Genomic DNA, 71817 nt, shown 5'->3' on the forward strand with positions numbered 1-71817 from the left:
AAGCAAGACTGCAGAGCTCTGTCCTCTGCCCCTGCAACAGGATTCTGGGGCTCTGACCACATTTAGATACTGATCCCAGTCTAGGCCCCCCCATAGAACAGCAGGCCCCTCCCACCTCAGCCCTGTGGCAGAGGGGGGTGGATGCATATGCTCATTCACAGAGCAGGAGGGAAGACAGAGCCTCATGCACTGAGACCCTTGTGGGAGTGTCCCAAAAGCTCAGGAAGCATCCCAAAACCAGTCTCAGGCTGGGCAAATGAGCAAGCAGAGAAACAAGAGGAAGACCATTGAGAAATATTCTGCAAATGAGCCCAAGAAGGATCAAAATACTCAGTCTGAAGATGAGGAAGCACAAGCTCCTGCATCTAAAGACCCCAAGAAAAAACAGAAATTGGGCTCAGGCGGTAACAGAGCTCAAAAAAGACTTTGAAAATCAAATGAGGGAGTTAGAAGAAAAACTGGGAAAAGAAAGGAGAGAGATGCAGGAAAAACATGAAAATGAAGTCAGCAGCTTAGTCGAGGAAATCCAAAAAAAATGCTGAAGAAAATAGCATGCTAAAAACCAGCTTAGGTCAAATGGATAAAACAGTTCAAAAAGTTATTGAGGAGAAGAAAGCTTTAAAAAGCAGAATTGGCCAGACGGAAAAAGAGATAAGAAAACTCTCTGAGGAGAACAAATACTTCAGACAAAAAATAGAATTCAGGGAGATTGATGAATTTACCAGAAATCAGGAATCAATACTTCAAAATCAAAAAAAATGAAAAATTAGAAGAAAATGTGAAATATCTCATTGAAAAAACAACTGATATGGAAAACAAACTTAGGAAAGATAATTTAAAAATTATTGGAATACCTGAAAGTCATGATCAGGAAAAGAGCCTTGACATCATTTTCAAAGAATTACTACAGGAAAATTGCCCTGATATTCTAGAAGCAGAGGGCAAAATAGAAATGGAGAGAATCCACCAATCCCCCTGAGAAAGAGATCCCAAAAAACCAACCCCTAGGAATATTATAGCCAAGTTCCAGAACTCCCAAGTCAAAGAGAAAATATTACAAGCAGCCAGAAGGACACAGTTCAAATATCATGGAGCTGCAGTCAGGATCACACAGGACTTAGCAGCAACTACATTGGAAGCTCATAGGGCTTAGAATATAATATACTGTAAGGCAAAAGAGCTTAGAATGCAGCCAAGAATCAACTACCCAGCAAGGCTGAATGACCTCTTCCAGGGAAAAAGATGGACTTTCAATGAACCAGGGGAATTTCAAATGTTCCTGTTGGAATGGCCAGAGCTGAACAGAAGGTTTGATCTTCAGATACAGGACTCGGGTGAAGCATAGAGATTGGAGGAGAGGGGGAAAATATGAGGGACTTAATGATGATGAACTGCATGTATTCGTGTATAGGAAAATGACACTGATAATACTCATATGAACCTTCTCAGTTAACAGTTAACAGAGCAGGTAGAGGGAGCTTTTATAGTTGAAGCACAGGAGAAAGCTAAATTCGAAGATAAATATGGTGTAAAAATGGAGTCAATAGAAAAAAAGGGAAATATAATGGGAGAAAGAAAAAGGAGAGGGGGAATAGGCCAAGATATTTCATATAATAAGATTTTTCTTTATTACAATGAGCTATTGCAATGATATGGAATGAAATGGAAGGGGGGGAAGGCAAGGGGGAATGAGGGAATCTTCACTCTCATCAGAGGTGGCTAGGAGAAGAAACAGCATATGGGGAAGGGGAATGATGTGAGTCATGGAGGAGAGAATGGACCATGGTGGGGAGAGTGGTCAGATATAACACATTTTCTTTTTTACTTCCTGCAAGGGACTGGGATTGTATGGCCTGTCTGGGACCATAGGGCCAGGTGGATGCTGGGCCTAAGGGGTGGTATGGGGGCTCAGGGCCTCTTGTCCCCAGAACCGGGTATCTGTCTGCTGCACCACTCAGCTACCCTACAGCAGAGTCAGAGTGAAAGGAGAAAGAGAATATAGTACATGGTAGTGGAGAAATACAAAAGGAGGGAGTTACGATCAGCAATGGCAACGGTGGAAAAATATGGAAGTAACTTTTGCCATGGACTTATCATAAAGAATGTGATCCACCCACGACAGAGTTGTTGGTGCTGGAAGAAAGACTCAAGCACATTTTATTATTATTATTATTATTATTATTATTATTATTATTAGGGAGGGTTGCAGGGCAAATGGGGCTGGGCGGCCTGCCTGGGGCCGCACAGCAGGGCGATCGTTGGGTGTCTGAGGCCGGATTTGGACCTGGGTGCTCCTGGTTCAAGGGCCAATGCTCTGTGTGCAACCCAGCCACCCCTACTATTATTACTATTTTATTTTATTTTGGGTCTTTTTTTGTTTTTTTTTTTTTTTGGTTTTTGCAGGGCAGTGGAGTTCGTGTGGCTTGCATGTCACACAGCTGGGTGATTGTTGGGTGTATGGGGCCAGATGTGGGCTTGGGTGCTCGTGGCTCCAGGGCTGGTGCTCAATCCATTGTGCCACTTGGCCATACCTACAATTGTTACTATTATTTTTTATTTTAATTTTTTTTCTCTCCCCTTTATCACTCAAGCAAGTCTATATTTATGGGGGGGTATTTCATTTACTCTTAAACAAGAATATTTTATTAATGTAAAAAAATTATTTGTACAAAATGAGAATAAATATTAAATTAAAATAGTGGTGTCATTTTGATTGATTTCAAAGGAAAGGATAAAAACGGTGAAGTATTTCTTAAATAACAGCTAAGTGCCTGTGCTGTGTATACAAATAAAATGAATTTTTAAAAAATTATGTCAAGAAGTTTATTTTCTAATGAAGTAGAAATATATATTATATAATACATACACATATAATGAAGATTAATGTAACTTATTTAAATACAGGATAATTTTAAAAGGAAGCTATCAGTGGTTGGAGAAATGAAAAAGGTTCCAGGCAGAAGGGAAAAAAAAGTATATTCAAAAGTCAAGGGGCAGTTAGGTGGCTCAGTGGATATGGATAGAGCATTGACCCTGGAGTCAGGAGGACCTGAGTTCAAATCCAGCCTCAGACACTTTATCATTGCCTAGCTGTGTGACCTTGGGCAGGTCACTTGATCCCATCTTCTTGCATTAACTGTTGGCAATATAAATATAAACAAACAAGACAGTCCCTACTCTCAAGATGCTTATATTCAAGTAAGTGAATAAAAAATTTAAGTGGACAATGATAAGTGGGAAGTATTTATGCTGTGGAAAGATTGCTAGGTCAAGGCAATTGGAAAGGAAGGTAAGAATTCAGGAGATTTATGGAAACTGGAAGTGAAAGGTTCATGATCTGGGTCAATTATGAAATGGTTGTACCTGCCAAGGACTTGTTAATCAATTTGAGATATACCTACAGGACGTCTAAGTATAGATGTCTAGTGGGTAATTAAAATCACAGATATAAAGCCCAAGAGAGAATTAAAGTTTGAACACACTGACTTGAAGTGATGATGGAATCCATAGTAGCTGTTGAGATCACAGTTATTCATCATAGACATTAAAGAAGGAGAAGAAAAGGCCCAAGACAGATCCTGTTTTTATCAAAAATAAGAGCCATATTTTTATCAAGGTTTTGTTTCTGCTTATAAAATCACATAATTTTCATTGTTTTTATATTATGACAGCAATTTGCCATTTGCATAGTCTATGAAAATGCCCTGTTCCTTAATTCCTTCAAAGGTACTGGAGAAAAAAATTAGAAATAAAGGAGAAAACTGGGGATTTTTTTTAGCAAGTATCTCTGATAAAAGCCTGAGTCAAATTTTTAAGAATATAAGTCATCCCTAAATTGATAAAAATGGACCAAAGAATATGAACAGATAGGTTATAATGAAGAAATTAAAGATATTTATAGTTATGTGAAAAATATCCTAAATCACAAGTTATTAGAGAAATGTAAATTAAAACAATTATGAGGTACAACTTGATATGTATCAGATTGACTACTATGACAGAAAAGAAAAATAATAAATGCTGAAGATGTTAGAAAACTGGGACACTAATGCACCATTGGTGGAGTTGTGAACTGATCCAGCCATTTTAGAGAGCAATTTGGAACTATGACCAAAGGACTTTGATCCAGCAATTAATTGATCTTGCAATTCCACTGCTCAGTCTACAACCCAGAGAGATTTTTTAAAAAGGACCAATTCATACAAAACTATTTATAGCAGCTCTTTTTGTGTGAAGGCAAAGAATTGGAAATTGAAGGATGTTCACCAATTGGAAAATGTCTTAACAAGTTGTGGCATATGGCTGTGATGGAATATTATTGTGCTATAAGAAATGACAAGCAGGATGAACTCAGACAAACCTGGAAAGACTTACATGAAGTAATGTAAAGTGAAGAGAACAGGACCAGGAGAATATTATACACAGTAATGCCAATATGTATGATGAAGAACTGTAAAACCACTTAGTTATTCTCCAAAATAGAATGATCTAGGACAATTTCAAAGAACTCATGATGAAAACTGCTATCCACCTCCGGGGAAAGAACTGTCATTGTCTGAATACAGACTAAAGCATGCTGCTTTTCACTTTTTTGTCATTTTTTAAAATTTCTTTCATAAAATTACTAATATAGAAATGTTTTACATGATTACATATGTATAACCTACATCAGGTTGCTTACTGTCTCAGGAAGGGAGGAATGGAATTTGGAATTCAAAAAAAAATAAATGTTAAAAATTGTTTTTACATGTAATTGGGGAGAAAAAATAATTTTAAAAAAAGGTACTGGGGCGGCTAGGTGGCACAGTGGATAAAGCACTGGCCCTGGAGTCAGGAGTACCTGGGTTCAAATCTGGTCTCAGACACTTAATAATTACCTAGCCGTGTGGCCTTGGGCAAGCCACTTAACCCCATTGCATTGCAAAAACCTAAAAAAAAAAGGTACTGGAGAATCCTAGAAGGTAAAAATACAGTAATCCTGGTCTAGCATATGTAATATAAATGATTTTACTCTGAATCTATAAAACAAGAAGGGCCTAGGTAATCTCTAGAATCCCAGTCAACCCAACACTTTATAATTTTATGAGCATTAGTCTTACAATACTAATATTGTTTTCTTGAATTTGGGATACAAATGTCAACCATATAGTTGGTTCTTGTCCTTCATTACTGAAGATCAAAACAACATCACTATATTAGAGATAAGTAACAGTGTGCTCAACTGTGACTGATCAGACCAATACAAGTTTGGAATCACAAGCTTTACCACAAGTCGGGTACAAATAGTCCAAGTGAATACCTGGGGTGATATTCTAAACTTAAGTATTTCAGGTTTCCTTTGGGCTCATAGAACACAGCACCATCTCCGATGAGGGCACATCATGCTGGATAGTCCTTTGACCACTATTTCCCATGAAGCACAATCACTTCCAAAGTTCTTAAGAGAGAATTTCAGGGTGTGGAAGTAATGAACCTGAATCACCTTGACCACTCACATAGAGATCCTGCAAATATGTACTTTTGTGAATTGTGAATAAAAGTTATTGGCCTTCAGCTTGGTTGGAAGTAGAAAATGTCTTGTTGATTATCGAGAAACAAAAAGGTAATACTCTACTGATTGTACTCTAGGCCTCAGAGTCTACCTGAATTGGATGTTTTTAGGAAAAGGTCCAAGAGTTAATGCTTTTCCAGGAAATCCAGATGAGCACAGTTATTTGGAACTGAAGCAGAAAATCCTGGGTATACCTGGATCATGGGATTTAAAGTACTGTTGAGGATCACAGTTGAGTGGAACTCTGGCCTTGATGGTTGAACAGGCCCTCTCAGTGGAAGGAGCCTGCTCTCTATGCTTAAATCAGTTCCCCAATCCCCAGGAGGCTAAAGCAGTTACTTACCAAGCATACAATGTTCCAGGAAGATAAGCAGTTATGCACTTGATAGCCCAGGGCATACAACACTACCTGGGAAGTACTCAATGTTCTCAGAGGATTAGAAAAAAGAAGGGACATTGTGGTTCTTTTGCTATATGAGCCTGTGCACATCGCAATAAAGCAGACTCTCTTTACCATCACTTGGGAGTACCATCTCTTCATTTACCAGACAGCCTTCAGTCATGTAACTCTTTCCTCACTCCACTGCAGGTCAGCAGAGCCCCCAACAACTTGGTCATGGGATTTAAAGTACAAAGGAACCTTACAAATTGTCTACAGTAGCTTTCTAATTATAGAAAGGAAGAAACTGAGGCCAAAATAGAGAAATCCTGGATCCTGGTTCCCCAAGTAGCTAATACCCCAAATCTGACATTTACAATCTGCAAGAAACTGATGCAAATTTATTTAAGACTCATTTCTACAATATCAAATTGTGAAAATAAACAAAGTTCTTAAAAGAAGAACCAAGTATTATTATAACTTCCTAAAAAGCTGTTTAAACCCTCTAGCAAACAGAAACATACCAATAGATGACTTTGAGAAAGCACATATACTCATTAAATTAACAGAAGACAAACAAAGTACAAATACTCATTAAAAATAAAACTGGCTCAGATGTGGGAAGAAGCATGTCTTGCCATCATTTTGGAAAGCAATATTGTTTGGTTGGTTGGTTATTCTCCTTTGTTCTCAAAAAGGGCCAAAACAACATCCCTGTTAGAGTCAAGTTACAGTGTGTCCAGCTGCGGTCCATCGGGCCACTGTGAAGTCGATTGTTCTATTGCAGGTTGCACCCAAATAGGCCATGGGACTACCTGGGCTCGGTTCTCTATACTTATGCATCTCACGTCTCCTTTGAGCTAAAGAAAAAAAAAATGGTAATGTACTGTAAGATATATAAATGTTTTAATCCCTTTAAAGCCCCCACACACAAAAAAAAAATTAGTAATTTTATCAGTAATAGCAAAAAGGATTAGAAACAACCTTTGTGTGAAATTATTGCTTGACTAAACTCAACCTGTTTAAACAGAATTCCTGAACTTTCCTCTCAAATCCTGCTCTTTCACATTTGCCCTATTTCTCTCAAAATTACTATGGTCCTTCCCATCTCTTAAGTTTGTACTCTTGGCTTTAACCTGCTTTCTTCACTAACAAAACCAAAATTGGGGACACAAGCAATCAAATCTTTCCAGATCTTTCCCAACATCTTTCCCATCTGGTTCACCCTCTGCATCTGCCCCACCTCTACCTTAAGGCAGGTCCCCAGCTCCTCCAGCCTAGATTATTGCAATAAACTTCTGCAAAGTAATTTAACTTGAAAACTTGTTATTCCCCTAGTCAAAGAATTCAGAAGCAGCCTAATACCTTGAGGAACTTAGCTTTTAAAGTCCAATACTACATGTCCTCAGCAGATCTTCCCAGCCACTTAGTATATTATCTTCCCTCTTCGCTCTTGAGATCCAACCACACTGGCCATTCTGTTCTTCCCCATGGCACTCCTCACTTCAGTGCCTTTGTCTGGATTGTCCTCCAAGGCCGGGGCAAATTCTCTTTCCCTCTCCCCTGTATATATGTCCTTACAGACAAAACTCAAGTTTCTTCTTCATGAAGGCCGTTGTGATCTCCCCCAAATGAATTTGCACGTAACTAACTTGTATACATCGGTTTTGATTGCCTTTATATTTGTGCTGCTATATTTTCAAACTGACTTGCGGCCATCTTCAGTGGAACATAAACTTTGGGGAAATAGGGGCTGTTTCTTTTGGGGGCTTACAACCCAACCCTGAGTCTAGTTCCTGGTCCATAGTAGGAACTTAATAATTAACACTTGCTAATAGATTCATTGATTTTGTTTTGTTTTGTTTTTTAGGTTTTTGCAAGGCAGATGGGGTTAAGTGGCTTGCCCAAGGCCACAAAGCTAGGTAATTATGCAGTGTCTGAGGCCGGATTTGAACCCAGGTACTCCTGACTCCAAAGCCGATGCTTTATCCACTGCACCACCTAGCCGCCCGATTCATTGATTTTGAATAAACTATGATATGACATGGTATGACACTTTCACAAGTATCATGTCTTAAGAACACAAAGTAAAAGGGCAAGACTTCAGTAACTTCTATTGCTTTCCTGCCCAAAATTCTTATTTTATTGATGGGGAAACTGAGGCTTAGGTAGTTCAATTAATGTGCTCAAGATCACAAGGGGACTAAGTCAGAGGTAAAAATAGAATTCAGATCTGATATCACAGCAGGGTTCTTTGAATTGTATTATAAACTACTTCAAATCTTTGAAGTGACAAAGGGAAAAAGCTGAATTGGAATTAACCACTGATCAGGACTAGAGTTATGTAAAAAAAATAAATAAATAAATAAATAACAATCTTGAGCATTTCTCTAGCATTCTAAGGATTGTGAAGCATTTTACAAACATCTTTTTTTTTGTCCTCACTATCCAGCCTAGGAGGTTAAGTGCTTTTCTTATTCCCATATTACAGATGAGGAAACTGAGACAATGGTGAAGTGACTTGCCCTGAGTCACAAAGTTTGTAAATGTCTGAGGTTGAATTTTAACTCAGGTCTAACTGATCCCAGACTTGGGGGCTTTGTGAAACCTACATTAAACAGTATTAAAATTCCCAAAACTTGAGAAGGTAGAAGCAAATAAAAATTCTCCCCTTGCCACCAAAGGAATCTCTTTCTCTGAGTCCAGAAGACATGGGAGGGGAGAAAAGTGATTTACTGGGGTCAAGATAATAGTCTCTGAAGCAGCTTACAATACCCTCCCCACAGAGGTCAGATGCCAAGGAAATGATGACACAAGCCTGTCCCCCCATCTTACAAGTTGTAGCCACATCAAACTGCATTTCACTCCCTCAACTCACCTGGCCATGTGCCTGCCTCCATGTCTCTCCTTTGCTATCCAAGGTGCTTCAGGTCTGGTCTGGAGGTTCAAGTCCTAGGCATCAAAAAATGGGAAAAGGAGAGGGACAAAGAGATACCTCAGAATTCAGGCCTTTTCCCTTCTGCCTAAGTAAAGTATGTCATGCTAAGACCTACAAAGTGAGTCACTCAAAGGATCTTTGAAGGATGATCTGTATTAGGAGGGAACAAGTCATGAAATGCAACCAAATTCAGAAAGGGCAACAATTCACTAGGCAGGATCTGCAGAGAAATTTAGTTTGTTATTTAATAGGTGCTGCAATTAAATGCAGCCCAATAAGCTCCACTGACATTTTCTGTGTGAGCTGACTCTCCTTTTCTCTAATATGTTGGTAGTTTTACCACCAAATCAGTCATTTAGAGAGCATTTGCTACTAAAATGGTCAACATTAATTAATTTTCTCTGAAGGAAAATGAGGCAGAAGGAACTCCACCATGAAACCTCCAGTTTCCAACTGTATAAAGCAAATACCTTTAACCTGGAATTAGTTTGTAAAAAACAAACAAAAAAAAACAAATAAAATCCTCACTTTATTCTCCAAAGGAGAGAGAAGTCAAGCAATAATCATACAGAACATGAGACAGCCTCACACATTTCAAGTTAGAAACAAAGGATCCCAACGCACATAGTCTGAGTTAGAGGAGCTGTCCTTACCCAGACATGCCAAGTTGCTTTGCTCTTGAGCATCACCTCCCTGAACAGCTCCTTCCAGGAAGAGTCTAGGTGCCCTCATTCCTCCTGGGTAAAGTCTATGGCCACATCCTCTCCTGCAACACCAAATACATATGTGCTAACCCTTCATGTGAACCTAGAGGCAGGGTTTGAGCAGGATCCAGACCATTACATATGTTTCAGAATGTTCCACAAACAAAACCAAACACCTTCTATATGTGACTCATTTGATATTTTTGGAATCCTGTAGAAAAATAATATGGTCTAACTGTATCACAATTGTTTTTAAAATACTAGTTTCTTGGGAGTGACTAGGTGGCACAGTGGATAGAACACCGGCCCTAGAGTCAGGAGTACCTGAGTTCAAATCCGACCTCGGACATTTAATAATGACCTAGCTATGTGGCCTTGGGCAAGTCACTTAACTCTATTGCCTTGCAAAAAAACTAAAAAAAAAACTGGTTTCTATTGTTATCTTTTAAATATCAACAGGAATATTGGGAAAGTTTCCTTAGATGAAGGTTTTTCTTTAAATTGGAGATAAATGATTATTTGTGGTATATGATTCATAAGTTTGTTCTGTAAGTCAACAAATAAAATATTAATGTAGCAATGTTTATAGACATTAACCATATGGGACCCCTCAGCCAGCTACCTGACTCATTCTCTTATTCTGTACACTAGAGATATCAAAGGGTAGATTTTATTATCTTCTCAGAAATTTGCCCCCTCAGTTCAAGCCCCCATCTCTGTTCAGGTTATGTATTTTTTAATAAAATGGAGAAAACTCCTTTCCAAAAGTAATTATTTATAGTATATATTAAAATTAAATATTTAATATATAAAATTCACAAACAAGTGAAAATAATAGACCTAGTTATTTTGACTGTGGGAATGATTAACAGTCTCATCTAAGTCTTCACTATAACAACTAATTTTCCTTCATTTTTGATAACAGCTCTCTTACTTTGTTTCTTTCAAGATAAGAAGTAAATTCTCTTCCCAAAAATCCTCTCCTTGAAATAAGGTAAAGGGTTTAATCTGAAAAGATGTCTCCATCTCCTTTCTTATGTCCTTTCCAACTTTCCCACCACAGGAGGAAATAATTTCATCAACTTTCTGAAGTTAACCCTTTTCATACTCTCTCTCTAAAATTTCTCTCATAGATCTAAACTCCAAAGCACATTATCTCCTTGACTCCTAGAAGTAGCATGTATCATCTGAGATCTCAAACTAGAAGCAAAACAATAACTGAATCCAAGGAAGTTGATGAGATTACCGAGTGAGCAAGTATATTAAGAGGTCTGGATATAGCCTTGTTAGGAAACTAGATTTTGAAAGTATGATCTAGCAAATAAGGTTGATAAGCAACAGGCAGGCTAAAAAGAACAAGGTCACAAAAACCTAGAAAAAAGGTCATTTTTTTTTAGAAGAATGACCCAAAAGTCACAGAAGAGATAAGGATTGAGGAACTTAAGATTAGGCCTTTAGCAATTTAAATAGCTCTGTTATAGTGCTTTAAAGTTTGCAATGTGCTTTATATTTATTATCTCATTTGACCCTCCCAATTCCTCTGAGGTAGGTGCTATTAATATTCCATTTTACAGCTAGGAAACTGAATCTGGAAAAAGATTAAGTGACTTGCCCAGGGTCCTCGCAGAAACAGTATTGATTCTTATTCCAATTATGAATCCAAGGCCCAGTAAATAGATAGGGAACTTTGCATACTTTCTGCAACAACCCAATGTTCTCTAAGTCTAGTCAGTCACCCAAGTACAAGAATTCGCTTTGTAATCATCTGTATCAATTGTATAGTACAAGTAGTTCTCTGAAAGGTTGCTGGAGGATTGGGCACTATACTACTGTCTTGTCAGCCCTTCCCCTACTAACTAGTACATAATCCATGTGATCTCCATGTAGAGAGGTATTGAGAAGTGTGTGATCTTCCACATTTCCATATAAGGGCTGGTGGTCACAGATCCAGAAGATGCTGAATAGTTTTAAGTATTTGGCAATTTGTAAATGAAAAAGCCTCAATATAAATTTATGCCTCCACACTTCCCCTCCCCCCCAATCCCCAAACACCTGGGGACATTGAGACTGAAACATTCCTGGTGACTTAAGCAAAGTTTAGAAGTTTAAAGTTTAAAAAAGAAAAATAGTGACCCAATGGGTAAAAGAAGAATCATAAAGGGATAAAGATTTAAGTGGAAATTTAAAATTCAAGAGAAAGGTGGAATTTCTCTATGGATCCTCTTCAGATGAATTTTGGTGGAAGAATTTACAGAGCAAGAGGTTATCCAATTAGAAAGAAGGAAGTTAAGGGACAGATGGAAAAGGATGATACACCTCTACCAAATCCATGTTGCAATAATGAAGGGATGAGTATAAAGGATCTGCTACAAAGAATTCCTGTGGGTTGGGAGAGCACTTCATCCGAAAGAACATTTTACTTCTATGGGCAACAACCCTTCCCTACCTGAAAATCCTTATAATAAAGGAAGGAAAATAAAGTCCAACTAAACTAATCAACATATTGAAAAAAATGTGATGACAGGTGAAATGTTCCACACCCATGAATCCCCACTTCTGTAAAGGAACATGGTCTCTTTAGCTTTCTTTGAGGCAAAGTTCAGTCTTTAAAATTTCACAATATATTTTGAATTGCTTGGTTTTTTTTTAATTTACATTGTTGGATTCACTATATAAATTTTCTTGTTTTGTTCATTTCACTTTGCATCAGTTCAGATGCCTTCCCATGTTTCTCAATATTTATTATGGCCCATTAAAACTTCATTAAAGCACAATTTCTTTCACAATTCACATTGAGGACTGTTATTGTTTTCTGTTCTTTGTTATGGTGACATAAATTATTTTGGTGTTTGTGAGGACTTTTATTGCCACTAATGCCATTAAGATACATGCAACAGAGGACTGAGTCAAAGTATAGAGATATTTTAGTTGCTTTCTTTGCATAATTCCTAAATGCTTTCCAGAATGGTTGTGTGAATTCTACATACGATACATCTCAGATCAATTATCCTCATCATCTGTCATCTTTACCAAAAGATTATAAGGTAAAATCTCAGGGAATAGGCAGTGGATAGTTTTGGGACCTGAAATTAGAAGACTCATCTTCTTGAATTCAAATCTAGCCTCAGACACTTTCTAGCTGTGTGAGCCTAGACAAATCAAAAATCCTGTTTGCCTGCTTCCTCATCTAAAAAATGAACTCAAGAAGAAAATGGCAAACCACTCCAGTATCTTTGCCAAGAAAACCCCAAATGGGTTCAGAGGTCAAATCATAGTAAGTAACTGAAACAACTGAACAAAACCTCAAGGTGGTTTTGATTTGTATTTCTTCTATTACTGATGATTTGTAGCATTCATAGTTATGGCTACTCAAAGCATTTTTTAAAAGACCTGCTTCCATCCTTTGATAACTATTGAAGAATGTCTTTTGATGTATATGTTAGCTGGAGATGTCTTGAATATTAACAAAATGAGTTAATGCAAATGACTTGTCTTTATTCCTTGTTTAGGTAATAATCCAACCAACCCCATGTCACTGCTATGAAAGACATATGAACTGTTCCTCCTTCTAAGATGTTAAATGCTCATGGACATATTTTGAATTTATGGAATACAATATAAGATGATGGTGCAATTTCTGCCAGAATGCTTTACAACTTCCCTAACAATGCTTACCAAATAGGGACTGTCTCTTATGTAATGTTTGACAGAATTATTAAATACATTACTGAATTCCACTATTTATTCTTCTTCCTTGTCCAGTCCATCCCATTCATCTATTTTCCTTTTTTCTTCTTTTTTAAGTAATACAAAATGGCTTTTTACTGCTTTATAACAGTTTTGAGATATGGAAGTATATTTCTGCTCCATTTCAAATTTTTTTTAAATTTCCCTTGAATGCTCTATTTAAATTGCTTTTTTATTTAAATGTTTTCTTTTTTAATTCAATTAAATTTCCAACTCTATCCTTCCCCTTCATCACATCAATTTTTTTATTTAGTTTTTGGGGGGAGGGGTTAAATGACTTGCCCAAGGCCACACGGCCAGGTAATTATTAAGTGTCTGAGGCCAGATTTGAACTCAGGTCCTCCTGACTCCAGGGCCAGTGCTCTATCCACTACGCCACCTAGCTGCCCCATCATCACATCATTATTTTAAAGAACTTAAGAATTAGGTTTGCATTCCGGATTTCTGCATTAAGTTTGGCATATTTCTATACAAAACTGTGTTTCCTACAATTCAACCATTTTCCAGTTCAGATGAAAATACCATGTCTGACCTTCCTCCCAAGCTATCCTCATTTCCATGGTGTATATTCTTCTCCCCTTCATTTCGTTTCCTTTCATCTCTTAAAACCAACAAAACAAGTAACAAACAACAAAATTCAATGCCAATTCCACTTGGTCCCCCCCCCTTTTTTTTTGGTCAGTCTTATCTGAGACCCTTGAAGCTTTTAGGATTCTGAAGTCATTCTCTTTTCCCAATTTGAAAGTAAGCATTCCATCCCCATTTAGTTACTTCAATTGTTCAAGTGTATTTACCTTTCTAGACTTGTCTTGACTCCAGATACCTTCTATTCTATTAACAACTGATGTCTTCCCTTGTAGAATAGCGCTATTTTTCAGTGTAAGTTACCTGTAATTTCAATTTTTTTTTATCTTTTGGAATATGATAGTTCAATATTCAATGATAGCAGAGTTTCATGGGACACTTGTTTGTGATACACAGATCTGGGCATTTTTTTCTTTTATGATTTCTTGAAATTTAGTTCCCAAGATCTTCATTTGGTCTTGGTTTTCAGAAATTGGATGATTCTTAAATTCACTCATCTTGACCTCTTTTCCATATAAGTTGTTTCTAACTGTAAATACTTCACATAGTAATCTTTTTTTTTCAGTCTCTTGCCATCTCCTGTACTGAGCCTTTGCTCCATTCTGTTTTGTGGAGAGTCTACTTCAATTGCTTTTTTCCACTTTCTGTTCTAATCTCCTTTCAAAGTACTAGATTGAGCTTCCAGAGTTCTTAGGAGTGCACAGGAAATCAAGTTTTCCTGGGTAGTAACATAATGTGTTTTTGTTCCCCCAATGCTTCTGTTCTGATATGTTGTACTGCTATACTGCTGGTTTCAGGTCTCCAATTACTAGTCCTAAAATGGCTTATTCTCCACCTGATGTTTTTGTAGAGTACCCACAGGTTTCTGAAACTAGTACAGATCATACTGGCTTCTGTGGCCAACTTCTCTGTCATCATTCCCAGTCTTCCAGCCACATTTTAGTACAGGCTTAGTCAAGGTTGATGACATTACAGTTAATTCTCATTGATTTTCTTAATCATTTCATCTGTTGTCATTTTAAAATCACTACTGCCGGGGCAGCTAGGTGGCACAGTGGATAGAGCACTGGCCCTGGAGTCAAGAGGACCTGAGTTCAAATCCAGTCTCAGACACTTAATAATTGCCTAGCTGTGTAACCTTGGGCAAGTCACTCTTAACCCCACTGCCTTAAATAAATTTTTTAAAAAATCACTACTGCAATATATGTGGGAGAGGGGTTCTAGTATCTTTCACATGGTCATTTTAAGAAGTTCTTGTGGAAATATTTGCAGAAAATACTAAAAAATACTTTATAGAATAGGGTTTGCACTGAAGTTACAAATTAAGAAAAGTATTGTTCATTGAACAGAAAGAGAAAACAAGTCAAGAATAGAAGTGACAAGCAATCATAACAGTATTATATAGCTTCAAGGACATCTAGGATAAGAGATATTTCGAATCACAAAAATTAAGAGAGCAATCTTAAGAGAACAGGCTTAATATAGTAAAGTCAAAAGTTTCAGTATTTGCTAATGCTTTATTAATTTTCTATCATTTGCATGTAGAATTTTTTTCAATCAACAGTAGATTTAAAATGCAAAAGCCTTATAAATTTGAAATAAATTGTATGCAGCACTTAATTTCAGTATCTGTAATTTGAGACTAAAGTTTTACTTTCAAAGCTGGCATTGCTCAATTTTCAATGAGCACATTTGATGAATGATATGTCTCATCAAATCTGTAAATAAGAAAAAAGGAGCGAAACCCAAGATACAGAATGGCAGAGTCAGAAATGAAAAAGGCCTTGTAAAGATAAACCATTGGGTTATATTTACTAAACTAGAATTAAACTGAAGCAAATGTAAAATGTCTTATATTTGAATTAGAAAACCTATTTCTCAAAAGAAAATGAGAAGGCAAGGTTGAATAGCAATTTATGGGAGGGAAAAAAACAGGTTTGAGAATTTGAATAGACGCTACCCTCAAAATGAGTCAGCAGTATGATTTAGAAATTGTAAAAGCCTATCTTGAGTCACATTAAGAGTAATAGCTCAGAGAAAGAAATTAGTAGTCCTGTACTCAAGTCTCAGTTGTGCATGTGGAATACTCTATTCAGATTTCAGTGCCATAGTTTCAGAAAGACACTATGAAGCTGGAGAGCATCCAGAAAAGGCAAAATCGTGAAGGTAAAGAAACTTTAGCCGATATTACATGTAGAAGGCTTAAAACAACTTAGAATTTTTATCTTAGAGAGGGTTCTTGATTGGCCTACTCCCTCTGTTGAAGTATTTGAAGAATGTATTATGGGCAGCTGATTAATTTTTCTGGTCTACAAGATCTGACTCAGGAACGATGAGTTAATTTTGTTAAAATGAGAATTTAGCCTTATTCCAGGAAAGGATGATGTTACAATGATAATTGTCCAAAAGGAAAATGGTAAAACCACAACACATCATGATTGGAACTTCCATAATTGAAAGTTAACAAGGAGACTAGACAATCACTTGTCAGGAACATCATAATGGCAAATTCTTTTAGATCTAGGTTGGATGAGGTGACTCCTGAGATTCCTTCCAATTCTAAAAATTTTCTAATACTTTTTTCCAACTTAAACTTCCTTAAGACTTAACAAGTTTTTTCTCCACTATGAATTCTGATGTAAAATAAGTTGAATTCTCTGACTAAAGATCTCCTCATGTTCATTACATTTCTAACATTTTTCTTCAGTAAGATTTCTATAATGCTGAATTAAGGATTATTCTCTGGCCAAAGGCCTTGCGTATTCACTAGATTGATAATATTTTTCTGACAATAGTTCTCAGATGTTTTGACTTAAGAACTTCCTGTATTCATTAAATTCATGAGACTTTTCTCTCCCATATGTATTTTCTGATGTTGATTAAGTCCTGATTTCTGGCAGAAGGTCTTCCCACATTCACTGCATTCATAAGGTTTTTCTCTAGTATGAATTCTCTGATGCTGAGTAAGCAATCTTTTGCAGCGGAAGGCTTTTGGACATTCACTGCATTCAAAAGGTCTTTCTCCAGTATGAATTCTCTGATGTTCGGTCAGGTATGTGCTCCGACTGAAGTCTCTTCCACACTCATTACATTCATATGGTTTTTCTCCAGTATGAATTCTCTGGTGTTGAGCAAGTTGTATTCTATGGCAAAAGGCCTTCCCACATTCATTACACTCAAAAGGTTTTTCTCCAGTATGAATTACCAGATGTCGAGTAAGTTGTTCTCCCCTTCGAAAAGCCTTCCCACATTCATTACATTCATAAGGTTTCTCTCCTGTATGAATTCTTTGATGCAGAATAAGATGTATTTTCTGGTTAAACTTCTTCCCACATTCATTACACTGATAAGGTTTTTCTCCAGTATGAATTTTCTGATGCTGAGTAAGATGAATTCTCTGGTTAAAGGCCTTGCCACATTCATTGCATTCATGAGGTTTTTCTCCAGTATGAATTCGTCGATGTAAAGCAAGCCTTGAATTCCAAGCAAAGACCTTCCCACATTCAATACATTCATAAAATGCTCCTTCTGAATGAACTTTCTGATTTTGTGTATGTTCTGTTCCCTGGTGAAAGGCTTTCCCATATTCATTACATTTGGAAGTTTTCTTTCCAGCATGAATTTTCTGATGTTCACCTAGTCCTGAAATACATTCATTGTGTTTATGAATTTTCTCTCTCATATGGATTGTCTGAGGTATAGAAAAGGATGAACTCTGGTTGAAAGCCCTTTCAGATTCCTTGTATTCATAAGCTTTCTCATCAGCATGTTTTTTACTGGCCTCAATAAGATAAGAATTGTGACTAAAGAATTTCTCACATTTGTTAGGCTTCCAAAATATCTTTCTTGAGTAAATTTTATTACACTTATTTGAGTCTGAACACACTCTGAAGATCCTTCTTTGAGTATCACCTTGATGAGAACACTCTCCCAGAGAAACTCTCTGTTGCTGAAAACGTATGGATGATGGACTTAAGTTTCTGTCATATTTATAATACTCAGGACCTCTCATAGTACTGGAAATTTTGCTCCTAGAGATTTTTATTGGCTTAGCATATTTCTCCTTATTATTTTCCTGCTTCACAAAACTGGAAGAACATTGCCAAACTCCTCCAAACTTGGTGACCCAGGAAAAATGCTTTGTGATTCCTTCTAGGGATGCTTCTTTTAAAGAAATACCCAGCTTTATGCTTGATTCCTTGGTTTCAGTCCCAGTCTCACAATCTGAAAAAAATAAAAAGTGTCATTATCCCTCGTTAATACTGTTCTACATTTAATCGTCTCTTCCATTAATTAAAAAAAAAGGCTTTCAAAATATAAAGAGTAGCATAATATTAGTACCTATATGTCTGGGTTAATTGACTTGCCCAAGATCAGCTTGTGTCAAGTACCTGAAGTCAAATTTGAACCCAGGGTTAGTGTTCTATCTACTAAACTACATCACCTAGCATAGCATCTGGCACACAGTGTATGCTTAATAAATATTTACTGTCTTACTGGAGTGAGGCTGTAAAAGGTTTTTAAATCGAAACAGCAGAGTTTGCACTGTAAGATAGAAGTGAAACAGGGAATCACCAGACATTACTGAGAAGAAAGACACTACCCAATATATTCTTTAAGAATGTCATTTCAAGGGCAGCTAGGTGACGCAGTAGACAGAGCACCGGCCCTAGAGTCAGGAATACCTGAGTTTAAATCCAGCCTCAGACACTTAATAATTACCTAGCTGTGTAGCCTTGGGCAAGCCACTTAGCCCCATTGTCTTGCAAAAACCTAAAAAAATAAAAATAAAAATAAAAATAAAACAGGAATGTCATATCAGCAGTTATACATACAAAAGCCAAAAGAGACAGGAAAGAGACTTGTCCCAGATCAATTAATTAGAAATCTACTGTAATAATCCAGATGGGAAGAGTTGGTGGCCATGGGGGGGGGGGGGGGGGGGAGCTGGATGAATACAAGAAATATTGTGGAAGCAGAATAGACCAGACTCAGTAACTGGCATTAGAATGTAAAAAGGGGAAAAAAAATTTGTTTGTACAATTTTTTTAAGCAAATAAAAGTGCTGTAAAAAAACTTATTTGATGTGTAGCTAAGTGATGCAGTGAATAGAGCACTGGCCCTGCAGTCAGGAGGACCTGAGTTCAAATCTGAACTGAGACACTTAATTACCTAGCTGTGGGACCTTGAGCAAGTCACTTAACTCCATTGCCTTGCAAAAACAAAAAACAAAAACAAAAACAAAAACCTTATTTGATTATCTCAATAACCCTGTAAGGCAAGTCCCATTATTATTATTATTACTACTTTACATTTGATAAAACTGAAGCAAGCAGAGGTTAAGTAAAATGACCTGCACATAATCACAGAGCTCATAAATTTCTGAGGCTGGATATGAACTCAGTGTTACCTGATTTCAGACCCAGGGTTCTACCAACTGTACTAATTAGCCACTAGGGATAAGACTAAATGAGGTAAAAATAATTCTAAGGCTATGAATATGGAAAATCATAAGGATGGTGATATGTTTAAAAGAAACAGAAGTGTTTAGAAGAAGAATGGACTTGGGAAAAATATCACTACATCTTTTACTAAAATTTCAACAAATCTTCCAATATTATAATCAAACATAACATATGCAAATGGGTCAATGATTATCTCTCTTCAAATGAGGAAACTGAAGACTAAAGGATACAGGACTTGGTCAAAGTTGAACTGATAATAAATGTCAAAAATGGGACTTGAAGCAGTTCCTTCAGACTACAGTCCAAGGCTTTTTCACTCCAACACACTGCTGAACAATCCTCACAATATTAGGCTGCATTTGCCTATCACTATTAAGGTTTGCAAAGGGCCTCTTATGTCACCTCACATGAACCTCCCCACAGTTCTAGGAATTAGGGTCAATTTAAGAGATGAGAATGAGCCCCGATGAAGTGACTTGCCCAGAGTCAAAAGCTCAGTGAATGAGCAAGGTAGGATGTCCTTCCAGGTCAACACTCTATCCATTTTGCCATCTAGCTGCTTTCACAACAAAAAAAGGAGCAAACTTACTGAACACAGTCATAAGAGAAAAAATAAGAGACAAGAGAGTATAAGATTCAGGGATGTTCCATTCAAAGAAAAGAAAGAATACACCATAAAGAGAAAGGTACAAAATCAGAAGGCTTGCCTCATGGAATCAGACAATATCAAATGGAGAAGATATTTAAAAACCCATCTTGTTCAATTCCCTCATTTTACAATTGAGGAAATTAGGGAGAAAAATGATTAAATGGCTTCCCCTATGTCACATGTTTAAATCTCCAACTAAAATTCCACATTCTACAGGAAGCCTAATTCTATCAATCATTAATGTTTATCCTGTACATAATTCATTTGAATGTATTTGCTTGCAAATGATCCCAAATTAGACTGCAAGTTTATTGAGGGCAGGGTCTGTCCTTTGACTCTTTTTAATATCCCTGGCACAGCATAGTGTCTAGCATATAGTAGGTAACCAATAAATGTTTACTAACTTACAGGTAAAGCTAAGATTCAAATTCATCCTAATATAGTTGGTGCTTTTTGTTGTTGTGACCATCTAATGCTGCCTCATGTCAGAGATTAAGCATATCACATACAGTGGCAAACAGCCATAGCAATTTAGTGTTTGATAAACCCAAAGATCCAAAAGAATTCCCCATCTGACAAAAACAGCAGGAAACTGGAAAATGATTGAGCAGAAACTAGGTATAACCCAACCCCTCATACCAGATACCAAGATATGGTCAAAATAGGACAAGATTGAAACAGAAAGGGAATAGGGGAGGAGCATGGGATAGTTTACCTGTCAGATCTATGGGAAAAGGAAGAATTTAAAACAAGAGACAGAAATCATTACAAGATGTAAAATGGCTAATTTTGAATTTACTAAATTAAAAAGCTTATGCACAAAAAAAGTGTAGAAACAAAAAGCTTGGTGGGGGAGGGGGATTTTTATAGCGAATTTCTCTGATAAAGGCCTCATTTCTCAAATATATAGAGAACTGAGTCAAATTTATAAGAATATGTCATTAACTAATTGATAAATGATTAAAGAATATGAACAGTTTTCAGACAAAGAAATCAAAGCTCTCTATAATCACATGAAAAAAATGCTCTAAAGTGCCATGATTAGATAAATACAAATTAAAACAACTTTTTTTTAATTTTTTTTTTTTTTAGTTTTTACAAGACAATGGGGTTAAGTGGCTTGCCCAAGGCCACACAGCTAGGTCATTAATAAGTGTCTGAAGGCAGATTTGAACTCAGGTACTCTTGACTCCAGGGTCAGTGCTCTATCCACTGCACCACCTAGCTGCCCCATTAAAACAACTCTTGATAGATAAATGCAATTTAAAACAACCTCTCACCTATCAGTCTAGCTAACAAGACAGAAAAGGAAAATGACAAATGTTGGAGGAAATGTGGGGAAAATTGAGAAACCAATGCATTACTGGTAGAATTATGAACTGGTCCACCCATTCTAAAGAGGAATTTGGAACAAAGTCCAAAGGGCTATAAATCTGTTTATATCCTTTGATTTCAGTAATATAAGATCTGTATTCCAAAGAGATTTATCTTTTTTTAAAAAAAGATCCTATTTAATGGAGAATATCATCTGTATCCAAAGAACTGTGGAGTTTGAACAAGGACCAATGACTATTACATTTAATTTAGAAAAACAACTGCTATCTTATTGTCTGATCTTGCTATCTCTTTTACTTTATGTTTCTTCCTTAAGGATATGATTTCTCTCTCATCACATTCAATTTGGATCAATGTATACCATGGAAATAATGTAAAGACTGGCAAATTGCCTTCTGTGGGGGGGTAGAGGGAAGTAAGATTAGGGGGAAAACTGTAAAACTCAAAAATAAAATCTTTAAGTAAAAAAAAGGCCCTATTTGTACAAAAATATTCATAGCAACATTTTTTTTATAAAGGCTAAGAATTGGAAATTAAGGAGATGTCCACCAGCTAAGGAATGTTTGAAAAACTGTGGTATATGTTTGTGAGGGAATATACTATGCTATAAGAAAGGACAAACAGATTGTTTTCAGGGAAAGCTGAAAAGATTTCCATGAACTAATAGAGTAAGGCCAGCAGAAGCAAGAAAAACACTGCACACAGTAACAAGCAAAATGCATGATGATTAAATGTGAACTATTTAACTATTCTCAGCAGTACAATGATAAAAATCCAAAAGACTCATGATGAAAAATGCTATACACCACCAGAGAACGAATTGATGGCAGTCTGAATGCCAATCAAAATATTAGTTTTCACTTTATTTTTTTTGTGAGGTTTTTTGGTCTGTGTTTTCCTTCACAGCATGATCTAACATGGAAATTATTTTGGAAGAATGCACATACATAATGCATAGCATGTTGCTTTCTACCTCAGGGATGGGGTAGGAAAAGGAGAGAAAGAAGAATTTGGAACTCAATTTTTTTTAAATGTTAAAAACTGTTTTTACATGTAATTGGATAAAAACATTTAAGGAAAAAAGATTGATAATAACAAGGCACTTTTTTCAGGTATAGATTTAAGCCTCCAAAAGTTGTGCTCATTATCATCCCTCTTAAAAAGAATTAATTATGCCTTTCAAGATAAAGAGGGAATAGCACCAAAATATCTTAATCACTTGAGTACATGGATGAAATCAAATAATGTCTCCACTAAAATCCCTTCAAATCTGTCAAGATATCTCATGAAATCTTTCTCCAATGATATAAAAATGTCATTTGGAATCAGGAGGTATTGTGATCCAAGCATAGAGATAGTAAAGACTTAAGTTTGAATAAGTTAATGAAAGTGAACCAATGAACAGAGTCAATACTTAAAAATAATTTAGACTCCTCCAGGCAAAATACACAGCATAAAGCTGTAAAGCAGGAAGTTAGAACTACGCATGTCAGTAGACTGCCGTCGTGAAATCCAAGTTCAATAGAGTGAACACATTTGGGGCAGTTATACAAACTCAATCCTAAATCAATCGAGAGTTCAGTGCCACTGAAGATTGGAGAGGGGTGGGGAGGGGAAGGGGAAGGAGGGAGGAGGAGGGATGTAGATTCTGAAGGATTCTAAATACCAAATCATTTTGCATTTATTCTCGGAAAGTGAGTTATTGGAGTTTACTGATTAAAAGAGTGACATGATCAGCTCTGTTTTTGGAAAATTCCTTTATTAGCTGAATGGAGGGTGGACTGGAGTGAGGATAGATGCAAGCAGAACCCCACCCCCCAGCAACTTCTGTTAAAGTCCAGATATGAGGTGATGAGAGTCTGCATCTGTGTGGAGGGCAGCATCAGAGGAGAGGGGTCATAATTGGGAGATGCTGCAGAGAATTTGACAGACTTTGGTAACAAATTGGATATGGGGGGGGGGGTCAGATACAATAAAGAGTGGAAATGGGAGATGATATCTTAGTTGGGAGCCTGAGGGACTAGAATAGTGTTGCTCTCTACAATAATGGGGAAGGAAAGGGAAAGGGTGTGGGGGAATGGCAAGTTCTATTTTGAATCCCCTCTCCTGGTTCTTTTCTTCCCTGTCTCCTTTGATGGACATCCTTCTAGACTATACCCTCTAGTTGTCAATATTCCTCAAGGGTCTGTTCTGGGCCCTCTTCTCTTCTTCCACGATTCCTGGACTTAAATGACTGCAACAGATTCCACAAATTTAATGACCAGCTAATGATTTCCTAATCTATCAATCTTACCCAACCATTCTGCAGACCTCCAATAATCCATCTCCAAATGCTCCCACCCTAGTGCAGGTTCTTATTAATTCAAGCCTGTACTCCCCAAATAGCTGCTGGCAGGTCTGGTTGCCCCAACCCATTCTACCCTCAGCTAAAGTAATTTTTCTACTTTCTATAGAAGAGCAGGAAAAAAGAGGACTGTTATAAAACAGGTTGAAAGCCAAACAGAGGACTTTGTATTTGAGTATATAAGTGATGGGGAATCAGAGGAGTTTATTGAATAGGTGGGGAGTGATCTGATCACGTCACTTCTCACTCCCCACCTATTCAAAGGATTCTGACAGAAAAGTAGATGACTCTACCATCTTAAGACTACACTGAGATCATTAGCAAAACATTAGAATAAAATACTGGGGCAGGATGGGGAGGAGACAGATTGCTTCTCCCTTGAAGAAATCAATCTACTCTGAGTATTGGAAGAGATGCATGAAAGACAAAAGCAGATATTACTTGTCATGAAACACTGACAGGGGCCAAAGGTTAATAGCCCATCCTTCAACAAGAAGCAGTACCTTCTTCTGCCCACTCCACCCCTACTAGAGCTGAACGGAACAGGTAGGGATAACCAAGACCCAGCACCCCAACAGATCTGGAACCCTCTTGGCATCACTGCAATACTTCTGACCCCCAGAAAACAAGAGAAACTTTAACTTCCCAATATCTTTCTGTAAAACCACTCTCTGGGGGCAGCTAGGTGTCGTAGTAGATAAAGCATCGGCCTCGGAGTCAGGAGTACCTGGGTTCAAATCCGGTCTCAGACACTTAAGACACACCTAGCTGTGTGGCCTTGGGCAAGCCACTTAACCCCATTTGCCTTGCAAAAAACCTAAAAAAAAAAAAAAAAAACCACTCTCTGGTGACCTTATGCTCACCATACCCTCACACCACTATTATTTCCCTTGTCTCATTTTACTTAAATCATTGGCTAGAATCCTTAGGAATTAGTGACCTTAACCCCTACCTTCTCTCAAGCCCATCCTTTTAACCCTACCCCATTCCAACTCTGCTTGCCCCTTTTACTGTGCCATAAAGAATTTTCATTTCTACAATCTTTACAACTAGTATTTCTGACAAAGGGCTCATTTCTAAAATATACAGAGAACTGAGTAAAATTTTTTTTTTAAAAAGCCATTCCCCAATTGGCAAATGGTCAAAGGATATGCAAAGGCAATTTACAGATGAGGAGATCAAAGCAATCCAGTCATATGAAAAATTGCTCTAAATCATTACTGATTAGAGAAATGCAAATTAAAGCTTCTCTGAGGTACCACCTCACACCACTCAGACTGGCCAATGTGACCAGAAAGGATTACAATCATTGTTGGAAGGGTTGTGGGAAATCTGGGACACTATTACATTGTTGGTGGAGCTGTGAACTCATCCAACCTTTCTGGAGAGAAATTTGGAATTCTGCCCAAAGGGCAACAAAAATGTGCATACCCTTTGATCCAGCAATACCACTACTGGGTCTATACCCTGAAGAGATGATGAAAAAGGGTAAAAATATCACTTGTACAAAAATATTTATAGCAGTCCTGTTTGTGGTGGCAAAGAATTGGAAATTGAATGAATGTCCTTCAATGGGGGAATGGCTTAGCAAACTGTGGTAGATGTATGTCATGGAACACTACTATTCTATTAGAAACCAGGAGGGATGGGAATTCAGGGAAGCCTGGAGGGATCAACATGAACTGATGCTGAATGAGATAAGCAGAACCAGAAAAACACTGTACATCCTAACAGCAATATGGGGGTGATGATCAACCTTGATGGACTCGCTCATCCCATCAGTGCAACAATCAGGAACAATTTGGGGCTGTCTGCAATGGAGAATAATACCATCTATATCCAGAGAAAGACAAAGACCAAGGACTATTACCTTTAATTTAGGAAAAAAACCTGATTATCCTATTGTCTGATCTTGCTATCTCTTATACTTTATGTTTCTTCCTTAAGGATATGATTCCTCTCTCATCACATTCAACTTAAATCAATGTATACCATGGAAACAATGTAAAGACTGACAGATTGCCTTCTGTGAGGGGATGGGGAAGGGAAGTAAGATTAGGGGAAAAAATAGTAAAACTCAAAATAAATAAAATCTTTATAACTCAAAAAAAAAAAGAATTTCCATTCCTTTATGAACAATCTTCCATTTATTTTGGGCATTTTTCTCATACTCCTTGCACCTTCCTGATTTCTGAGTCCTGCCTTCCCCTGCCTGTTGAGTCCTGGCTATTCTCTTCAGCTGGACAGTTTCACTCCTCCCCGACAGTAATCTTGGATATGAAGCTGGAATAGTCTTTGCTGCCCAGAACAACATCTAGATTTTTCTTCCACCACTTTCACTGTCCCCTGCTCTCAAATCACTCCCACCTTTGTTGCTTCCAATTGCCTCTGGTATTTCAAACTTTTCATAATCCACCAATACCAATGATCTTACTGTCACCAGGGAATCATTAGATTAGATTAGACCTCTCAAGGTCCTAGGAACTCCAGGCCTTTGATCCTGTCGTGTTTTTCTATCTGTCCAGGCTGAAGACTCTGTCTTCCTCCTCAGTAACTCTCTTCTTCCAAACTATCCCTCTACCTCCCTGTTTTTGCAGTTTGTCCCCCTCCCAGAATGTTTATCTTTGTCACCTTGACCTCTTGGCACCACCAGGATTATGAAAAGTTTGAAATACCAGAGGCAATTGGAAGCCAAGGAGCTTCTTGGTTGGGAAAGTAAAGGAGGTCAAGGCTCCCAGGCTCCACAAATCTAGCAATCCCTGAGTCTGACTACCAGGCAGGGTCAAGCATGTGACATCCCCTCCTGCTGGTATCCATCCCTCTCCCCTCACACCTAGGATTGAGATCCAAGTCCACATGATTACAGCTACTGTCAAGGCCACAATAACTGACCATTGCTCTGCAGAAGTCATCGAGATTGATGGGCCTTGCTCCTCACTCCCTCTACATATCCATGGCAGCCCCATACCCTCTATAATCCATCACACCTTCCCCTCACATCCACCCAATCCTCTTGTTCTACTGCTAAAATGTCTCATATCACACCTGGGACTCTCCCCATGGAAATGACTTTCTGTAGATTCTGTATTTCAACATCTATATATGTGCTACTTTGTACTCCCAGAGCATGGCTAATAGGAGATGCTTAATACATGCCCAGTCAATTTAATATCAATTTCATGACCCTTTCTGAATATGGACTAGAGAGAGAGAGCAGATTCAGGTAGATCAAAATGGAAATAGTCTAGATGAGACAGATGATTACAGATGGGACAGCTTTTATAGAAAGTTGTGGTATAGGCAGAGGAAAGGTAACAGATAAGATGACAGTGAGGGGAGATTTAATTGGCTGAGTGAGGGGTGAGTGAGGGGTCAACTATGATTCCTAGGTTGTAAACGTGGGTGATTGAAGAACATAAACAATGACCTAAGAAAGAGAGTTCAGTTTAGTAGAAAAGATGATGACTTTGGTTTGGGATATGTTGAGTTGGAGATAGCTACTGAACATAGGTGTAAAAGCCTAGAACAAAAATGAGATTTGGCTATATTGATTTAGAAGTCAGCAGAGAGATGGAGAAAAATCTACAGAAGTTATTGAGATCATAAAATTTGTAGAAAGAAGAAAGGGCCTAGGATAGAGCTTTGTAGTATTTAATAGACATGAGAGCTGTATTTTGTTATCTATAGATAGATATAGTCATTTTTGCTGTTGCCATATTAACAATGATGGTCACTTCCCAATTATGAACCATCCTGGTAATTCTGATACAGATTTCACTAGATGTGAGTAAAAATTTCTTGTATATGTTTTTCTGTAGCCTCTAATTAATTGTTTTGGTCAATACTAATCAATAATACTGACCTCTAATTTCTTTTCTGCTTACCCCTTTCTAGTTTGGTGTCAGGTCCCTATTTCTTTGAATAAATAAATAAGGTAGAATATAACTTTTATTATGGAGAACAATTTTTCTAACAGAGGGCTGCAAGTCCTGCCCATCAAAAAATGTATTAAGTCATTCTCCTTTAAATCCACCTGTCTTTTCCCATGTGGTCATTCCTTTCCAATTGGCTCTATTTCCCTGAAGATGAGTTTTTAAGAATTTCTTCCTGTTTTATTTACTTAGATGTTTGAGCTTTTATGCAAATATCTGCTGTATTGGCATGATTGTATATAGCATATCATTTCATTTTTCCTTACTGATTCATTAATATTGAAAATCTAAAGGCCCACATGGGATTTATTTAGTAGTCATTGACACTGAAGCCTGCCCATTGTGGAATACTTCTCTTTGGGTGACTAAGTAACTCCATATTTCAAAAGGAGTTTTTGGATGAGACTTGACAAGAGGAATACCAAAATAAACTGTGGTAGAGGAATAGTGTGGAAAATGATCATGTCAGCAGAACATAAATATTATTGGAATTCAGAGAATTATGGGAAAAGAGATATGAAATAGCAGTTAACCATTTCCATCTCCACCTCATTTTGCAGATGAGGCAAAAAGGATCAAGACTTGCCCAGAGTCACACAAGTGAGAAGTATCCAAGGCAGGATTTAAATTGAGATTGATAAGGCTTCCTGCTGCCAGCTCTCTGGGCACTAGGGTGCTATGTGGCGATCCACAGTGGTTTCCGGTGACTGCTCATGAACAGAGCTCAGGGTAGGGTGATCCCAAAGAAAGAAGCAAATAAAGATGCTGCCCCTGCCCCAAAGGAATCTCTTTCTCTGAGTTTAGAAGCCCCAGCAGGAGAGAAAGGTAATTTGTTGGGATCAAAAGAAGAATTTCTGAATCAGCTTATGAACAGAGACCCAAGATGTTCAGAGGTCCCTCATCAGGTGAGCCTGATCGTCAGCCACATTAAGATGCATCTGTCTCCTCACTCACCTGGCCAGGTGTCTGCCTCCATATCTCTCCTGGCTATCCAAGGTGCTTCCCCTTGCTTCAGATGGGAGATCAGGTCTGGTCTGGAGGCTGCAAGTCCTGTCCATCAAAAAAAGGAAAGGGACAAAGAGCCAATTCAGAATTCAGGCCGGTCATGCTGAGGTCCACCAGGAGGGTCAGAGGATCCCTGAAGGATGCTCTGTATCATGGAGGGAAACAGTCATAAAAGGCAATTGGATTCAGAAAGGACAACAGTTCACTAGATATCTTCCCACCGCTGAGAGGGGCCTTCAGGCTGATCTGCAAAGAAATTTGAGCTGTCTTGGAAATGAAGGAAGACCGGAGGTGGGGGAAAGACATGCCACTATCAAGCAAATACCTTTAACTTGACAATAGTTTGTCTAAAAAAATAAAATAAAATAAAAAAGCAAAAACAGCTGATTTCTGTTCCCCAAAGGTCAGAGAGGCCAAGCAATAATTAGACAACACAGGAGACACCCTCACACATTTCAAGTTGGAAACAAAGGTGTGCACAGTTTGAGTTAGAGGGGAAGCTGTCCTTACCCAGGTATACCAGGTTGCTATAGTTCTCAAGCATCACCTCCTTGTAGAGTTCCTTCTGGGAAGGGTCCAGGTGCCCCCATTCCTCCTGGGTAAAGTCTATGGCCACGTCCTTGAAGGTAAGGAACTCCTGCAATACCAGATACACATGTGCTAACCCAGCCAACAGCCATCCCAGGGATGTGGGGATGGGGTGGGGTGGGCAGGACTTGCATGGAGGGCCTTGGAGTCTTCTAAAATAGTGGAGGAGGGGCAGCCAGGTGGGGCAGTGGATAAAGCACCAGCCCTGGAGTCAGGAGTACCTGAGTTCAAATCTGGCCTCAGACACTTAATAATTACCTAGCTATGTGGCCTTGGGCAAGCCACTTAACACCACTGTCTTTCAAAAAAAACTTAAAAAACAAAAAACAAAACAAATAAAATAGTGCAGGAGCTCCTACTAAGTGTGGCTCATTTTGCATTAGATAAGAATCCCACAATTACAGTCACTCACTTTAAGCAGTGCAAGTAAGCATTTATCTCCAAATTCAAGAAAAACCTGTATTTAAGGGAGGGCAAAGATCCCTCCCTGACCACAGAGCTTGGACTCCACTCTGGTCTTCAGAAGTCCAGGCCAATGTCCTTCTCACAATTTCATGCTAGTCATACACATACATACATACACACACACACACACACACAGACACACACAAAGAGGAGCTGAAGGGCATTAGAAACTGCTGGAAATGATAGGAGTTTGCTTTGAAACTCACTCAACAAGAAATAAGGGCACAAGAGCCAAAAAGGCCGTGTCTACCCTCAAGAGGCTGTCCACCCAATGGAAGAGACAAGCCCATCTCCCAGTCTACATCAAACCAATGCAGCCTACATACAATGGGAATGTCTGAGGGAAGGGGAGACCACAAGAGCTCAGCCAGAGCTTCCCTCGAGCTGAGTACTGTTCAAAGACCCCCAGGAGGTAAGAAAGGAGACTCATGCAGGCCCAGGCAATGGCCAGTTCAAAGGATGAACAGGAGTCTGAAAGCATGGGGGGGGGGGGGGGCGCACAGACAGGAACTGGGGATATAGACCACAGAACCCAAGGAGTTCAGCCTGTAAAAGCCCAGCACTAACACAGACCTTTCTTTGTGTTGCTTGATCCCACAGGGAGCCACCAAGAAGAACAAGGGCAAGCCAAAGGAGACTTAGAAGAAGCATTGGGAGGAAAAAAGTGATCAATATTATTAAAGGCTGCAGGAAGGTCAAAAAAAAGAGTCACTGAATTAAGAAATCTGTTTCAAGATTAAGAAAAAGAGAAATAGTTTGATAAATAAAAGAGGAATGGAGAGGGTCACTAAGAGACAAATATATTCAAATTATTTTTGTTGCCTCTCAAATCCAACTAGTCAACATGACAAAAGATGGAAATTGTCAAAGTAGGAGGGCCTGCCCAAAGACATCTTCCCTGAACAGCAGGAAGGTCAAGAATTAGTGGCAGCAAGAAGAGCTAACAGCAACATAGGGGTGATGATCAACCTTGATGGGCTTGCTCATTCCAATCAGGGACAATTTGGGGCTGTCTGCAATGGAGAATACCATCTGTATTCAGATAAAGAACCATGGAGTTTGAACAAAAGCCAAAGACTGCTACCTTTAATTTTTTTTAAAAAAAGTTAACTTATGGGGCGGCTAGGTGGTGCAGTGGATAGAGTACCGGCCTTGGAGTCAGGAGTACCTGAGTTCAAATCTGACCTCAGACACTTAATAATTACCTAACCGTGTGGCCTTGGGCAAGCCACTTAACCCCATTGCCTTGAAAAAGTCTAAAAAAAAAAAAGTTAACTTATTATATAATTTTGCTATCTCTTATACTTTATGTTTCTTCCTTAAGGATGTGATTTTTCTCTCAACACATTCAATTTTGATCAATGTAAATCACGGAAACAATGTAAAGAGTAACAGACTGCCTTCTGTGGGGGGTGGGCAGGAGGGATGAGATTGGGGGAAAAAATTGCAAAATCCAAAAAACAAAGAATTAGAGGTTATCTATCATCTTATCACACCACTAATCAGGGCCAGAGAATTCCTGGCAAACAACCGAACTTGCTGAAACATCAAAGGTCTACATTAGAAGGGGGAAAGTGTATCTATCTGGCTAGATCCATCTGCAAATAGATCTGAGGATGGCATTTGGATGGTGTGGATCCTTGAAGTGACATTAGGGTCAAAAGCTAAGGGGACTCCTTCCTCAAGGCACCTGAAAGAAAACCAGCAGCATCTTGAAACAGGGGCTTTCAGCTGTTTAATAGGGGCTGCAACTTAAGCTCTACAGCCATTTTGGGTGTGTGTGTGAGTTGCCTCTCCTTTTTTTCTAGTATGTGGGCAGTCTTGCCACATTATCATCCATTTAGAGAGCCTTTGCTACTAAATGGTCTATGACAGACAGGAGAGACTTTTATAATGTCTAATCACAAACTCCCAAGATGTACTAAGGTCCTGAGCAACCTGATGATTTCAGCTGGCTGGGCTGAGATGAGCCAAAAAGCTTCCTGAATCTGAAAGAAGCATATTAAGATAGATTAATATTACTATTTAGTTAGATTTTTTTCATCCCTAAAAGCATCAAATTGAGCACAATATATACTAGGCATAAGAAAATTTACTAAAATGTGAGCAAATATTGCAGACGGAAAAGAGAAACAGAGGCCAAGCGAATAGCTGTGAACAAGCATCAACTCCTTACTATGTATGTCAACCCCTGGAGCAAAGTCTGTAGACTCCAAGAAAGGCAAAAACATGGTCCCTGCCTTTGAGAAGTTCACATTTCAACTCTATGACAAAATGCAAATCATTTTGCTCGTAAAATATACAGGATAAGAGAGAGATAATTTCAGCGGGAAGGTGCTGATAGGAGGAGGATGACTGGGAAAAACCTCCTACAGAATGGAGGATTAGAGACAGGCTTCCAAGGAGAACAAGGACAGAAGCTGACAGAAAGAAGGAAGAACAGCCAAGAATGGGAAGTGGTTAGTGAAAAGACAAGAGTCAGGAAATATTGTCATTATGTCATCATTTTTATCTTCCTGACATCTCTTCTACAGGACCCCTTCTCTTCCACCCTAGTTTAGTCTCTCCCTTGGCTTATGACAACAACCTCCTGCTCCAATCTCCCTCCTTCAGCACCTCCCAGTCCATCCCACTGGCCCCAGAGCAGCCAGAAGGATTTTCCTAAAGTAGCTCTAGGTTCAAGTATGAGACCATAGTATTTAAAGCTCTTTACCTTCTGGACTTGGCCCTCTGTAGACCAGCTAACTTCACTTCTTACCACTTCTCATACAGAGGCCTCTAGGTCTCAGCTCTCTGCTTTGATCCTGGCTGTCTTCAGACCTGGCACATCCTGTCTCCTCATCCCTGCCTCTAAGAGTCCTGGGTCTCCTCCAAGATTCAGTTCCAGTCCCATCTTCACACGAGGCCTTTCAGGATTCCTCCAGCTGCAGCTGCCCGACTCCCCCACATCACTGGATGCCTTCTGACTTCTATGTGAGCACATCTCCCTCAATAGAACGGAAGCTCCTTGGGGGCAGAACTCTTTCTTTGTCCCCTCAGCTTCTAGCACAAAGTACAAAGTAAGTTGCTTAACAAATGGTTGTTGATTGACTTAAAAAAAAGTCAGGCAATGCCAAAGAATAGTAGAAAGGTCAGTGTAAACGGAACAGGAAGGAGAGGGAGAGAGGGAGAGAGGGGGAGAGGGGGAGAGGGGGAGAGGGGGGAGAGAGAGAGAGAGAGAGAGAGAGAGAGAGAGAGAGAGAGAGAGAGAGGAGCAAAAAGTCTGGAGAGATCAAAGGAGGCTCAGCTCCAAAGGGATTTGGTGGCCAAGCCTTCTGGTCGATGTGGGAGGCCCCAAGGAGCCCCTGGAGTTTACTGAATAGGAAGAAGACTTGGCCAAGCCTGGTCTTTGACTGCAAAAACCCAAGGGGCCGTTGATTGCCAGGGTCCCGATGTGATGAAGGTCTGCACTAAGCTAGAGGCTGTGGTGGAGAGAAAGGAGAGAGAGTGGCGGCAGAAAGGACAAGACTCGCCGTCTGGCTGGATACTCAGAGCAACCCCAAGGCTTCAAGTGCAGGTGTGTGGGAGAAGGGCGGCCAAGTTGGGCGGAGGGGAGGGTCGGGTGCTGGGCAGGTCTGCGTTACATGGGCCCGGGGCATCCAGCGTGGGCCACCCCCCAGGCAGTGGATGATGGCAGGCTGGAGCTGAGGAGACCCAGGCCGCTTATCTAAATCTGGGAACCATCTGAACAGAGATCAAGGGGGGCTGAGAGGGAGCTGGGGTACGGCAACCCCTCCATCAAGGTAAGGAGGTGCAGCAAATGACTGCGAAGGGGGAGTCGGGGAGAGACCACCAAGGAGCAGGGGTCGGCGGGGAGACTGTCGGGGGGCACAGCCGCGGCGGGAGGACGTAGGAAGGGGAGGGCAGGGGCTCACCTGGCCGGCGCCGGCGCTCAGCGGCCCGGGGGCCATCGGGGCCTCGGCGGCTCTGCGGCGTCTTCCGAGGGAGCTGGGGGGGCGAGAACGGGGGGCCAAGGTCAGGGGTGCCCCCCACCCGCGAGGCGGCGGTCAGGGGCCTCTGGCCCGGGGGCCCGGCAGGGGAGCGGGAGCCCCCCATCCCCGTGACGTCATAGGGCCTCTGGGAATGAAGGGCGCCCCCCGCCCCCCGGAGGGGGGCCGTCAGCAGACATTAGGCGCCGCGGGCCTTCCAGGAGGGGGGACCCCAGCGGGCCCCGGCATCCCGGCGGCCCCCGACTCTGAGGGGAGGGGGGCGGAGCCGGGAGCGCCCCTGGCAGGGGCAGGACCAGCCGAGCCCGCGGAGCGGCGGCGGGCCCTGACTGGCTGGCAGGCCGCGCCCCGCCCCCGGCCGTGACCAATGAGCGCCTCCGCTGCGGCGGGGGGCGGGGCGCGGCGCCACATGACGCAGGCGCGCCCGCGGCCCCCGTCCTCCCGCGCAGTGCCGCAGGCCGGGCCGGGCGCCAGGCCGCGGCTCCTCCCCAGCCCCCTGGAGGCGGGCCCCACTCACCCCGGCCCGAGCCTCGGGCCGCAGGACTCGGCCCCCGGGGGCGGCGGCGCAGGGCGAACCCCCCGGAGCCGAGGAGGCGCCGACGCGCAGCCGAGGCTGCGGAGCGAGAGGCGCCGGGAGGACGCCAGGCCGGAGGGCCGGAAGTGACGCCCAGGAAAGGGGCGGGACGCCTGGCCGCTGGGGGTGGACTTCCTTCCGGCGCGTGAGTGGGGCTCCTTTCCGCTTCCTCTTGGGGCTGCTTGGGGGGGGGGGTGGCCTTGCCCACGCTGGAGGGACGGGGCGCCGGGAGCCGGGCCCGGGGCCCCCGGAGCTAAGGACAGGCCTCGGAGGAGACGGGCGGCCCGAGGCCGGGACCGAGAGGGCCCTAGCAGCCGGGCGGGGCGGCCCCGAGCCCCCATCCCGGAGCCCGTCCGCCCCGGCCGGCGGAGAGCCGCGGGCCCCAGGCGGCCGGGCGAGGCTCGTTACTGCCGGTGTTGTTCCTGTAGCGGCTGAGTGACGGCCACCCGAGCCGGCGGAGCCCCGGCGCACGGCCTTTCTGGGCGCCTCCGGGGGCAGACGGGGCGGAACTCGGGGTGTCCGCCGTTCCCCCCACTACTGCGCCTTTCCATCCCCAAGCCCCCTGTGCGCCTCGCCTTGCCCGCCCTTTCCAGAGGATGGTATGAAAGCAAGGCTGGCATTGGCATTTCACTCTGCACTGGTGCCGGGACATTTATAAAAAATGAGGATCAGGTCCTAGAAGTAAAGCAGTTGTAAGAAATCTTCTCTCCCAGCCTTGAAACAATATCTGTCCATTCATCCATCCATCCATTCATATGTTCATTCATGCCCTTTTTGTTTCTTTGTTCCCATATCCACCTGTGTTTGCATTGATTGGTTTAGCCCTCCAGAAGGCAGGACTTACCCAAGAAAAGACCCACATGGATGTTACAGGGCTACCGAAATTAAAAGGTGTCGTAATGATTCATTGATTTTTTTACTTTCTTATTTTTTAAAAATTTAGTTACAATAACGTTATCCTATCAAGTCCACCTTGCTTAGGAAAAATACTACCCTTGGCACTTAGCTTAACTAGGTTTTGTTATCTTTCATATGCAGAATAGAGTTCAGAACTTGAAATGTATTACTTCTAAATTTTTACTCTCCATTCTTTGTTTTTAGGTTTGTTTGTTTGTTTGCAAGGCAAATGGGGTTAAGTGGCTTGCCCAAGACCACACGGCTAGGTAATTATTAAGTGTCTGAGACCGGATTTGAACCTAGGTACTCCTGACTCCAGGGCGGGTGCTCTATCCACTAGGCCACCTAGCTGCCCCTTATTCTCCATTCTATTGAAAACTGAAGGTCAGTCATCAGAGGTGCAGCCTTTCCCCCAGCACCCCCCTTATACATATTCTCTTGTCATAATGAATAGGTTTCTTTGCTCAAAACAGACTATAACTGTGGATCATTGACTATACTTTCCTTCTTATGTGTCAACCCCTACCCAGGCAGTTGAGATAAGTGATAATTAAACTCATCTTCATAGATAAATAAATTCAGTATTCCTGCTTCAGCAGGGCAGCATATTAAAAAGTCCCCTGACATATTTAGGTTGATTGTTTAAGGCATCAAACTGGAACTTTGGCATTGTGGACTTCACATTCAATACAGAATGAGGAGACTATAGGAAGGTGGCATTCATTTATCTCTAACAGTACATTAAAAAATTAGATTGAAATATGTTTCTCAAAAATAAACACTTGGGGCAGGTAGAGGGCACAGTGGATAGAGCATCAGGCTCTGGAGTCAGGAGGACCCGAGTTCAAATGCGGCCTCAGACACTTAATAATTACCTAGCTGTATGACCTTGGGCAAGCCACTTAACTCCATTGCTTTGCCAAAAAAAAACCACTTGATTGAAGAAGTTGCAATCTTTGCTCAATGAAAATAGAAATAAATGAATCTTGATTTTCAGTTTGCAAATTCAGATGACCTACAAATAACTAAGGCATTTTGAATTCTTTTTTAAAAATATCAGTATTGGGGGAGTCAGGAGGACCTGAGTTCAAATCCGGCCTCAGACACTTAATTACCTAGCCGTATGACCTTGGGCATGGCACTTAACCCCATTGCCTTGCAAAAAACAAACAAAAAAAAAATAAGAACATTACAGTGTGAGACCTGTGCCCAAATCTAGTGGCAAAAGTTAGAAAAAAACTAAATAAATCTCAAGATTGAGATTGATGCAAAATTTTAACATAAATAAGAGACTATTGCCAACTTAAAAGCATAGTGGGAATATAAAACTGAGTCTACATAAGGAAAACAATTAGAATAATTAGAGAAACTAATAGCAAAATTTTTCAAAAAGGGGAAAACTAAGAAAATGCTTCTTAAGGAATTGAAGGATCTTTTAAAATATAATCAAAATCATAGGATTTGCATAATATAACAAATTTCTAGAGAGAAATAGAAACTGCTCCAACAAAAATGGAAATATATCAAGCAATCTACTTTTGCTACTAGAAATCTTAACTATAGTAATGATAAAGCCAGATAACATAATAGTAATAGTAAGTATAATACAGCAATAACGTCAAAATCAAATGAAATGTACAAACTCCATCAAGGAAGATTTAGTTTATCAGTATTTTTGATGTTTCAGTAAGAAAATTGGGTTGAATAAATTGACCCTATGGTGCATGTAATTTACAAACACACAAATTCATTCCCTAGATCATTGACTTTTCTTTATTAAATTACTAAAGGCTAGGAACAAATGAAAAGAACGTTAATATTTTGAGACAAAAATATAAAAACATGACTGGTAAACCTCTTTGCAGAAATAAAAAAAATTTGGAATAACTGAACGGACATTTGTCAATGAAATACAATTAGGATTTTACATGAATTTGCAATCCTACAGCAATTAAAATATTTTCCCATTAAATAGCATTTTACTTTTTCCAATTACATGTAAAATAGCTTTCAATATTTGCTTTTATAAGATTTTGAGTTGTGAATTTATCTCTCTCTACTCTCCCTTTTCTCCTTCCTAACATAAGTCTAATATGGATAATATATGAATTATGTTTTATATTTATCAATTATGTTCCCGCAGCAGTCATATTATGAAAGAAGAATCAGAACAAAATGGAAAAATCATAAGAAAGAAAAAAGCAACAACCAAAGGGCAATAATATACTTTGATCTGTATTCAGACTACATAAGCCTTTCTCTGGATAGAAATAACATTTTCCATCATGATTCTATTAGAATTGTATTGCTGTGAAGAGCTAAGTCTATCATAGTTGATAATCATACAATGTAACTTCCTTTGTACAATGTTCTTTTGGTGGTGCTCATTTATGTTTCAGCTGAAGTGAAAAAAAAAACAGCAGTATCACTCACAATCTCAAAGCAAAAACAAAGAAATCCAATTAAATGAAAAATAAAGGAAACTACATATTCTTAAAGTGTATCACATGAAATGAAATGAAATAACATCATTACTAAGGAAATAGGCTCCGAATGGTAAGTATCTAAAACTTAAGAAGGGAAACAGTATTCAGGAAGAAATAGACAACAAAATTATACTAGTGAGAGTCCTCAACTTTCCCCTCTTAGGAGTAAATAATTCTAAGAAAGATATGATTGGCTCTGGAGGAAAACAAATGGGAATAGAAAGAAACATGCCTTTATCTGAGTAGTACATTGTACCTGAAGAAAAGTTAGCCGTGTTTCAGAACATAAAATTCTCTGAATTGGGATAGCTAGGTGGTGCAGTGAATAGAGCAGTGGCCCTGGAGTCTGGAGGATCTAATTTGGAATCCGACCTCAGACATTTGATGCTTACTAATAATGTGACCTTGGGCAAGTCACTTAATCCCTTTGCCTTAATAAATAAATAAATAAATAAATTGAAAATATACTCTCCCAATCAATACCAGAATGATTAAATGTATCCCTTTCTGATCCTAATAAAATTAAAATTATGTTCAATTAAGGGTTATGGAAAAATAGATTAAACATTAATTGAAAACCAAATTATCTAATACTAATTATTGAATGAGTCAAAGAACAAATCAATAATTTAAGAAAAGATAATTATTGCCAACAATAAATCCAATGTGCATCTGAACATTTAATGAGAGCTGGGTTGAAGAGGTGTAACAAACAAATGTTGTGAACCAATCTCTTAACTTTATTGTTGAATATCCAGACTCTTATAACAAAACTTATCTCAGACATGATAAGTGAGATGGAACCCAGCTGCATGGCTTCCCTGGTTAAATTTATGATATTTATCCTTTGAAGGCTGTGGACTTCCTTATCAGGAAGTTTCCCATACACTTCTGGCTCCACAGATGTTTAGGTCAGGGTTCATTAGTGAACCAATCAATGTGTTTAATGAGCAAGAAAACATGCTTGCCCTTGGTGACTTTAGTTCCAGAAACATCTGTGTCCTCACTTCTTCTGAAGCTGGCCCTCAACAGAGAATGACAACAATGAAAAAATATATCCTAATTTATTGATGCAAACCAAAAAAAAAACATTTAGGGGGAAAGCTTATGCTTAGATCAATAAAATAGCAGGGAATGCTGATGAACGATGAAGGCAAAAAAAGAACAACTTAAACGTTTCCAATTAAATACCAAGTTAGACATCCTGAAAAATCAAGGAAGAGATTAATAAAATTGAAAGAATAAATAATATTGAATGACAAAATAAACTAAAAATGGACTTTATGAAAAAAAGAATAAAATCTTTGGTAATTTGATTAAGAAAGACAAAACCAAATTATTAGTATTAATAACAAAAAGGATTCTAAAAGCACAAGTAAAGAAGAAATAACGATTTTTGAAACTCATTTGAGTAATTAATGACAATCTGAAAATCTTAGCTAAATGAATGAATATAACTAATAAGAAATCTGTTAATTAGATTTATTTTTATTTTTCCCTTTGGGGATCTGATTGATACACCTGTTTTTTATTTTCTTTCATTTTTTTACTTCAGCTGAAGCATAATAGATTCCCCTCCAGCTCCTAACCATGAATTTATGTGACTCTTTGCTGCTAAGGACATGTTGTAGGAGTCTGGTTTTTAATCCACTCTGCTATATATTCCACATAATTATACACCCTTATATTATCTTCAAAGTGATTTTTTTCCCTCATCCGTTCATATTGTTCTAGCTAACATTTCTTGAATGATTAAAGGAGTAATGGGTGGTACCCATTCTTGCTTCAGCTCTGATCTTTTTGGGTAGGTTTCTGACATATCCAATTATAAATACATTTGATAGGAATTTTAGATAGACATAGCATATCCCATTAAGAACACTTCATTTATTCTAGATTTTCTAGAATTTCTTAATAGGAATTAGTGTATTTTGGTCAAAAACTTTTCTTCATCTATTGAGATAATCATATGATTTATGTTGGCTTTATTGTTAATATGATTAAACTGTTTCCCTTTTATCGAACCAATCCCTGTATTTCCCATATTAATACTACAGTCATGCTATATGAATGTTGTTATAAATTTTTGTGATCTCCTTGTTGCATTTACAATCTGCATCATATATTGGTCTACTTTGCTTTTTCTGTTTTTGCTCTTTCTGCTCTATGAATCAGCATTATATTTTATATTTTAATTTGGTAATATTCATTTATAGTCTAATTTTCCAAATAGTTTACATAATATCCAATTTAATTGTTTTTATATATTTAGTTGAATTCTCTTGGGAATCTATTTGGCCCTGGTGACTTTTTTCCACAGGGGATTCATTGATGCCTTGTTCAATTTATTTCCTTTGGTATTTAATAAGAAACGTTTAAGTTGTTCTTTTTTGCCCTCATCTTTCATCTGCTTTCCCTGCTATTTTATTGATCTAAGCATAAGCTTTCCCCTTAAATGTTTCTTTTGTCTGCCCAAAAAGATCAGAGCTGAAGCAAGAATGGGTACCACCTATTACCCCTTTCATTATGTTAGCTAGAACATTAAAAAAGAGAAAGAAATCGAAGTACTTAGACTAGGCAATGAAAGAAAAAAATCACCTTGAAGAGGTGTATGAAGGTATTTGATTTAAATAAAATGGGTGCTACCATAATTCAGTTAGGCTTGCAGTATAGTTTGCCTGTCAGATACATGAAGAAGTTAAGAATTCATGGAAAAATCAAGTGATAGAAAGCATTAGGAGATGTAAAATGGATAATTTCAATCACATTAAATTGTAAAAGTTTTGCATAGGGGGAGCTAGGTGGCACAGTGGAGAGAGCACCAGCCTTGGAGTCAGAAGGACCTGACACTTAATGGCCTCAGACACTTAATAATTGTCTAATTGTGTGACCTTTGGCAAGTCACTTAACCCCATTGCCTTGGGAAAAAAATGTTTTGCACAAACAAAATCATTAGGAAGAAAGCAGAAAGCTTTGAAAAACTTCCAGCAAGTTTCTCTCTTAGAAATCTTATTACTCAAATGTATTGGGAACTGAATCAAAACCTTAAGAATACAAGTCATTCCCCAGTTGATAAATGGTCAGTGGATATCCACAAGCAGTTTTCAGATGAAGAATCAAAGTTCTCTATAGTTTTGTGAAAAATGCTCTAAATGACTATTGATTGGAGAAATGCAAATTGAAACAACTCTGAGATACCACTTCACATTTATCATATTGGCTAATATGACAAAAAAAGGAGAGGTATAACTAGTGGAGAAGATGTAGGCAAATGTTGGGAAGTTTTGAATTGATCTAACCATTCTGGAGAGCAATTTGGAACTTAAAATTGTGCATATCCTTCTAGAAATGGCACAACTAAATCAGTCCAAAAAGAGAGAAAAGAACTACATTTGCAAAGTATTTAGTACAGATCTTAAGAGGCTAGTCATCAGTCATCAATGAATGACTGAACAAGTTCTGAACAATGGAACACTACTGTAAGAACTGATGAGCAGAATGGTTTCAGCAAACACCTGAAAAAGCTTCCATGAACTGATGCAAATGAAGGGAGAAATTCTGAAAAAACATTGTATACAGTAACTGCAATACAGTACTGAGTTCACCTGTGAGTGACATCGATTCTTAGTATTATGAAGCTCCAAGACAAGAACCAAGGAATCATGATGAAATCTGTGATCTGTTGTCAGAGATAGAACTGATGGGAATCTGATGGTAGATTGTTTTCATTCTCTCTCTCTCTCTCTCTCTCTCTCTCTCTCTCTCTCTGTCTGTCTTCTGTCTTCTTTCAAAACATGACTTATATGGAAATGTTATTGCAGGATTACCTATGTGTAGGCTGTGTAAAAATGTTTACTGCTTCGAGGAAGTTGGAAGGAAGAGTGTTAGGGAAATAAGTTTGAATTCAGAATTTAAAGCCAAAAATGTTAAAATTCTTGTATATAGTAGGAAAGATAAAATATTATTCAAATTGAGAAATCTCCTTATTGTGTAGAATTTCCAGAGTTTGTGACTCTAACAAACTTATTGTCTGTCAAATTGTCTATCTCTGTATCTTTCCTCATCTTAGTCTTATCAGTTTTTCTGAATTCTTGAGTGACTGACATGAGTTGGTCATGATGCCTGGGATCATCTCTGTACTTCATATTACTGATATTGAGAAATGGATCATACTTATAATAGGAATGAAAGAACATGGTGTCATAAGCTCACACCTTCACGTCTAAACAATGGAATAAATTAGTTCTCATTTACCTTTTGATTTAATTGAGATTTATAGACTCCATGTCTTCTAGAAGAAGGGATCATTGCAGTGGGAAAGGAATTTCAGGCGATGGAGAGCAGGGCTTAGGGAGGAGAGGATGTCAGGGTTCTGCAGTCCTGGCCCTGGCTGTGATTAGAGGATCTGGGACTTCAGAGGCTGCACTGTGTGATGCTTCTGGGACAAGGAAGACCCTCCCAGAAGAGGCTGGGGAAAGCAGGCAGTCTTTGAAGTGAGAATGCTCTGCTTTCCTTGAAGCTCAAATACATTTTTCTTCTCTTGGGCATGTTTTCCAGCTTTTGCTGGCTCCTTTTGCCATTGGGTGTAACTCTCCTTAATCTGACCTTTATGTTGAGAGTCTTCCAGGTCTGCCTGGAGCAACCCTCCCTCTCAAGCCAGGCTACACAATGAGCCTACCTTCACCCATGCCTCTAATTCCAATCCAGAGTCCTAATCCCTTCCAGACTTCCTGTCTCACCATCACTGTTTTGAATTAAGTCCCGCTTTTCCAGACTTGAAACATTGCCCTTAAGAATCTAGGAATCCTGATTATAACCTTCCTATCAGGACTCAGGTGACCTGGTTCCTCACCTTTTGGTTAGAAATTCATTTGTCCTGCCTTCCAACCGTGCCTGCTTGGAGAATCCAGGACTCTTGTGTCCCCTCCTTAGGACCCCACCTTGCACATAGTAACCAATACTCTTTCCTGCCACTGATGGTCTGCTTCTTGGGATCACTTCTCTTCTAGTTCAAAAGTCCACAAGGAATGATAACTCTGCTCCCCAAGTCACATAGCCATTTCCGTGTACTTTGGAAACTCCTCTATTCTCAGGATCCTTATCTGGCATTGCGTAAATCATCCAGGGTTCATGGAGAACTGCTAGGGAGCATTCTTGGAGCAGGATTCCCAGGGGAACAGGCACGAGCTAAAGTCCAGCCTGGATTATGGATCACACTCTGCTCCAGTCCTCTACACTTTCCTATTCTCCACCTCCTCATCTGAACCTATGGCTCTTGGACTGCATCCCCATCAGACCCTAGACATGTGTCTCCCTATCTCCAGTTTCCTAAACTAGGCCCTCCCAGAGGTCCTAAGAGGCCTCCCTGCTTCCTTGTTAAACTTCAGGACACAGTCCTCCTGCCTTCCCAGACTCAGGGTCCACATGGAGCTATCTGTCAATCCCTGAACTCCAAGTCACAAGCTATTTTTGAATGTCTTGTCTCCCAGATTCTCCTCTTGATCCCCCTTACCCAAGTCTCCTGTTCCCTGCCTCAACTTCTTTCTGAGGCCTCAGCATGAATTCCAGACTAAATTTTTGTCACCCAGCCTCAGGCTTCCCCTGCTCATTTTCTGGAGGCTCCATTCCAGAGCTTCACCAGCCTCAGACTTCCCTGGCTTGGCTCCTGTCTAGTTTGTGGTCCAGGTATACTTTAGCTGGGGAGAGAGATGTGGGGAAGGCAGAGGAGCAGTTGGAGGGAGAACCGTGACCCAGAAGTCATTGAAGCTCTGCCTGGTCGAATCCTAACTGGGATTTCCTGCCCCTTGTGTTATGTGGGTCTGTAAGAGATTGGGCAGAGGAGGAGGAAGGAGGGAGGGAAGTAGTCTTCCTTTTTGGATCATCTTCATTGCCCAACCTGATCCTACCTGCTGCCTGCCTAGTTCCCTTCTTTTGTAGGTTGGAATCTCAAAGCTGAGAGTCTTGGGGACCTGGCCCTTTATATATCCCTGTTGGTTAGTCTCCTGGGAGAGAAGGAAAGGCCTCTCCCTCTCTGGAATCCTTCTACCTTCCAGTTCAGCCTGCAGAAGCCCAAGGCCTGGCCCAAGTGGGGACTGAGTCAGATCCAAACCCCAGCATAGAAAGTAATTCAGAAGAGTTTTAATATAATGGGTTCAGCAATTAAAAATCACCATAATATGAACACAAAAGTGGGCACCATGGGACTAAGACTGCAGGGGTGGGGTGGGTTTGGGAATTTTTATTTAATTTTTTTTTTAAGGATTTTGCAAAGGCAAATGTGGTTATGTGACTTACCCAAGGCCATACAGCTACATAATTATTAACTGTCAGAGGCTGCATTTGAACTTGGGAACTCCTGACTCCAGAGCTGGTTGGTGCTCTATCCACTGTACCACCTAGCTGCCCTGATTTTTATTTAATTCTTAGAAGGGCAGAGATTTTCCCAGGCTGGAAAGGCAGAGAATTAAACCTTGGTTTGGTGTGAGCTGTGTGAGCTCTGGTAGTAAGAATTTTGGTTTTCATTTCTGACCACAATGTGTGGGGGTGGCAGGACCCCAAGGTATAGAAAGACCAAGACCGAGGTAGAGGAACTTGAGAAAAAGGAATCACTTTGATTACTTTACTGCCTACCTAGGGAGCCTGGATACAGAAGGAATGGCCCCAGGGAGCCTCAGCACCCAACCTCAGGTGAGTACAGTCTGACCCCAGACTAGACCAAGGGGAGCAAACCAATCCATTTCTATAGATATAAGGAATGGTCTAGGACATTTGGCAATGCCTTTTTCATTGATCCTTTCTTTACCCAAAAGCAATCATGAAATAGAATGCAGGAGTTGCCACACTGCCCTGCACTCTTCTGTGGTTTAATTTAAACTGATTCATTTGGGCCGTAGTGTCTTAAGCACTGAGACCCCACACTCAAAATTGGTGCCCTGCCTGTTTGTTTTTAAATTTCTCCTGTATTGTAACTTTCAAGGACTACTTCACTCATGAATAATTGTTTCCTAGAGATCCGGTCTTTCCTCTCTCTACCTGCTTAGCATAGGGGCTCTCTCATACACAAAGACACACATAGAGATACACACACTTTATCTACCGACCCCCCCCCCATCCCCACTTTTTCCTGGTTTCTTTGACCAAGCTCTATTTTCATCAACTGAAGGTCCAGGAAAACCCTTCCCTGGCAGAGCCCAGAAAGCAGAACCAGCTCCTCTCCTTTGTGGTCTTGGCCTCAGAACAGAAACTGTGCTCCAGGGATTGTTCCTGCCCTTGTGCCTCAGGTCACAATATTTCTCAGAACTCTTTTAAAATTTCTTTTTTGAAAAATATAGGTCCCTAAATGATAACTTGAAGCAATATAAAAATTTGTTAAAGTTGGGGCGGCTAGGTGGCATAGTGGATAAAGCACCAGCCCTGGAGTCAGGAGTACCTGGGTTCAAATCTGGTCTCAGACACTTAATAATTACCTAGCTGTGTGACCTTGGGCAAGCCACTTAACCACATTTGCTTGCAAAAACCTAAAGAAAAAAACCCAAAAGAATTTGTTAAAGTTTTCAGTTCTGTAGTCTACCCCGCCTCCATCCCTCCTCACTACCCTCTCTGAAATAATGAGCTATTTATGTTCAATCATGAAACATTTCCATTTTAGTCATTTTTATCCATGTCACCCTGTCTATGCTTTCATGTACCACAGTAATTTTTCCATTCCCCAGTTGTTGGGTATCTGCTTCTTTCCTAATTATTAGCCACTACTAAAAGAGATGCTATAAATATTTTTGTACAAACAGATCTTTTTCCCTTTCCTGAATGTCCTTAGGTAATAGACCCAGCAGTAATATTCCTAGATCAAATTTTAATCCTTTGGACTTCAGTTCCAAATTACTCTACAGTTATTGTTGTAAACATCCTTCTTTTATCTGTTCATTCTCTGCCTACAGGTAGCATCTTTATTCATATGTCATTTCTGTTATCTTGGGTATTTATAATAGAGAAAAGTTCTGTTATTTGGTCAAGGTCATTTTTCAAACAGTATTGTTACTGTATCCAGTGGTATCTTGGTTCTGCTCATTTCCTTCTTTATATTCCTGCAAGTCTTTCCATGTTGTTCCAAAATCTTAGAGCTCGTCACGTCACACAACACAACCATGTTCCATCACATTTCATATACTACTACAGCTTGTTCAGTCTTTCCCAAGGGATAGGCATCCCTGACATTTCTGGATCTTTCCTGCCACAAAAAGCTTCTACAAAATTTTAGCACACATGGGTGGTTTTCCTTTATCTGTATGACTTATACCATCATTGTCCCAAACTACACCTCCTTTGTGGTCTTATAAGGAAGAAATTTCCCATCACCCTTCCCCTTTTACCTCCATATGTTCACCTACCACCTCAAAGAACATAAACTTGTGGTCTGATGCCACAGGGAGACACCTTTCATTGGAAAACATTTCTCAGTTTTATTCTCTCTGAACATATAAAATGTTTATCTCAAAATCCCATCAGTCTCCTATTGACTTTGAGTTCCAGAGCTGGCTCTGCCTCTCATATGGGATCTGACCTCTGGACAAATCCCTTTCTGTGCTTCTGTTACCTCCTAGAATTGATGAAGACTGGACTCTTTAGTTCTGAGGAGTCTTTCAGCTCTCCATTTGTTGACTTTTGATGGTCTAGGAGTTGGTGTCATTCAAGGATGTGGCTGTGGACTTCACCCAGGAGGAATGGAGCCTCTTGGACCCTCATCAGAAGAAGTTATACAAGAAGGTCATGCTAGAGAATGCCCAGAACCTGCTCTTTCTGGGTGAGGATGCTTCCCCCTGATAGCCATGAATCTTTAATCAATGAGAATATCTTCATTCCCTTCTGCTTTAGAACATTGATCAATTTAGAGAGAAAAGTGCTGGTCTCCTCTGGCCAAGTTCCTGAGTCCTTCATAAGGCTGGTTTTCCTGAAAATGCCTTTGTATTGTTGGCTAGGAACCTGAGATTCTTGCTTTGTTCCTCCTGAAGCTCTCTCTGACCAGTTCTAAGAAGCTTCAAGTCAAAGATCAATCATTTTGGAAGCGTCTCTGATGTATAACCAGTCTCAGAGATAGATCAGTTTATCTTCTCCTTGGACATGAGTTTTGCCCACCAAATGTCTGAAGACTCTTCAGGGAATTTTTCATTGCAACCCTGAGTCTGTCGGATGGGTCTAGTATTTCGAATATTTTCCTTTTCATTAAGAATGTATCTGTATTTCACCATTCTCAGTTTCCCATTTATAGCAAATTTGTCCTTAATCTTCCTTCATATTGCTTCTAATATCTAGGACAGATAGTGGGTAATGATAGAATGGGGAAAAGCATGTGTTTTTGTCTGTTATTGGCCAGCTGCTATGCCCTATGCTTTCTTTACAGTATGTCACTTCATCCTGATTATAACCTTTTAAGTTCAGTCAAATTATTATCCCCATTTGATAATTAAGGAAACTGAGGCCAATGGAGGTTGAGTGTTTTTCAAGGACACACAGGTAGTAACTGTCTAGGGTTGGATGTTAGCCTCTGGCATTTCTCACTTGAGGCCCAGGATTCTGTACTGCACTATTTGCTTCCTCTAATTTCTTGATAATGGTCAAAGTATGATGAGTCCATTGCTCTATGAACAAGGTTCACCATGACCAAATTTCCTGATTCCAGTCTTGTTCTGTGATGTTCTTTCCTACCTCTCCTCAGAACTCAACAAATTAATTTTCAGAGACTGTCCTTCAGGAGTCCTGGGGACCACCATGTGGGTCTTTCTTAGGTGCTCCAAGAATTGCCAGAAATAAGAGACAGGCCAAGAAATAGAAGTGAGTTTGCCAGCAGTGGAATCTCAACTAAAGAGGCAAAGACTTCCCAGAGGAACAGTAAACAGGTTTCTGTATGACTCCATGAGTAAGGCTCAGGATAGACAACCGGGGGGGAAAATCCAAATTATCAAGGTTCCTGTTTCTGTGACTTGAGGATGATCTTGTATAATAACCCTTTGGCACTTGACAAGATGAGTTGAGGGCAGAGGGTTTGGCCATTTTTCAGAACAATACTTCCTATTTGGGGTTAATTACACACATGTAAGGCAGATAACAGACTCCCAAGTATTAAGAAAATGGAGAGGTTCCCAAAATGCAGCAAGAGTACATTGACAACCCCTTAGAAAATTGCAAGTTTCTTTTCATCTTTATTCCTAATTGATTCTTCCCAGGACTTCCAGTTAGCAAACAAGATGTAATGTGTTATTTTGAACAAAAGGAAGCTCCATGGATGCTGCAGGAAGAAGACCTGAAGACCTCCTGTGGAGGTGAGTGAAGTGGATGCACATGGATGAGAGCCCTGATTACAAGAGGTTTCTGTGTGTTACAGTCAATCCCGTGCTACCTTTGGGGATGTGAAGACCTGCTTTGGGGATTTTTTTTCATATATTTCATAGTAGTGCCTTGGGCTTGTCACTAAGGCTCTGACTTTAATTTGTTCATCTGCAATATGAGGGAGTTGGATTCCATGGCCTATTCAGCTCCAGGAGTCAATTGATGATGCTAAAAGTAGGCATTATTTTGAATTTGGGGGCAGGAACCTCTTCTGAAAGTACAAAAGGGAGTTAGAGTATTCCATTTTAACTCTTTCCTAGATTTTCTTCAAGTCAGCAAACATCTAAGTACCTATGATTTTCCAGCCGCTGTGCAAAGCACCAAGCTCAGAAAGAGATTCAAGGAGTCCCATGGAGCTCCCATGGATCTCCTTATCCTTTGGGCAAAGACAGCAGTCCAACAGTGATGTAGAAACTTAGTATGAACAAGATCAATTGGAACTACTCGAGAGATTAGGCAATATCTTTTTGTTGTTGTTTCTTTGGTGGGCAAGTTCATTGACTTGACCAAGGTCACAAAACTAGAAAGTATCAATTGTCTGATTCTGGATTTGAACTCAGTTTCTCCTGACTCTAGGATCTGTGTTCTATGGACTCTACCACCCAGTTGCCCCTAGGCCATAAATTTAAGTAGAACTAGTAAAGGCTTATTAGAGAAGGTGATCTCTAGATGGGGCATCAGGACAACCAATGAGAGCATTCTAAGCAACAGGAATGGCAAGGGAAACTCACTGAGCCTAGAAATGGACCATCCTGTTCCCAGAAGACAAAGGTATCACTGAACTATAGCATATATGGTGGGAATAGGGTGAAAGACGATTGCAGAGTAGAAGAAAGGTTGGTGATTCTGTGCTTTGAGAGCTCTAGATAGAGTTTTATATTTAATCTTTTTGCTTCTGATTTACTGTTGAGTAGGAGGTGACATCAAATGAGAGCTTTGGAAAGAATTTGCTAACTGGGAAGAAGAATGATAGGACTGGGGCAGCTGGACCCAGCTTCAGGCTCTTACAATATATTCTCTGCTATGAGGTTGATGAGGATCTGAACCAAGACAGTGACAGTGTTGAGGAAAAAACAGATAGTTGTGAAAGAAGGCAGAAAGGAAAAATCCAGAGGAGTTTGCAATAGATTGTATGTTTGTGTGTCAGGAATAGGAATGTTTGGGAGCTAATGAGGAGGCATAGGGTTCCATTTCTGATCCTGGACATTTGGGAGATGCCTTAGATAAAACATTAAGAATATGAGCACATATGAGGTTCTTTATGGTTATGGTAAAAGTAGCACCAGTAGAGAATAAGGTCACCCTTCGTTCTTGTCCTTGATTATTGAAGAAGACTAAAATGACATCACTATGATTGAGACAAATTATAGCATGTCCCACAGTGGGTAATCAGACCAATACAAGCTTGGAATGCTCTACCACAAGTCGGGCACAAATACTCCACTTGAACACATGGAATGGCTACTCTGTCATGTTTCTTTATAGCTGCTTCAATTCTACCTCCTCCTAGAACACAGCCCCATGTGCCATGCTGGGCAGTCTAGTGGCAGAAGCTCCCATGCTGAAAGCTCAATTCTAAAGTTCGTCAATGAGTCTTTGACAGAGTCTCAGTATCACTTCTTCTGATCCCCTTGTGAGCCCTTGCTCTGTGTGAGTTCTCCATAAAATAGTTGTTTTGGCAAGCTTATACCTGACATTGTAACATCATGCCCAGCCTGTCATGGTTGCCCTCTCTGTAGTAATGTGGGAATGCCAGGTAATTTAGCTCGAGACAGGACCTGTGTGTGTTGTATCTTCTCCTGTCAGGTGATCTTTAGAATCTTCCTAAGACAATTTAAATGGAAGCAATTCAGTTTCCTGACATGGCGCCAGTAGACTGTCCAGTTTCACAGACATTTTGCAATGAGGTCAGCACAATGGCTGTGTAGACCTTCAGTCTGATGGTCGGTCTAATACCTCTTTTCTTCCATACTTTCTTTTGGAGCCTCCAAAACACTGAGCCAGCTCTGGCAGTCGAGCGTCAACCTCTTTGTCAATGTGTACCTCCTTAGAAAGACAATGTCAAGATAAGTACACTTGTCCACAGTACTCAAAACTTTTCCATTTAATCATGTAATTAATCTGTGTAATCAAAGGTTCAACATATGAATGGTGTGGTACTTGCTGATGGAGCCCCTGTGACTTGCCCAGGAAACACAGCTAATTAGTTTCAAGGGTCTGAGGCTGGGTTTGAACTCAGGTCCTCCTGACTCCAGGACTGGTGCTCTCTATCCACTGTATCACCTAGCTGCACTTTGGTCAGCTGTCATAGAGCCCAGAATCTAGTTTACAAACAAGAGTGGAGGCACAGAAAAGAGAACGTTCAGGAATGAAAATTCGTGTAGTGAAATGGGAAATAAGGGATAATAAGGAAAAAGGATAATAATAGTTTAAGAACAAGAACAGACTAGGGAGGAAGTCATCAAAATAAAAACAATAAACTAGCAGTTTTAGCACCTATTGTGAAAATAAATATTCTCTCATTTTATCCTCTCATTTTAAACTGAGGGAAACAGAGGTCCAGTGATTTTCCTAGGTTTAGAGGACTAGCAAATTTCTGAGTTGGGATCAGAACTCACATCTTCATGATTCAAGTCCCTGAATTCTGTCCACAGCACCATCAGTTGGATTCTGATTTTGAAAGAGAATATTGATAAAATCTTCACACATGAGTTGGAAAGTGGATGGGAGAATTGGACAAGCTCCTATTTAGAGATTGATTTTTTAAAATTCTCAAACTGTTCAAATTTAATTGCTAAATTACTGTTAAAAAGATTTACTTTTCAATAGTGTCATGACTGGTAGCATCCTTGACCAGTGTATTTGTAGATCAATTGCAAATTGTCTTTTTTGTCTTTTTAAAATAATATTTATATACAAAGCACCCTATCCACTACATTCTGATTTTTAAAGAGAATATGATGAAAATGGTCACATATATGAGATGGAAAATGGATGTAATATCCAGCATGTTCCCTCTGAGGAATGGAACGTCATCTCTTTAAACTTTCAGACCACTTTAAGTGTAGGCTAATTATTTTTTAAATGATTTATTTTTCTGTTGTTTCATGACAAACGGTGGACTTGACAAATGTCCTGGCATGTCACTTGCAAATATGGGGGGTTTCTTTTAAATAAAATTTATTTCCAAAACAGCTTTGAAAGGACTTTTTCAGACACAAATTTGCTTTACTTCTACTGTTAAATGGGCTGCCCATTCCCTGAAACTCTGCTGAATGATTAACTCATCTTGCCAACCTATTCCTATGAGAATTCTCCATTTCAAAGAAAACTAACATAAACAATGGATAAGTTCAAATTAGAGAATACTTTAGCATTTCAATAGGTATTTGTTTTAAGGTCCCTTTTCATGGGAAAGTTTTGGAGGGCCATGATGTTTTCATGTTGGCCTCTACTATGCATGCCTAGGACTGTGATTTTCCATTAGCCTGCCCTGGGTGCTACAAGAATACAAACTCAAGTAATTTTGATCTGGAGAGGATAACTTTGATAAGATGTGATTAAAAGGTCAGTTAGAAATGAGAGAATTCCTCTGGTGATGTAATAGATAGTCATTGAGGGTCTCTGCATGACCATGACCTTTTTTTTACATGTGAACGTACAACCTTCCTGGTAGTTTGGAAATAATTTGATATAGTTGAGACTGTAAAGGAATGTATTGCACTTAGTCAGAAACATTCAGAATTTGATGTAATCACCACATGATTGCTAAAAGCAGTGACTTCCTGATCGTGATAGTTTGGAATCACTGCAGAATTACATGTGTAAAGATTCAGATATCCAAACACTTGTTGACCCAGTGGATAAATGTCCTTGTGGGCCAATTGGAAAATTATTTACTGCTTCCCTTCCCATTGACAAGTTTTTAACTCTAATCCCTTGGGCCATTGTCTCAATTCTTCAAGAGACATGTGACCCTCTAAATGGGAAGAGGACGAATCGTGAAGCATGCTGTCAGTATCCTTAGAAAAGAATGATAAATTCAAATTCCTCTATAAAATGAATAGTTTCCAATTTAAAAAATTTCATGCATTTTTTAAATTCTGTTTTTACTTTAGGGAGCAGAGATATATAAAATATTTCTTAAAAAAGAAAGAAGACGTGGTGTCTAGGTGGTGCAGTTGATAGAGCACCGGCCCTGGAGTCAGGAGTACCTAGGTTCAAATTTGGCCTCAGACACTTAATAATTACCTAGCTGTGTGGCCTTGGGCAAGCCACTTAACCCCATTTGCCTTACAAAAATCTAAAAAAAAAAAAAAAAAGTAGAAGACAATTGTAGCCAACACTCATTCTAGTTCTTTTTCTTTGTGGTGCTCAGGTCTGCAATCCTCCCTGGATATAATATGATATATGGTTATATATTGCTTCACTTTTTTTGTAAGTTTCTAGTATAATCCAGTCCAATTCTCAGCACTGGTTGTCTTCTGGGTGGGTACTAGGCTTTTTGGGAGGTGAGGGCAAAGACCTTGTTAAATGGTTGTACCAGTTTTGTTGTATGAAACTTTTCCCTCAAGGAATGGTAAGTGAGATATACTAGTGGGATTTGGGGCTGATTTAATGGCTCCTGGATTCTTGCAATTAAAGCCAGCTTTAAGGTTAGACTCATACCATCATACCATTTGTAACACTGCTGGCTACAGGTAGGCCACTGTAGGGCCATGAAAAAAAGGAACTTGTTATCTCAGCTCCCTCTTTCCTTTGGAAACCAATTGCATGTCACTGGGATTTTCCTAGGTCCAAGGGCAAAACATAGAGGAGGTAGCATAAACTTCCTTTGGGAAAGTTGGTCTTACACTATTAGAGCCATTTGAGGCTGAGATAAGTGACTTGCTTGAGGGCTAAGTTATAGCACTCTAGCTCTTGGACATTTGGATTTAAAAATGGAGGGTGGTGAACTGGGATAGGGATGATGCTGTCAGCACTTAAGTTCCAGGTTTTCTTCAATACAGCGAACATTGATTGAACTCTTCCAGAGGTGTTAGCAGGAGCTGGGTTTTGCAGGTTTTACCTATAGAAGTCCCTTTTCCATTAAGTGTTTCTTCCTCTGCTGTTGATATCAGGGTTGTATTTTTCTTTTTCTTTAAAAAAAAAAGCTTTATTTGCTGCCCTGGCCCATCTCTTCAGATCTTTCACATATTCCCAGATCTGAGTACCACTCCTTTTGGTTTAGGGGAAATACCCTGAAAAGCACAATATGTTGGATTTCCTCTCTGATCTGTGGTCCCATTATCATCTCTGTGGACGTGAGCTGGAATGTCATCCAGGTCCACTGACTCAGAGCAGTCTCAGGTCTTGAGCTAGGGGAGAAGATATGAGTTATATAAAGTTTTCCAAAGGGAGGCCAGATATCTTCCACCAGGGCCCCTCATGGAGTTAAGTAGACTGTGACTTTCCTGGCCTCTCATGCAAGGGCCTGCCCACTATGTGTCAACACCACTCCATTTTGAGGCTGCTTCACCCTAATCCCTTGTTCTTTCATTGCTGTTCTGATTAAAAATCTGTTTTGCACCTGGAAAAAAAAAGAAAGAAGTAATGTTTATTCCATCTTATGCCTCAGTTAAATATAAAAACATTGTTGGCATTCTACATGATCTCAAATACTGAAACAGAAAAAAAATCATTTCAAAAGTGATCTCTAGGGAAATTATATTATGCATTCAAGTAGGGTGGATCATGAAATAATTTGAATATTTAGTATCTGTGCAAAAGTCATTGTTTTTATAATGAAAGTATTGAAAATGCAGACAATGAAAGGAAATTGGAAAGACTGAAAGTGGATTTAATTTGTTGACTACTGTGAACAGAGTGTGCCCATCCATGGGGCTCGTGTCCCCAAGTTAAGAGGCCATTCTGAACTCATGGCCCAAGTTTGAATGCCATGAGAATGCTGGCACTGCCAGCATCACTTGTTTATTGTCAGTAACCACTGAGCATGTGTGTGCACAATGCTTTGTAGATTAAATCAGTCTTTGGATATGAGCTATAGACATCAAAAAAGGATTGGTTCTTCCCAGGCAAAGTTGAAGTTTGTGTTTTCATTACCTGAGGAAATAAAAAGTAAATGAGTTCTACCAATTGTGGGAAGGGGATAGAAATATAAATGTGTGTGGAGTGTCTGAGTATATTTGTTTCTTTCAGAAGAGATGAGATTTGAAATGAAGGAGACTACTGGAAAGCTGAACCTTTCTGTGGATGAAACTCAGAAGCAAAGAGTCACAAATGACAGTCACTGTGACTTAACCGGGAGTGAATTCTGTGCTCCACATGAGAAAATTCAAACTAGAGAGAAACCTTATGAATGTAATCAGTGTGGAAAGACTTTCACTCAGAAAGTGCATCTTAATAGACATCAGAGATTCCACAGTGGAGAGAAACCTTATGAATGTAATCAATGTGGAAAGACTTTTACCCAGAAAGCAAATCTTAATAGACATCAGAGATTCCACACTGGAGAGAAACCTTATGAATGTAATCAATGTGGAAAGACTTTTACACAGAAGTATCATCTTAATAGACATCAAAGAATCCATACTGGAGAGAAACTGTATGAATGTCATCAGTGTGGAAAAGCTTTTGCATGGAAGACCAGTGTTACTAAACATCAGAGAATCCACACCGGAGAGAAACTGTATGAATGTAATCAGTGTGGAAAAACTTTTACAACAAAGTTCAGTCTTACTGCACATGAGAGAATCCACACTGGAGAGAAACCTTATGAATGTAATCAATGTGGAATGGCTTTTAGCCAGAAAAAGCATCTTTCCAGGCATCAGAGTTTCCATGCTGGAGAGAATCCTTATGAATGTAATCAATGTGGAAAGATTTTTACACAGAAGTACCGTCTTACTGAACATCAGAGAATCCACAATGGAGAGAAGCTATATGAATGTAATCTATGTGGAAAGACTTTTACAAGGAAGGATAGTCTTCCTGCACATCTGAGAATTCATACTGGAGAGAAACCTTATGAGTGTAATCAATGTGGACAGGCTTTTAAATGGAAAAAAAGACTTATTGCACATCAGAGAATCCACACTGGAGAGAAACTTTATGAATGTAATCAATGTGGAAAAACTTTTACATGGAAGCTCAGTCTTACTTTACATCAGAGAATCCACACTGGAGAGAAACTGTATGAATGTAATCAGTGTGGAAAAGCTTTTACATGGAAGCTCAGTCTTACTTTACATCAGAGAATCCACACTGGAGAGAAACTTTATGAATGTAATCATTGTGGAAAAGCTTTTACAACGAAGCTCAGTCTTACTTTACATCAGAGAATCCACGCTGGAGAGAAACCTTATGAATGTGACCAATGTGGAAAGGCTTTTACCCAAAAAGCGCATCTTTCTAAGCATCAGAGAACCCACACCAGAGAGAAACTGTATGAATGTAATCAATGTGGAAAGACTTCTAAAAAGAAGGGTTGGCTTCGTGCTCATCAGAGAATCCATACTGGAGAGAAACTTTATGAGTGTAATCAGTGTGGAAAGACTTTTAAAAAGAAGGGTTGGCTTCATGCTCATCAGAGAATCCATACTGAAGAGAAACCTTTTGAGTGTAAACAGTGTGGAAAGGCTTTCACAAGGAAGCACACTCTTACTGCACATCAGAGAATTCATACTGGAGAGAAACCTTATGAATGTAATCAATGTGGAAAGGCTTTTACTCAGAGGGCCAACCTTGCTGCACATCAGAGAAAACATGCTACAGAGAAACATTAAGAATGTCAGCAAAGGGGCAGCTAGGTGGCGCAGTGGATAGAGCACTGACCTTGCCTTGCTGTGTGGCCTTGGGCAAGCCACTTAACCCCATTGCCTTGCTAAAAACTAAAAAAAGAATGTCACCTAAGTGGAAAGGCTTTTATTCAAAGACACCTTCCTACTGTACATCAGAACAGTGTTATAGATTGAAAACAAGCAAAATTGCCAAATGATATCAATTCTGTCCAATACATTTCTTTTCTCTTTAAAAAAAAATTTTATTCTTTCAATTTTCCAAATAAATTGTCTTTCATTATTGTGCTACTGACATGAACAAGTCCATCATGGTTAATCCTGACCCCATTTTGTTATAAGTGTGTATTATGTTGTGGTTCTGTTCTTCTTATTCAGCATCAGTTCATACACGTATTTCCAGGCTTTTCTAAATGTCTGTCCCTCATGACTTCTAGAGAACAATAGTGTTTCATCATATACATATACCACAATTTGTTTATCTATTCCACAGCTGATGAGGATCCCCTCAATTTCTAATTCTTCACCACTATAAAAAGAGCTGCTTCGAATATTTTTGTCCATGTGGGATTTATACCTTTTTTCTTGATCTCTTAATGACCCAGTAGTGTCACTGCTGGCTCAAAGGTATGTAAATTTTTATTGCCCTTTTGGCAGAATTCCCAATTGCTCTCCAATAAGATTAGATCAGTTCACAGCTCCACTAACAATGCATTGGTGTCCCAGTTTTTCCACATCCTCTCTAACATTGGTCATATTCCTTTCCAGCCACATTGCCCAATCTGAGAGGTGTGAGGTAGTGCCCCAGAGATGCTTTCATTTACATTTCTCTAATCAATAATGATTTAAAGCAATTTTTCACAAGAATAAATAGTTCTGATTTCTTCATCTGAGAATTGCCTTTCTATATCTTTTCACCTTTTATCAGTCGGAGAATGATTTGTTTTTTATAAATTTGACTCAACTCTATATGTTAGAAATGAGTCCTTTGTCAGAAATACTGGTTTTAAAAATTGTTTCCCAATTTATACCTTCGTTTTAACCTTGTTTGCAGTACTTTGCTAGTGCAAAAACTCTAATGTCTCCTAAATTCCTTCTATGACACCAATATGGTGCTGATACTAAAACCAGGAAGAGTCAAAACAGTGAAAGAAAATCTGTGATCAAGAAGGATTTATGCCAGGAGTGTAGGGTTGGTTTGATATTAGGCAAACTCATCATATTTGACCATATCAATAACAAACCTAATGGAAATCATTTGATTATCATAATATTTTCTGGAAAAAAAAGCTGCTGACAAAATACACACATTCCTACTAAAACCTCTAGAGAGCGTAGGAATAAATGGAATGTTTTCTTGACTATCTAAATCCATCAATAAGCTTTATATCTAATGGGGATAAGCTAGAAGCATTCCCAATAACGTCAGGGGGAAAACAAGGGTGCCCCTGCTGATTAGATCCCCTGGGTCTGCTCCTGGTCTCCTGGGTTACATCTCTGCAGCAGAGGCCTGCCCTGGACTCTGTTCCAGTCTGACCCTTTGCAGCAGAAGTGACCTTCCAAGTTGTCCACAATCCCAGTGCTAAGAGGTCTGGAAAATGCCACTGTTGCCCCTGACCCATTTGCTCTGGTGCACTGTGGGCCTTTCTAGCCCCTGGGCCAGAGACCCTTCCCTTGGATCTTCCAAATTGTCCTGGGCTGGAGAATTTTTTTCAGTCAGTCTTTGTGGGTTTCATCACTGTGGAATTTGGTTAGCTTTATTATGGTTTGGGTGGTTTGGGGAAGAGCTCAAGAGAATCCCTACCTCTATTTATTCATCTTGGCCTCACCCTCTTTGGTGCCATTTTTCCTGTTACATTGAATTCTCTGAAAATAAAGGTCTATGATACATATTGTATGCAAAGAAAGCAAACTCCCTAGCCTAAATAAGCTTACAATCTATTAGATGACCTTTGGAGGAAATTAGATGGTAACAAGTGCACAAAGTCCAAGACTTAGAGTCAAAAAGACTTGAGTTCAGATCTTGCTTTGAACATTTAGCTTTGTGACCCTGGATAAGATATTTAATCTTTGTTTACTTCAAATATGTGCAGTAGGAATTACAATATTCCTTCCAGGCTTCTTTTGATATAGTAGGTTATATGAATGTTAATCATCTATTAAATAATAGTGTGTGAATAGCTCATAGAAAGGAAAGCGATAATTATTGAGCACTACATTGAGTTCATTTAAAAATAACAAAAACTATGCCACACTAATTTCACTTACTTTTTTTTTAGGTTTACTGAATTCATATTTTGATGTTTTGATTGGTATGGCACTTAATTAAATTAATTTAGTTAGAATTTTATTCTTTTCATTGGCATGGCCTATTCATGAGCAATTTCTGTTTTTCCAGTTGTTTAGGTCTGATTCTATTTCTCTGAAAAGTTTTTTTTAATTGTGTATATAAAATTCTTGAATTTCTCTTAGTAGGTAGACTTCCAAGAATTACATATTGTGTAATGGTGTTTTAAATGGAATTTTTCCCATTCCATGTTGCTGAGCTATGTTGATCATCTAAAGAAATGCTGATGATTTCTGTGAGCTAGCTTGTAGTTTGAAAATTTGCTAGTTAGAAATTATTTCAGCTACTATTTTAGCTCATTCTCTAGGAATCCTTAAGCATAACATTATATCATCTGCAAAGAATGGTGGTTTTCTTTCTTCAAGTGCTTAGTCTAATTCCTTCAATTTCTTTTTCTTATTGCTATAACTAATATTTTTAGTATTATATTGATTAATAGTGGTGATAATGGGCATCTCTGTTTCACCCCTGATCTTTTTAGGAAAGCTTCTAGCTTATCCCTAGTACAGGTAACACTGCTGGTTTTATATACATACTGCTTATTATATTTAAAAAAAACCCTCACTTTTTATGTTCATGATAATGGGTATTATATTTTGTTAAAAACCTTTTCCTACATCTTTTTTAGTATTTTATTCCAAATATTTAGTATTTAGTTCAGGTTTTTGTATGAATATTCAGTGGAGAAATTTGTCTATAATTTTCTTCCTCTAGTTTAGTTCTTCCTAGTTTAGATATCAACACCACATTTGTATCACTAAAGAAGTTTCATGGGACTTTTTCATCTGTTTTTCGTTAATATAGTTTATATACTATTGGAATTCATTGTTCTTTAAATCATTGTTAGAAATCACTCTTGTGACCCTGGGATTTTTTTATCCCTAGGCAATAGACTAAAGGCTTGTTCAAATTCTTTTTCTAGAATAGGGTTATTTAGGCATTGAAAATTAATCAATTACACTGAGATTTTCAGATTTCTTGGCATATAATTGGGCAAAATGTTTACTAATCATTGCTTTATTTTTTTTCTATATTGGCAATAACTTCACCTTTTTTAATTTTGATAGTAGCTATTGGTTTTATTTTTCTGTTTTTTAAAATCATATTAACCAATGGCATCTATCATATTGTTTGTTTTTTTCATAGAAGCAGATTTGGGATATATTAGCTCACTAATATTTCTTACTTTCAATCTGATAAATTTTATCTATCTTTGATTGTCCAGATTTCCAAATTGGTGTTCAATTGGGGACTTTTAATTTGTTTCTTTTTGTTTCTTTTTTTTTTTAGTTGAATACCCAATTCATTCATTAGACTTTTTTTCCTTTTTGTTTATGGAAAAACTTTAGAGAACTAAGATTTCCCATAAGTACTACTTTGGCTGCATCTCATTAATTTGGTTATGTTCTCTTGCTATTATTCTCTCTTGTTTTTTTTAATTTATATTTTTATTTATTTACACATTAGTAGAATAGTCTTGGGGTAAGAGTAAACATAACATAATCCCCTCCATCTCCCCATAAGGAAATAAAATGAAAGAAACAAAAAAAAAAATTCAGTCTGTGATTGGACACCTTCAGCTCTGTCTTTGGGGCAGACTGCATTCTTTATAATAAGTCCATCAGAAAAAGATAATTCCATAGTTTTACACAGTTGCTGTGGCTGATTGTAATTCCCTCCTCACTAGCATTTATTACATTTTCTGTCTCCCTCCACTCTGTCCTTCCTCAAAGTGGGCTGCGCCAAGTGGCGCAGCAGACAAAGCACCAGCCTTGGGGCCAGCAGGCCCCTAGCCTACATCCTACCCCATAGACCCAGCAAACACCCAGCCCTGCGGTCCCAGACAGGCCACCCAATCCCACCACCTTGCAAAAAGTAAAAAAGAAAATGTGTCATATGTGACAATCCTCTCCTCTTATCACCTGCATCTCCCCTCCCCGTCCCCTTTCTCCTTTTTCCTTCTAGATTTTTATGCTCTTTTAAGCATGTATGTTGTTTCCTCTCTGAGCCATTTCTGATGACAATGAAGGCTCACTTATTTCCCCTCACCTTCCCCCTTCCACTCCATTGCAAAAGCCACTTCTTGACTCTTTTACATGAAATATCTTAGTCTATTCTACCTCTCCTTCCTCTTTCTCCCAGTATATTTCCTTTTCACCCATTGACTCCATTTTAAAAATATACCTTCAAATTCAGCTCCCTCCTGTGCCTTGTCTACACGTGCTCCTTCCAACTGGTCTAATAAATGAGAAGGTTCATATGAATGTTATCGGCATCATGTACCCATGCAGAAATACATGCATTGGCTCCCACTCACTCTGGGAGAGGTTTCCCTGCTGATCTTTCAAGTTGTGCTTGGTGTTCCCTGGGTTGGCAGGTCAGGAAACTGCTTCTGCTTTCAGGAGCCAGCACTCATAGGTCCCAAGCCCCTGCATGCTGTTCCCAAAAGACTGGAGCTCTTTTCCTCCATAGTGATGATCCTGGTTGTGCTGCCAGCCCCTCCAACTCCATGCAAAAGAAAATTCCACGATCTTCCAGGTTACCTTGTCCTAGAAATTTGTCTCACTGGATAATTCTGTGGGTTCTCTCAAAAATTTAGAATCCTAATTTTAAGGTTTGGGGGAATATTTTGGTGAGAGCTCCTAGGAAAGGCTCTTCTCATGCCATCATCTTGGCTCTCTCCTGCTGTCATTCTCTTTAATGAAATTATTGATCAATTCTAGGACTTTTTTTTGATCCACTTCTATCTTAAAATAGATTAACCAAAAACAAAAAATAGAAAATATTATGAAAGGCAAAAGGAGATAATTTTGATTACATTAGATTAAAAAGGGTTTGCACAAAGCCAATGCAACCAAGATGAGAAGAAAGCTAGAAATTGGAAAAGAATTTTAGTGTGTGTTAATGATAAATGATTCACTTGTCAAATATATAAAGAACTGTGACAAATCTATAAGAATACAAGACATTCCCCAGTTAAAGTGGTTAAAGAATCTAAAGAGGAAATTTTTCAGATGATGAAATTAAAATTATCTATAAACAATAAAAATGTTCAATCACTATTTCAGAAATGCCAATTAAAACAATTCTTAGATAATACCTCCCACCTATCATTCATTAATAAGAAAAAGGAAAATGATAAATCTTGGAGATGTGGGGAAGCTGGGATACTAATGGCACACCTTGTGGAGTTATAAATTGAGCCAACCATTCTAGAAAGTATTTAGGAAAGATAGATACCCAAACAAGTATAAATACATGCACACCCTTCTGCCAAGTTCCTTCTGTGACAGCAATATAGTGCTGATAACCAGGAAAAGTCAAAACATAAAGAAAATTATAGGCAAATTTCCATAAAGAATATTACAAGAAAAAATTTAAATAAAATATTTTCAAAAAGATGGCAGCAAGTTATCACCAGAATAATACATTATGGTCAGATAGGATTTGAACTAGGAATACAGGAGGTGTTCCATATTAGGAAAACTCAGCATAACTGACCATAGTGGTCAAACCAACAGAAATCATATGATTATCTCAATAGATATTACATCAAAGCTGAAAAAACTTGAGAAAATGCAGTACCCATTCCTATTTAAAAAAAACCGGAGATTGTTCCTTAGAATAATAAGCAGTATCTATAAGAAACCATCAATAAGCATCATATGCAAAGGGGATAGGCTAGAAGCATTCCCAGTAAGATCAGGGGTGAAACAAGGATGCCCATTATCACAACTATTATTCAATATTTGTATTAGGAATGTTAGCTTCAGCAATAAGAAAAGAAAAGGAAATTGAAGGAATTAGAAGAATTGGGAAGGAAGAGACAAGATCCTCAGTCTTTGCAGATGACATGATGGTGTATCTAGAGAATCCCAAAAAAGTCATCTAAAGAACTACTAGAAATAATTAGCAACTTTAGTAAATTGGAGGATATGAAATAAACTCTGATAAATCATCAACATTTCTATATAACTAGCAAGTTACAGCAGGAGGAGATAGAAAAAGAAATCCCATTCAAAGTAATCTCAGACAATATAAAATACCTGGGAGTCTATTTGCCAAGGCTGACTCAGAAATTTTTGAAATCAACAAAAGACTTCACACACAAATAAAATCAGATTTAAATAATGGGGCAAATATCAACTGCTTATGGAGAGGTTGAGCTAATATAAAAAACAAATGACAATTCTACCAAAACTAAACTACTTTAGTGCCCTACCAATCAAAATTCCAAAGAATTCCATTAATCAGAAAAAATTTTAAGTAAATTCAAATAGAGAAATAAAAAGTCAAGAATTTCCAGGGATTCAATTTAAAAAAAAAGTACCAAAGAAAGCTAGGTGGCGTAATGGATGAAGCACCGGCCCTGGAGTCAGGAGTACCTGGGTTCAAATTGGGTCTCAGACACTTAATAATTACCTAGCTGTGTGGCCTTGGGCAAGCCACTTAACCCCATTTGCCTTGCAAAAACCTAAAAATTAAAAAATTAAAAAAAAAGGCTTAGCCTTACCAGATGAAAACTTTTATTATAAGCATCAGTCATCAAAACTGTCTGGTATTGGCTAAGAAATAGAGTGGTGGATCAGTGGAATAGATTAGGTACAAAAGAGCAGGAAATCATAGTAATCTGCTGTTTGAATAAACCCCAAAAGCCTAGCTATTGTGATAAGAACTCTTTGATAAAAACTGTTGGGGAAACCTGAAGATAGTGTGGCAGAAATGGCTTAGATCAACATTCTCATACCCTATACCAAGATAAGATCAAAATGGGTATGGGATTTAGACATAAAAGACAATATGGTAAGCAAACTAAGAGACCGAGGAATAGTTTACCTGTCATATCTCTGGAAAGGGAAGCAGTTTATAACTGAAGAAGAGATGGAGAACATCATTAAAAACAAACTAGATAATTTTGACTATATTAAATTAAAAAACTTGCACAGACAAAAACACTGTAACCAAGATCAAAAGAAATGTAGTAAATTGGGAAACAATTTTTACAACTAGTATTTCTGGCAAAGGACTCATTTCTAAAATATACAGAGGACTGAGTCAAACTTTCCTTAAATGTTTGATGGAATTCACTTGTGAATCCATCTGGCCCTGGAGATTTTTTCTTAGGGAAGTTCACTAATGGCTTGTTGAATTTCTTTTTCTGAAATAGGGTTATTTAGGTATTTAATTTCCTTTTCCTTTAACCTGGGCAACTTATATTTTTGTAAATATTCATCCATTTCACTTAGATTATCAAATTTATTGGCATAGAGTTGGGCAAAATGATTCTGAATTATTACTTTAATTTCTTCCTCGGTGGTGAGTCACCTTTTTCATTTATGAAACTAGCAATTTGGTTTTCTTTTTTTTTTTTAATCAAATTTACCAGAGGTCTATCGATTTTATTGGTTTTTTCATAAAACCAAATCTTGGTTTTATTAATTCAATAGTTTTTTGCTTTTGATTTTTATTAATTGCTCCTTTAATTTTTAGGATTTCTAATTTGGTATTTAATTGGGGTTTTATAATTCGTATCTAGTTTTTTTAGTTGCATGTTTGGTTCATAGATTTCTTCTTCCCCTGACAACTGCCTTGGCTGTATCCCATAAGTTTTGGTATGTTGTCTCATTATTGTCATTATCTAGGATGTAGTCATTAATTTGTTATATTATTGTTTGATCCACTCATTCTTTAAAATGAGGTTATTTAGTTTCCAATTAGTTATAGGTCTATCTCTCCCTGGCCTAGTGTTTTATGTGGCTTTTATTGCATTATGATCTGAGAAGGATATATTCACTATTTCTGCCTTTCTGCATTTGTTAGGTATTTATGCCATAGTACATGGTCAATTTTTGTGTAAGTACCATGTACTGCAGGGAAGAAAGTATGTTCCTTTTTTTTATTTTATTTCTCACTCTGTACAAATTTTTTTACATTAATAAAATATTCTTGTTTAAGAGTAAACAAAATACCCCTCCCCCCATGAATATAGACTTGTATAGACTTGCTTGGGCGATAAAGGGGAGAGAAAAAATTAAAATTAAAAAAATAATAATAGTAATAATTGTAGGTATGGCCAGGTGGTGCAATGGACGAAGCACCAGCCCTGGAGCCACGAGCACCCAAGCCCACATCCAGCCCCGTAGACCCAACAATCATCCATCCATGTGATATGCAAGCCACCTGATCCCCACTGCCCTGCAAAAACCAAAAAGAAGAAAAAAAGACCCAAAATAAAATAAAATAGTAATCATAGTAGGGGTGGCTGTGTGGCAGACAGAGCATTGGCCCTTGAGCCAGGAGCACCCGAGTCCAAATCCGGCCTCAGACACCCAAAGATCACCCTGCTATGCAGCCCCAGGCAGGCCACCCAGCCCCATTTGCCTTGCACCCTCCCCTAAATAATAGTAATAAAAAATGTGCTTCAGTCTTTGTTCCAACACCAACAACTCTGTCATGGGTGGATCGTATTCTTTATGGTAAGTCCATCGCAAAAGTTGCTTCCATATTTTTCCAACGTTGCCATTACTGCTTGCAACTCCCTCCTTTCTTATTTCTCCACTACCATGTGCTATATTTTCTTTCTCCTTTCACTCTGACTCTGCTGTAGGGTCGCTAAGTGGTGCAGCAGACAGATCCCTGGTCCTGGGGCCAAAAAGCCCTGAGCCCCCATAAAACCCCTTAGGCCCAGAATCCACCTGGCCCTATGGTCCTGGACAGGCCTTCCAATCCCAGCCCCTTGCAAGTAGTAAAAAAGAAAATGTGTTATATCTGACCACTCTCCCCCCATGGTCCATCCTCTCATCCATCATTCACATCCCACCCCTTCCCCCTGTCCACCCTCTCTCCTTCTTACTCCAGATGCCTATACCCCATTGAGTATATATGCTGTTTCCTCTCCTAGCCACCTCTGATGAGAGTGAAGATTCCCTCATTCCCCCCGTTCCATATAATTGCAATATCTCATTGTAATAAAGAAAATGCTTATATGAAATATCTTGACCTATTCCCCCTCTCCTTTTTCTTTCTCCCATTACATTTCCCTTTTTTTCTATTGACTCCATTTTTACACCATATTTTATCTTCGAATTCAGCTTTCTCCTGTGCTTCAACTATAAAAGCTCCCTCTACTTGCTCTATTAGCTGAGAAGGTTCATATGAGTATTATCAGTGTCATTTTTCTATGCAGGAATACATGCAGTTCATCATCATTAAGTCCCTCATATTAAGTCCCCCTCTCCTCCAATCTCTATGCTTCACCTGAGTCCTGTATCTGAAGATCAAACCTTCTGTTCAGCTCTGGCCATTCCAACAGGAACATTTGAAATTCCCCTGGTTCATTGAAGGTCCATCTTTTTCCCTGGAAGAGGACATTCAGCCTTGCTGGGTAGTTCATTCTTGGCTGCATTCTAAGCTCTTTTGCCTTCCGGTATATTATATTCCAAGCCCTACGAGCTTCCAATGTAGTTGCTGCTAAGTCCTGTGTGATCCTGACTGCAGCTCCATGATATTTGAACTGTGCCCTTCTGGCTGCTTGTAATATTTTCTCTTTGACTTGGGAGTTCTGGAACTTGGCTATAATATTCCTAGGGATTGGTTTTTTGGGATCTCTTTCTCAGGGGGACCGATGGATTCTCTCCATTTCTATTTTGCCCTCTGCTTCTAGAATATCAGGGCAATTTTCCTGTAGTAATTCTTTGAAAATGATGTCAAGGCTCTTCTCCTGATCATGACTTTCAGGTATTCCAACAATTTTTAAATTATCTTTCCTAAGTCTGTTTTCCATATCAGTTGTTTTTTCAATGAGATATTTCACATTTTCTTCTAATTTTTCTTTTTTTTTTTTGGTTTTGAAGTATTGATTCCTGATTTCTGTTAAATTCACCAATCTCCCTGAATTCTATTCTGTCTGAAGGATTTGTTCTCCTCAGAGAGTTTTCTTAACTCTTTTTCCATCTGGCCAATTCTGCTTTTTAAAGCATTCTTCTCCTCAATAACTTTTTGAACTGTTTTATCCATTTGACCTAAGCTGGTTTTTAGCATGCTATTTCCTTCAGCATTTTTTTGGATTTCCCTTCACTAAGCTGCTGACTTCATTTTCATGTTTTTCCTGCATCTCTCTCCTTTCTTTTCCCAGTTTTTCTTCCAACTCCCTCATTTGATTTTCAAAGTCTTTTTTGAGTTCTGTCATAGCCTGAGCCCAATTTCTGTTTTTCTTGGAGTCTTTAGATGCAAGAGCTTGTACTTCCTCATCTTCAGACTGAGTGTTTTGATCCTTCTTGGGCTCATATGCAAAATATTTCTCAATGGTCTTCCTCTTATTTCTCTGCTTGCTCATTTTCCCAACCTCGGCCTGGTTCTGGGGTGCTTCCTGAGCTTTTGGGACACTCCCACAAGGGTCTCAGTGTATGAGGTTCTGTCCTCCCTCCTGGTCTGTGAATGACCATAAGCACCCCTCTCTGCCACGGGGCTAAGGTGGGGGGGGGGCCTAGACTGTGATCAGAATTTGAACATTGTCAGAGCCCCAGAGTCCTGTTCCAGAGGCAGAAGACAGAGCTCTGCAGTCTCTCTTCACTCCCCTCCCTCAGCTCAGTGGGCTCATGCCCTGGGGGCTCCTGCTTATGGGCTCTGCCTGCTTCTGTTTCCTGATCTGGGCGCCGGAAAGACCAAGCTGCTGTATTGTGATTTTAAGTGTTCGTGGATCTGCTCCCACAAAATGACACTCTCATACAACAAATTTTAATAGGGATTTATTAAACCAAACAAGGAATAGGACAATAAGATGAACGACACTGACAAAAACAATACAAAATTACACAGAGAATTAAAACTATTACAATAATTATTAAGATAGAGAAAAAAGAAAAAGAAAACATCACCACTTTGGGGGAACACCGTCTCTCAAAGTCAATGCCGGGGAAGCCCCGGATCAGTGCAGCGTGAGACCCGAAGGGGAGAATCCCAGGCAACTCATCAGCTCCATGGGAGAGGCTTCGGTGTTTTTCAACCCGAAAGTGATTTTTATACATTAGAGGACAAAGAAGGCATAAAGCTAAGGCTTGGGCTAACTTCCAGTATTCAGTAATAAATTTAAAAAAACCATCTGCAGATTGTGTGACCGGCTGAAGGCCATGTACTTGTAAACATCATATTCTTAATTAAATTGTTTATCCTGAAGGAGGTAGCCAACTTCTTTCAAGGATAAACAGTTCCTGGAATGGCTAGTTCCTGGAATTACAGCTGCCAATAATCAGTAGAGTTCATGGATCCGTCAATCAGGCCTTGGATGGTTAGTATTTGAAATGATCTTATAAAATGGGTAAACTGATTTTTCCCTTCAGCTGCTCCCTGTGTGCCCTGAGGGCTGGGCTCCACGTGCTCACTCTGGCAGAGGTCCCCCACTTTGTGCCTGGTGCTCCTTGGGGTACAGCTCAGGAAACTCCCCACTGCTGTGAGCCCAGCTCCCAGCACCCTGGGGCTGCCTCTGGGAGGCTGAAGTTCTTTGGCTCTGGTGGGCCACCCCTCTGGTAGGCTGCCCCTCCAACCCCAGGGAGCAGAGCCTTTCTGCTCTTTTCCAGGTTACTTTGAGTAGAACTGCCTCTCTGGGTCCCTTTGTGGGTTCTGTCTCTCGAAAGTTTAGTTAGAGTCCTTTGTTTCAAGCTTTATCAGAGAGCGCCTAAGACTTGACCCCTTCTTGTTGCCATCTTGGCTCCGCCAGTATGTTCCTTTCTATCCCCATTCAATTTCCTCCATAAGTCTATGATATCTAGGTTTTCTAACAATCTATTTACCTCCTTAACTTCTTTATGTCTATTTTATGATTAGATTTATCTAAATCTGAGAGTGGGAGGTTGAGGTCTCCCACTAATAGAGTTTTGCTGTCTGTGTCTTCCTGTAGTTCTTTCAGCTTCTCCTCTAAGAATTTGGATGCTATACATATTCAATATTGAAATCATTTTATTGTCCATGATACCTTTTAGGGGAATATAGTTTCCTTAGCTCTTCTAAAGCTATCTATTTTTGCAGCTCCTTTGTCTAAGATAAGGATTGCTACCCCTGCTTTTTTCACTTCAGCTGAAACAAAATATATTTTGCTGAGTCAAACTTTCAAAAACACAAGCCATTCCCCAATTGACAAATGGTCAAAGGATACAAAAGGCAATTTACAGATGAGGAAATCAAAGCGATCCATAGTCATATGAAAAATTGCTCTAAATCACTACTTACTAGAGAAATGCAAATTAAAGCATCTCTGAGGCACAACCTCACACCTCTCAGACTGGCCAATATGACCAGAAAGGATCATGATCATTGTTGGAAGAGCTGTGGGAAACCTGGAGCAGTAATGCATTGTTGGTGGAACTGTGAGCTCATCTAAACTTTCTGGAAAGCAATTTGGAATTATGCCCAAAGGGCAACCAAAATGCACATACCCTTTGGTCCAGCAATACTACTACTGGGTCTATACCCTGAAGAGATTATGAAAAAGGGTAAAAACATCACTTGTACAAAAATATTCATAGCAGCCCTGTTTGTGGTGTCAAGATTTGGAGATTAAGCGAATGTCCTTCAGTTGGGGAATGGCTTAACAAAATGTGGTCTATGTATGTCATGGAACACTATTGTTCTATTAGAAACGGAGGGATGGGAATTCAGGGAAGCCTGGAGGGATTTGCATGAACTGATGCTGAATGAGATGAGCAGAACCAGAAAAACATTGTATACCTTAACAGCAACATAGGGCTAATGATCAACCTTGATGGACTTGCTCTTTCCATCAGGGCAACAATCAAGAATAATTTTGGGGTATCTGCGATGGATCTGTTTCCAGAGAAAGAATTGTGGAGTTTGAACAAAGACCAAAAACTATTACCTTGAATTTAGAAAAAAAATACATTATCTTATGTAATTTTGCTGTCTCTTTTATTTTTCTTCCTTAAGGATATGATTTCCTCTCTCATCACATTCAACTTAGATCAGTGTATATCATGGGAACAATGTAAAGACTAACAGACTGCCTTCTGTGGGGGTATGTGGGGAGAGAAGTAAGGTTAGGGAAAAAATTGTAAAACTCATACATAAAATCTTTCTTAAAAAAAATGCCAGGGGCGCCTAGGTGGCGTAGTGGATAGAGCACCAGCCTTGGAGTCTGGAGTACCTGTGTTCAAATCCGGCCTCAGACACTTAATAATAATTACCTAGCTGTGTAGCCTCGGGCAAACCACTTAACGGCATTTGCCTTGCAAAACCTAAAAAAGCAAAACAAAAAAAAAAACACTAGAGGGCGAGGAATAAATGGGAGTTTTCCTTAAAATGACAAACCCTATTTATCTAAAATGTTCGACAAACATTATATGTAATAGGGAGAAGTCAAAAACATTCCAATAAGATAAGAGGTGAAGCAAGGATGCCTTTTATCACCACTATTATTCAATAGAGTATTAGCAATAAGAGAAAAAAAAAGAAATTGAAGAAATTACAATAGGCATCATTCTTTGAACATAATATGATGGAATACATAGAGAATTCTATAAAAAGCAATTAAAAATATTTAAAACAATTGGAAACTTTAACAAAGGTACAAGGAATAAAATAAACCACAAAAATCTTCAACATTTCTATATATTACCAAGAAATCACAGCAATAAGATTTAGAAAGAGAAATTCCATTTAAAGTAACTGTATGGCCGCTAGGTGGCATAGTGGATAAAGCACCAGCCTTGGAGTCAGCAGTACCTTGATTCAAATCCAGTCTCAGACACTTAAAAATTACCTAGCTGTGTGGCCCTGGGCAAGCCACTTAACCAAGTTTGCCTTGCAAAAAAAAATGAAGTAACTGTAGACAGTAGGCAAACTCAGAAACTATGAAACAATTTCAAAACAAAAAGTTTTTTGGTACAAATAAAATCACATTTAAATCATTGGAAAAAATATCAATCGCTTATGTATAGTATGAGTTAAAAAAATGAAAACTGCAATTCTATCTAAATTAAATTGCTTATTCAGTGCCTTATCAAACTACCAAAAATATTTTATAGAGCTAAGAAAAATAATAACTAAATTCAGCTGGAGGAAATAAAGGTCAAGAATAGCATTGGAATTAATGCAAAAAAAAAGCACAAAGGCACATGGCTTAAGCCTCTGAGATTTAAAATTATGTGATAAAAAAACCTAAAAAAAATAAAATAAAATTATGTGATAAAGCATCAGATATCGAAACTATTGGGCACTGGCTAAGAAATAGAATGGTGGGTAAGTGGAATACACTAGTTGCAATAGAAACAGCAGTAAATGATTATAATCTACTCTTTAATAACTAGATAAAAAATGTAGTCTGGAAGATCTGAGGGCAAAGCCAACCTCAGCCACTTGGCACTGACTGACTGGAAGTGTATCTGCCAGACAAATTCAGGAGCTATAGAACATATTTGCAAAGCACTTTTCACTCAAAAACAGTTCTGAAAATTGGAAAAGGGGGAGGCTGAGGGTATATGACAAAATGAAAATTCAAGCTAAATAAGTATATTTAATCCATGATATACCAAAAAATTTACAAAGAAAAATGTAGAGGTAGAAAAAATAATTTACAAATTCTTTTGAAAGAACAAAGGTTAAAGAAAATCAAGGGAATTAATGAAAAAATGTGAAGGAAGTTGGCCAAGAAATATTAGATTTCAGTCAATATTATAAAACTGTAATCATTAAATAACCCGATACTGGCTAAAAAAGAGAATCTTGGAGCAGCGAAATACATTAGATCAAAATACACAGTAGTAAGTGACCATTGGATTTTATTGTTTGATAAACTCAAAAATCTATGCTTTTTTATTTTTTTAATTTATTTTTTATTAATAACAAATTTGCCAAGAAACATGTCCAGGACATTTACTGGAAAGTCTTCTATTCTACCCGGAATCCAATATTTACAATCAACTAATTTCCCTCTTTAAGTACATCATTGGAAAAGCAGATCTAAATGAAACGAATTCTTGCGTGCATTCATGCAAGGTGGATATAATTTTTTTAATTTTATGAATAATTTTGAGAACCTTTTTCTTGTCCCCTCGATAATTTTAAAATTATTATTATAAATTTAACATTCACAAAAATGCTAATAAGCAAATAAAACAAATGAAACAAATCTCTGCTAAATTTTGAACTTTCACATTTTGATTATAATGTTTTCATATGATTAGAGCTAGAAGGGACCTTGAAGGTCATCATATCATTCTATTAGAACCATCTCATCTTTGCAGATGGGGAAGCAATGATGCAAAGGAGTTAGGTAAGTTAGATCTATGCTTTTTTAGTCAAGAACTCACTATTTGAAAAATCTGCTAGGAAAACTGGAAAACAGTAAGACAAAAACTAGATATAAACCAACGTTTATCATTTTCAAAGAAAAGCTCAAACTGAGTATATAATTTAAACACAACAGGTAATATAAATAAATTAAGACTACAGAATAATTTACCTGTCAGATATATGGAGAAGTTAAGAATTTGTAGTAGATTAAGTGATTGAAAGCATCAGGAGATGTAAAATGGATACTTTTGAATATATTAAATTGTAAAAGTTTTTGCTTATACAAAATCATTAGAAGGAAAGCAAAAGGCTATGAAAAAGTTATAGAAATTATAATTCATACAAATTTTATTACTCAA

The 71817-nt window shown here is 38.9% G+C and overlaps 2 protein-coding genes across 12 annotated transcripts; one reads left to right on the forward strand and one right to left on the reverse strand.

Annotated features, from left to right (window-relative positions):
• Nucleotides 1-4848: 4848 nt before the first annotated feature.
• Nucleotides 4849-34291, reverse strand: LOC141497129 (uncharacterized). 7 transcript variants are annotated; one of them, XM_074199753.1, is made up of 7 exons: nucleotides 34191-34291; nucleotides 33602-33674; nucleotides 29145-29271; nucleotides 28584-28679; nucleotides 9522-18128; nucleotides 8809-8882; nucleotides 4849-6790 (listed from the first exon to the last, which is right to left on the reverse strand). In XM_074199753.1, the coding sequence occupies exons 2-5, from the start codon at nucleotides 33635-33637 to the stop codon at nucleotides 16717-16719; spliced, it is 1671 nt and encodes a 556-aa protein (XP_074055854.1). In that variant the 5' UTR covers nucleotides 33638-33674; nucleotides 34191-34291; the 3' UTR covers nucleotides 4849-6790; nucleotides 8809-8882; nucleotides 9522-16716. The 7 variants fall into 7 exon arrangements, with proteins under 7 accessions (XP_074055854.1, XP_074055855.1, XP_074055856.1 ...); XM_074199754.1 differs by lacking the exon at nucleotides 34191-34291 and adding an exon at nucleotides 32401-32729 and having other exon boundaries at nucleotides 33602-33617; XM_074199750.1 differs by lacking the exons at nucleotides 33602-33674; nucleotides 34191-34291 and adding an exon at nucleotides 30261-32385 and having other exon boundaries at nucleotides 5194-6790; nucleotides 9522-9675; nucleotides 14114-18128.
• Nucleotides 34292-34303: 12 nt separating this feature from the next.
• LOC141497111 (uncharacterized) lies at nucleotides 34304-58737 on the forward strand. Of its 5 annotated transcripts, XM_074199714.1 has the most exons (6): nucleotides 34313-34392; nucleotides 35070-35138; nucleotides 44265-44317; nucleotides 46304-46430; nucleotides 47851-47946; nucleotides 54212-58737. In XM_074199714.1, the coding sequence occupies exons 2-6, from the start codon at nucleotides 35108-35110 to the stop codon at nucleotides 55795-55797; spliced, it is 1893 nt and encodes a 630-aa protein (XP_074055815.1). In that variant the 5' UTR covers nucleotides 34313-34392; nucleotides 35070-35107; the 3' UTR covers nucleotides 55798-58737. The 5 variants fall into 5 exon arrangements, with proteins under 5 accessions (XP_074055816.1, XP_074055815.1, XP_074055817.1 ...); XM_074199715.1 differs by lacking the exon at nucleotides 35070-35138 and having other exon boundaries at nucleotides 34304-34392; XM_074199716.1 differs by lacking the exon at nucleotides 34313-34392 and having other exon boundaries at nucleotides 34464-35138; nucleotides 46231-46430.
• The last annotated feature ends 13080 nt before the right edge of the window (nucleotides 58738-71817 follow it).

Source organism: Macrotis lagotis, chromosome X, assembly GCF_037893015.1.
Source record: "Macrotis lagotis isolate mMagLag1 chromosome X, bilby.v1.9.chrom.fasta, whole genome shotgun sequence".
NCBI lineage: Eukaryota > Metazoa > Chordata > Mammalia > Peramelemorphia > Peramelidae > Macrotis > Macrotis lagotis.

What these genes read in the sequence shown, in the direction of transcription:
- LOC141497129 (XM_074199748.1), bottom strand. Translation starts at nt 30,338, where the DNA reads ATGCTTCTTCTAAGTCTCCTTTGGCTTGCCCTTGTTCTTCTTGGTGGC. An exon ending in TAGCAACCTGGTATACCTGG is followed by an intron (nt 28,680 to 29,144) that starts GTAAGGACAGCT and finishes TTTGATGGACAG; the next exon opens with GACTTGCAGCCTCCAGACCA. An exon ending in GGAGGCAGACACCTGGCCAG is followed by an intron (nt 18,129 to 28,583) that starts GTGAGTGAGGAG and finishes TATTTTTTTCAG; the next exon opens with ATTGTGAGACTGGGACTGAA.
- LOC141497111 (XM_074199712.1), top strand. Translation starts at nt 35,003, where the DNA reads ATGTTCATTCATGCCCTTTTTGTTTCTTTGTTCCCATATCCACCTGTG. An exon ending in AGGGCTACCGAAATTAAAAG is followed by an intron (nt 35,139 to 44,264) that starts GTGTCGTAATGA and finishes CTGCCTACCTAG; the next exon opens with GGAGCCTGGATACAGAAGGA. An exon ending in GCCTCAGCACCCAACCTCAG is followed by an intron (nt 44,318 to 46,303) that starts GTGAGTACAGTC and finishes TTGATGGTCTAG; the next exon opens with GAGTTGGTGTCATTCAAGGA.